We start from the raw sequence: 72,089 nt of genomic DNA, 5'->3' as shown, positions 1-72,089 counted from the left end.
GCGGGAGAGGGTACCAGTCAGGTGCCCCAAGTCAGAGCAGGACAAAGTGAGGCTCAAAGTGAGATGCCCTCTCATACCTCATCTACTCCATCTCCTCCAGAGGATATTAGAAGGCACCCAGCGCCTCCAGTTCCTCCGTCTGGCACTCCAGACCAGGATATGCGGAGTGCTTTGCAGTTATTGACTAGCTTGGTAGCTGCTCAGGATCAGATGCCAGAATTCCAATCAACTAACCACCTGCCTGGACTCAACACATCAAACAACAAGCTCGTTAGCAATTAGGCTTTAACAGATTGGTAACCGCACATTGGGCATGAATGCATCTAAATAGTTAACCGTTTCTATTATGTATTTGATCGGTTGCATGCGTCATCCCAGCCTTTTCTTTCTTCCGATTGCAAACTTCCCTCTTTTCTTTTCTTTTTCGTTTCCTTCCTTTCACTCTTGCCTCTGTTCTCTATTTGTTTTTACAATCTCTTGATTTCTTTTTCTCTCTTTTCTTTCTTGTTTTTACACTCTTTCTTTCTCTCTTTTATTTGGTTACGGTCGAATCCTATGGAGATTACCTACGTATCATGACCCCGCATGAATTAGACCAAGCATAGTTCTTGGAGATAAGTGCGAGATAAAACAGTTTGGGATTTTCTGTTTTCATTAAATAAAGTAAAAAACAACAAATGCTTCTATTACAAACTCAAAATTAATTCCAAAAGATTAACCGATCGCGATGCAAAGATGAAATACAGACTCCGAAAATAGACCTCATACTCCAACAGAAGAAAATACAGACTCGAAAAAAACTCGACGGACTGTAGCGGAAAGAAAAACTCCAAATAACTAACAGACGCTTAACAAAAGGGAAATGCAGACTCAAGCAAAAAAATCATAAATACATCAATTCTCCTGGTGCCCGCGGGACATCATTCGATCTTGCCGCGGGGCTATATGCAAGCTCCCTTTGAAGTCGATCCAAGTCGTTCATTATCTATTTGACAACGTCATTACTACTGCAAAGAAGGTAGTGCGGGTCATATCCTCACAAATTTGGCACTTCATAACAATGTAGTTGGCAATGCTTCTAATTCTCTCTCTTATGGTGCCCTTTTCTTGTAACAAACACCCAATCTGCTGGGCCCTGGCTTCCAAAGTTTTCTCATCCGCATGATTTTTCTCCTGAAGTTGTTGTAAATCTATTTCTAATTGTGCCAATGCGGTATAACAATGTTCCTTTTAAACTTTGAAGTCTTTGGCCTGTTTGATCATTTTGTTTTCCGTGGCGATGACCCTTTTCTTTAACCCTACGACCTCATCGTCGTACCTTTCTCTCAATTGCTTAACTAGGCATACTCGTTCATCTGCGTTTTTAGCCAACTGCTTTCGAGCCTTGGCTAATTCACTTTCTACTTTATTCAAATCAACACTGTAGTCATTTACTTTCTACCTCAGGTTAGCTATGAGTTTTTCATCTCTATCGCTTCGGGCTAGATTTTCTGCCGCTACTTTCATTTTCTGAATTTGAACTTGAAGGGCCTCATTTTCTTTGGCTAGCTTTTTATTTTCTCCTTCATCCGCCGCAACTTGAAGGCTACTCTCGAATTGAAGTTCTCTAACTTTCTTTTCCAATTTACTTATGGTAGCCCTTTACTCGTTTTCTTTGGTCAGCCAATCCCATTGCACCTGAGCTCCGTCGGTGAATTGCTGGACATGGGGTCTCTTTGCGCTCGGGATCTTTTACCATACCAAGCAGTATAACTAGGCTCCACCTCGCCTCTGGGTAGGTCTCGTACTTGAGTATTAGGCCCTAAGAATCTGCACTGATGCCAAATCCGGCGCACTTTCTCTTCTGGGAAGGCAGCTTTTGGATCTAACTCAATGACTTGCTGACTCAAATCTTCATCGTGTGGGATGGTATGGTATCGGCCCAACTGACGCAAGACTCTGTGCAGAGCATAAGGCTGGATACTCTGAAGACCCATCAACAGCAAGAAACACACCCCAGCTGACATATAGATTACTTCGTTGATCGAGAGCCACCCAAATGTCCATTCGATCTTATTTGCGGTCAAAGATCTCAAATGAGCATGCCACGCTTTCGTACCATCCGGAAACTCATAACCCTCTACTCGTTTTTCATGTTTTTCAATGCACTCAAGGCCGGTCATTCCGCAATTCAAGTATCCAGGATGGTGGCAAATGTGTTCCTCCATCCATATTTGTAACAACATATTGCACCCTTCGAAGAAATTTGCTCTTTCTCAACAAAGAGTGAGAGCTCGGTAGATTTCTGCCAAGATCAACAGCACTATAGTCCCATTTCCCTTTTTATCATAAAGTCGGCTATCCCTACTAGGCCCATCTCTATGTTCCCATCTTTTCTCGGGCAAACCAAGATACCCAAGAACGTCACTATGAAAGCTAATCCTCTCTGAGCTTCCCAATTGTCTTGATTTCCAGCGTGAGTAAGATCGGTATCCGACATTTCGAAGCCACGGGGATTCCCGTAACGTCGATACATAAAGTAGAAGGTGCAAAATCCTTTAGCCAGATTTCTGTCTCGGATGTCCCGACGGATGCTTAACGAGTCCAAAAATTTGTGGGGGGTCACTGTCCTTGGTGCTACCGGGTATTGACTTTTGAGATTCCCTTCGAAACCGACATAGCCTGCTATCTCTTCTAGTGTATGAGTTAACTCAAAATCCGCAAAGTGGAACACATTATGTGCTGGGTCCCAAAATGGTATCAAGGCCTCAATCACGTCTTTTCTGGGCTTGACCTTCAAAAGCCCAATAAGACCGCCGAATGCTTTTGTCAGAACTTTCCTGCTGTCACCCCCCAAATCATGCCACCACATATGTAGCTCCAAAGGGATCTCTTCATGGACTGAGAAAGGTTCATTTTGATTTGTGCTCATCCTGCACATTTATTAAGGTGATTTTAATTGAAAGAAAACCATGACTCATTTTGACTTAAGAGAAATGACCATTTTTCAAAATTTCCACAAAACATCCGGCCTTGCCAACACGGCCTTTTAGCACTTCAAAACGAAGATTTTATGGCTGTGTCAGCTAACCGGCCAAAACCTTTGAAAGTGACAAAACGTGGTTGTTCTTGCAAAAACAGCCTTCCGGCGCCCTTTTAGGGACATTCGGCTATTGATGGCATCACCCTAATTATTTTCAAATTAAAGTAAATTTTTTGTTCTTTTGGCTACTTTCGCAAAAAGAAAGTTGGACCCGATGGAGGTTGCCTACGTATCTCACACCCCGTGAGAATTAAACTGGCGTAGTTCGGGCAAATAAGACAAACTATTTTGAAAACAAGAGTCTTTTTTATTTTATTTTATAAATAAAGCCATTTCTGAAAAGAAAAACATTTTTTCTTTCATTATAATAAAAGAGGCTATTTTGAAAACAAAAGCCTTCTCATTTCTCTTTTTTTCTTTTCTTTCCCTTTTCATTTTCTCAAAAATTTGGCGTAGTTTCGACACTATTTGGACATTGATTTTTCAGAACAGGTGATTAACCCTTTTTACCCCTCATACTGCTATTTCTCTTTCCTCGACTTTTTCCGATATTCATAAGCCGGTCAGCATGCAAGTCCGAAGCAAATAAAGGCACAAGTAGCAAGTAGGATGCATCAGGATGGTCTTTTTGTTTCGGGTGCACCTGTCCTAGACAGACCCAACCCCTGTGTTGAGTCTCCAAAGTCAAAACTGCGCCTGATGCAAACAAACGTTCTTACTAGGGATCAGACATGAGGTATTGTTATACTAGGTTTAAATCCTGGGTTTATTGTTCTAGACCTGGCTTCTAGACATGGCTTACTCGAGCGGACAGCTCGAGCCGAGGGGGCAGCGTACCGGGAATACATAAGCTTCACCGGCTTTGCAACTTGTCCGAACCTCGTTCTAAATTTAGAATATGACTCTAACAGAAAAGAAGTCACACGAAGTGCACACTTCTTCATGATTTAGAAGACTCAGCGAGAAGAGGGATTTTGCAACAGTTAATATACAGTTCACGGAATATCAAAGCGGTAAAAGCAATCAATTAGCACATAAGGCCCAAATCATGTAACAAAATCAGATAATGGATAAAGGCAACTAAAACAATTATTTTAAGCTCGAATTTCTTGAACCCTTCTAGGTTCGATCCCCAGCAGAGTCGCCAGAGCTGCCACACCTCCTTTTTCTACCTACACCCCCGAGAAGAGAGTATAGAGGAGTTTTCCACTTTAAGTGACAATCGAAATGGGATTTATTTATTTAAGGATTCAGAGTCGCCACTTGGGAGATTTATGGTGTCCCAAGTCACCGGTTTAATCCCGAATCGAGGAAAAGTTAGACTCTATTTAACAGTCCGCGAATCAGAAATCCGGGTAAGGAATTCTGTTAATCCGGGTGAAGGTGTTAGGCATTTCCGAGTTCCGTGGTTCTAGCACGGTCACTCAACTGTTACAATTTGGCTTAATTATTTGATTTTAAACATTTCGAACCTATTTGCAAATTTCACTTTAAAATCGCTTTTAATTGATTTTTAAAGAAGATTGAACGTCGTTTAAAAACATGTCTTTGGATGTCGCCACATGACATGCACCCGCAATCCGGAACACATTTTATTCAACGCTTTAGGATTTGGAGTTGGGTCACATGAAATGCGCACCCAAGTTTAGGAAGATAATATTATTAAAATATACGCCTAAAGCAACTATACGTTGGTAACTTTGCGAGGGCCATAGAAATTTCACTAAATGGCACGCCTCAAATTCTAAGGATTAAATCAAAATTAATTAGGCGCACCTTGAATTATTCTAACTAGGAGGTTTCTAAATTAAATTATGAGGGCCAAGACTACTGGTACTATATCATGGCATGCCTTCAACAATTGGATGAGGAATGTTAAAGGGATTCTAATTATCTTGAATTGAGGACTTGGCCTCACGAGATAGACATTACAGATTCACGGGCCCCAAAACGTTTCTTCGAGATAAACGAGCGAGCATTCCAACTTGGGAAATTCGCGGGCTCCAGGCTTAAAAAGCCTATCACGTGACAAGAAAAAGAGAGGAACGTGACCTCATTCTCATCTAGGCCTGCGTTAGGCCCAAACTTGCGCCCCTATTTGTTGACCCAAAGAGTGCTAGCTAATGTACACAACATGGCATAAAGGATTGAATTGAAACGGACGCTGGTTTTGAATAAAATAAAAAAAATCGAAACCCTGGTCGTGGGAAAAAGTCTGAACCCATTTTTTCGAATGAGCTCGCTTACTAGTATTACATGAAGTTTGCCAGTATTAAGGAAACAGAGTTAATAAAAGAAACCTCACACCATTGCACCAGCTTTGGGACTCGTTGAACCATACTCATCATTTGAGGGAACTAAGCTAAAATAATGTTCAAATTCTGAAAGGCACAACTAAGCTAAACATGAACCCATTTAGGCTAAATCATATCTTAACCATTGACAAACGCAGATAGAATATTGAGTGTATTAATCCTTACAACCCAAATCCAGCAAAACTATGACATTGAGCCACTCATTCAAAAGCCACAGAAGTTACATATAGCAAAATGAATCCACTGAACACAACCAAGCCCTGATTCCAGCCTTAAGGCAAACAATAATACCAACAGCTACATTTTAAGGCCAAACGAAGGAAAACATTATCTAACAGATGATATTCATCACCCATATTCGAGGTATATATTATAGTTTGTAAATGAAATTCTCTGAATAAGATGAAACAGGCAAACAAGATAATAGACGATCCAAACTTGTTGAATAATATGATTCAAGAGTTCCAGGCCTTCACTTTTGGTTCCAAATCAATTTTACATTTAAAGGAATGCAGAATCGTACCTGATATTGGGAACAAAGAAACAAAGAGGAATCAACAGTGTCAACAACAGGGATCGACCAAAGCAACAACAGTAGAGCCCAGCAAACCAGAAAGTAGACCAACAAATAAATTTTTGAAAAAAACAAACAGAGCAGATACAATGACTCGGATTCCAATTAGTTGCTCAATAAACCAACAGACCAAAAATAAACTCGATTTTATTCCATGTTGGCACCAGCTAACCAGAAAATTCTTAGGCACTGAGAAAACCTCAAAGATCACCATAGAAATCAATGAAACAGTGCTTCTTGAGACCTTTCAGTAGTTTTGCTTCTCTTTTTTTTTGGATTTTAGCTCTTCACTCTATGAAAATAGTAACTTCCTGCAGCTTCTGTATTTTTGGATTTCCAGCTCTCTCAATCTGAATTGAGCTGCAAGTAATTATGCCTTTATAGGCAAGTCATTAGGGCAGCTTTAAAGAATTCAGTTTTGCATTTTAGACCTTTTGAATTTTCTTATTTTGCATAAAAGTCCCTAGATTAGTTTTCAGAAATTCACTTTAATCCTTACCCCCAGCTTCCTGGAAGCTTCCCATTCAGTTACACTCAAGATTCCTTAGGCCAATTCCCTAGACTACCCCTCGAACCCTGATTATTTACCCTCCCAGCCTAGCAGAACCCCTGTTGATATACTAGACAGACCGAATGGGCCATGGGTCAATTTGACCCAACTGTTCAGCCCCAAACGAGCCGTAATAGACCCCAAAACCCAACCCTCAAGATCAAAAGTCTATTCAGCCCGACTAGCAATTATAACACGGAAAATTACAGCTTTAGCATAAATGATTTACTTAACTAACCAAACTAACAATTTTTAAAAATTAATCTGATTGCAGCCCAACTATACTGACTAAAACAAGACTCCAATTACTCATGCATGAATAAATACTCCGGAATGAATGAAGAATGATTCAAGAAGAGGAGAAGAAACAGAAATCCGAAAAACAAACGGAAAATAGATTAAACCAGGAAAAGAAAAGAAGAATACTAAAAATTTCAGAAAATGAAAGAGGGGGCCTGGGTCTTCAGATTCTCGGATTTTCCAGACAAATATGATGTTTATCGTGCGTTCTTACGAAAAACACACGAATAAAATCGGATTCGACACGAAATTTTGCCAAAGCTTGACTTGGGATTTCTGGGGTTCATTCCTGATCCAATATTCGAGAGGATTGGATGACATTTGAGGGAAATAGAGTTGGGATTTGGAACGAGGGGGTCAGGGTGGTTCTATGGTGTGTTTTTGGTGAGGATTGGATCCGGCGCCGCCGGGCTAGGGCGGTGGGAGTTAGGGCGGCATCGCTAGGGTTTGTTAGGGGTAAGGGAGTTCTGAAGGGTGAGGAAGATGAGTGAGGGGTAGGGGGTGTTTGGACATTTATATATCAGACGAGGTTAGTTCTGGACCGTCATATCGACTAACCTTGACGGTCTAGATTAAACTTAAACTAAACGGGGTCGTTTGGTGAGGGAGGGGTCTGAATTGGGTTGGGGCGCGGGTATTGGGATACGTTGGGCGGGTATGAGGAAATGGTTTTGGGCCTGTATGTATTTCAACTGAGGGCATCCCAAATTTGGGTCTTCTTCCAACTCTTTTCATTTTTCTTTCTTTCGATTTTTTCTCTTTTTTTTCTTTTCTAATTTTTCTTTTTTTAAAAAAAAATCAAATTAAAAATTAGAAATAAGACCTAAATTAATTCCTAATCAAATTATTCTATCAAATTGAATTAATTAACTCTAAATAATGCTCACCTCCACTAATTAAATGCCAAATTAAAGGAAACCAACAAAAATTAGAAAAATTACAATTAAAGTGCAAAAATGAACTATTTTTTGTGATTTCTCATTTTTAAAAAACACTAAATTACTAATTAATCCAAAACTACAAAAATTAAATCCTAAATGCAAATACAGCATATTTTTATGTTTTTCATTAATTAAATAAAATAAAATGCACAGACAAATGCAAATAATTAATAGAAAATGCCACAAAATTCAAAAACATTGCAAATAATGAAAAGAAATTATTTTGTTTTGAATTTGTTGGAATAATTCATATAGAGCAAAAATCACGTGCTCACAAGCTTTATGTACTATTAAGCATTATGATCTCAAGATGTCATATATTTCTGCAAAACACTAAAAACACCATTGTGATGAATGAAGTAAAAAAAAAACTTACGAATGGTCAACTTCATGTTAGAATTAATTTATTAGGATTAGAAGAACATAAAATTTAATATTTGTGTCTAGTTCAATTGTGTAAGCCCTTAAGAAAAATTAAAATAAAGTTACCTTGCCGCCAAAATGGTATGTCCAAAGCCATAGAAATTAAATAACACCGACCACATAATCTTGAAATATAAGATTATGAAATGAGCAATTCGTGATGATAACGTGTTAAGAAACTTAGCTCAAAGTAATAATATAAAACAAGAAAATAAACAAGAATGTAGAGAGAAAGAGAGGAGAGATTCTTATTTCTTCCATGTATTCAAAGTGTATTCAATGTGGTGCCAAAACCCTTTATTTATAGGATTACATAGAGGTATACAAAAGAATGCCATAAACATGACATTAAACATTTGAGATCATGGAGGAAGATAATGGGGAGGTTATGGAGGTGTGGGAGTTACTACTATGATGGTGAGAAGTAGTGGGAATTATCTACATAATGGAGAAGCATAGTGGGAGTAACTTCTTTAGGAGTTATAGACATCCACTAATATAATTATAATATTTCATAACATTGATCCTAATTATATTGTTTAAAGTTTTAGAATAGTTATCTTAACAATTAGATATAAGACTCACACATCTTAATCTTAAAGAAAATTTAATATTCCTATTTCCTAAGTTGTGCTATATAAGGTAAAAGTTTCACATTTTCGCAAATGAAGTATACTAAGTTTAATTGCTAAGTGTTTTTCTTATATAACATATTAGAGAATGAATTTGTAAAATAAGTAATTTGGGTATATTAAGAGTATTAGTCATTGCACTTGTGATTATTTATATGATCTCAAAGCTATCTCAATGACTCAAAGAAGTACCGTGATCGGTTCCAAGATTGCACTACTATTAAGTAGCTAGGATGGTCGATGCAGTTTTAAACAACAAAGGTCGGGATTGAATCCATAGGGAGTTAATTAGTTTGGAGTTAGGTTTATATTCGATTAGAGATACGAGTTTTGCCCTTAATTACACTTCCACAAATGGTTGGTTTTATTTTCTACTTCTACTTCTATACTATAACATGCAATAGTTAAATTAAGTACAATATTTTTACTAGTTGTTTTCAAAGATTAAAAGGGACTAGGGTAGTGACTTCTGCCTAGGTGGATATCTAACGGGTATCGAGAATTCAGGGCAAGCTTGTTATGATTGGGGTCATGATATAACCATCATACATAAGTGTTGTCACGACCCGAATTTTTCACCCTCGGGAGTCGTGATGGCTCCTACTAGTGAAAGCTAGGCAAGCCAACCAATTGAACTATTTACTGTGTTTCCATCATTAATCCGATAACAGTTTAGAGCCAACAATTAGATAACAACAGAATTGAATAAGCGAAAGACTGCATTGTAAAGGTTTAATAATACTACTAATACCAATCCATAACAAATCTACCCAAGACTGGTGTCACAACTTCACAAACTGTCTAGGAGTACTACAAATAAAGGTCTGAAAGATATAAATACAACATTGTCTCTGGAAATACATGAAAGAAACAAGAATAGTAGATAGAAGGAGACGCCAAGGCTTAAGGACGCCTGCAGGACTACCTCGGGTCGCCAGATGGACAAGAAACAACAATGTCAATATGGTTCGAAATCTACAGCACTGGGATCTACACAAAAGAGTGCAAAGTGTAGTATCAGCACAACCGACCCCATGTGCTAGTAAGTGCCTAGCCTAACCTCGGCGAAATAGTGATGAATCTAGGACCAGACTACCAAATAAGCTTGTGCAGTTATATAATATGCAACGACAAATAAAATAGAAAAAAAAAGTGAAGATGGGAAGGGAACATGCTGCGGGGGAAATATCATTACCAACAATAAATTAAGAGAAGGACATAAGGACAATTTAGAATTTACAGTAAAACAATAAGGAACTCGTAATTAATATATAAACACTTTGTATTATCTATTTTTGCGGCGCACAACCCGATCCCAAAACATAATAACACTGTTGCGGCATGTAACCAGATCCAATTATATTATTGTTATGACGTGCAACCCAATCCAATTATATCATTGTTGCGGCATGCAGCCCGATCCAATTATATAATTATTGCGGCGTGCAATCGTTCCAATTATATTATTGTTGCGGCGTGCAACCCGATCCAATTATATCATTGTTGCGGCATGCAGCCCGATCCAATTATATCATTATTGCGGCGTACAACCCGATCCAATTATATTATTGTTGCGGCGTGCAACCCGATCCAATTATATGCAATTCAACACCAAATCACAAAGAGAGTCCCGGCAAGGGATCCATAAAGAAACAACACAATCCCGGCAAGAGAATCGATGGTAAAAGTAAAAATGTCCCGGCAAGGGAAAACCAGCTATAACCAAACTTGTTCCGACACCTAACTTCCTCAACTAGCACCAATATTCAATCATAATTTATTTCCACGAGAATAATCATAATCCTTGCTCAACACAGAGATTCAACAACATAGGCATTCGTAGCATTTATTAAGAACACAACAATTTCACTTTAAGACTCACGGTCATGTTTGACACCAACATATAGATACTCATCACCATGCCTATACGTCGTACTCAACAAGTAACACGTAGAAAATAGGACACAAGTCCTAATCCCTCAAGCTAAGGATAGACCAAACACTTACCTCGAACTTCCACGGCCAACTCAAGCCTCAAACACCGCTTTTCCTTTTGAATTTGGCTTCAAATCAATTGTATCTAGACAAAATCGACTTAATAACATCAATAAACGCTAAACAATCCAATTCCAATGCTTAATTATAGATTTCCTATCATTCTTCCCGAAAAGTCAAAAATCGACCTCGGGCCCGCATGGTCAAAACACGAGGTTCGGACAAAAACTCGATCACCCATTCACCCACGAGCCCGAATATGTAATAAGTTCCAAAATCTGACCCCAAAACGAGGTCTAAATCCCAATTATGCAAAAAGCCCTAACTCTACCCAAATCCCTAATTTTCTACCCTTAAGAACATGATTTAGGCCAAGAAATCTAATGAGTGTTAATGAAAATTGAAGAAAATGAGTCTAAGATTACATACCTATGGATTTGTGGTGAAGTTCCCTTTAAAAAATCGCCCAATTTGGAGTTTGGAAGAAGAAGTTTTGAGTTTTTGGGTTAAATCCCATTTTTGCTTCTGTTTTAAAATCAATGGACAGACCTTCATCGCGTTCGCCATGGGTCTGTCGCGTTCGCGATAGGTCAGGCCCAATTAACCATCGTGTTCGCGATCACAGGCTCGCGTTCGCAGAGCTTTTACTCTTCGAGTCTTCGCGTTAGCAGGCCAGTGGCCGCGTTCGCATAGAACAAAATTCCCTTTCCCCCTGCCCAGGCCCAAAGTCCTTCGCGTTCGCGATTGCAGGTCCGCGTTCGTGATAGCAGGTCCGCGTTCGCGATAGCAGGTCCGCGTTCGCGAAGGGAAACACTCCCAAAGCTTCGCGTTCGCGTCCTGTGTCTCGCGTTCGCGTAGAAGGAGATTTTCTTCAGCCTGACTAACCCTTCGCGTTCGTGAGAGTCCTTCCGCGAACGCGAAGAACAACACACCAGAACACCAGAAACTGAAAACCTGCAATTTGTTTCCAAGTTTAAAACCTTCTGAAACTCACCCGAGCCCTCGGGGCTCTAAACCAGACATGCATACTAACTCAAAAACATCATATGAACTTATCTGTGCAATCAAATCACCAAAATAACCTCTTAAACAACGAATTTAGCATAAAAATCTATGAAAAATCTCAAAACTTTCAAAGTATCAATTTTCACAACTACGGGTCTGAATCACCTCAAACGACTTCTGTTTCTTACCAAATTTCACAGACTCATCTTAAATCACATATAAGACCTGTACCGGGCTCCGAAACCAAAATACGGGCCTGATACCATCAATTTTTAAACACGTTTCATTTCCAAAAACTCATAAATATTCCAGAAAATAATTTTATTTAAAAAATTCATTTCTCAGCTTGGGATATCGGAATTCGATTCTGGGAATACGCCCAAGTCGCATATATTCCTATGGACCCTCTGGGACAGTCAAATCACGGGTCCGGGTCCGTGTACCCAAAATGTTGACCAAAGTCAACTTAATTCATTTTAAAGACAAAATTCATCATTTTTCACAGATTTTCACATATTTGCTTTCCAGTACGCGCCGGACTGCGCACACAAATCGCGATGAGATAGAAAGAGGTTTTAAAGGCCTTGGAATGCCGAATTTACTTTTAAAACAAGTAAGGTCATCACATTCTCCACCTCTAAAACAACCGTTCGTCCTCGAACGGACAAAAGAAGGAAGTACCTGAGTCGGGGAAAAGATGGGGATAACAGCTCCGCATATCGGATTCGGACTCCTAGGTTGATGCCTCAGCAGGCTGACCTCTCCACTGAACACGAACAGAAGGAAAACTCTTCGATCTTAACTGACAAACATGCCGGTCTAGAATAGCTACCAGCTGCTCCTCATAAGACAAGTCCTTGTCCAACTGGACAATGATGAAATCTAACATGTGGGATGGATCGTCGTGATACTTCCGAAGCATGGACACATGAAACACTGGATGCACGGCTGATAAACTCGGCAGCAACGCAAGTCTGTAAGCCACCTCTCCCACCCGATCAAGAATCTCAAACGGGCCAATAAACTTAGGGCTAAGCTTGCCCTTCTTCCCAAATCTCATCACGCCTTTCATAGGTGACACTTGAAGCAATACCCGCTCACCGACCATGAAAGCCAAATCTTGAACCTTACAGTTGGCATAACTCTTTTGCCTGGACTGAGCTGTACGAAGCCTATCCTAAATAATCCTGACCTTGTCCAAGGCATCCCGAACCAGATTCGTACCAAACAACCGAGCTTCCCCCGGCTCAAACCATCCAACCGGCGACCGACACTGCCTACCATACAAAGCCTCATAAGGAGCCATCTGGATACTCGACTAGTAGCTGTTGTTGTAGGAAAACTCTGCTAAAGGCAAAAACTGATCCCACGAGCCTCCAAAGTCAATGACACAAGCTAGGAGCACCCCATGAAGACTGCCGGACTGCCCGTCCGTTTGAGGATGAAACACTGTGCTCAACTCAACCCGTGTGCCCAACTCTCGCTGAACTGCTCTCCAGAAATGTAAGGTAAACTGCGTACCTCGATCCGAAATGATAGACACGGGCACCCCATGAAGACGAACAATCTCCCGATTATAGATCTCAGCTAACCTCTCGGAAGAATATGAGACTGCCACAGGAATGAAATGTGCTGACTTGGTCAGCCTATCAATAATAACCCATACGGCGTCGAACTTCCTCTAAATCCATGGGAGTCTAACAATGAATTCCATAGTAATACGCTCCCACTTCCACTCAGGAATCTCAATCTTCTTGAACAATCCACCGGTCCTCTAATGCTCGTACTTAACCTGCTGACATTTTAAACACCAATCCACATGAGCAACAATGTCCTTCTTCATTCTCCACCACCAATAATGTTGCCACAAATTCTGATACATCTTAGCGGCGCCCGGATGAATAGAGTACCGGGAACTATGGGCCTTCTCTAAAATCAACTCTCAGAGTCCATCCATATTAGGCATACAATCTCGACCCTAATATCTTAGAACTCCATTATATCCTAAGGTAACTTGCTTGGTACCTCCGTGATGCACCGTGTCTCTAAGGACACACAAATGGGGATCATCATACTGCCGATATCGAATACGCTCCAATAAAGAAGTACGAGCGACTGTGCAAGCTAACACGCGACTGGGCTTAGAAACATCCAACCTCACAAACTGATTGGCCAAAGCTTGAACATCCAAAGCAAGCGGCCTCTCACCAACCGGAATATAAGCAAGACTGCCCATACTGGCTGACTTCCTACTCAAAGCATCGGCCACCATACTGGCCTTTCCTAGATGATATAAGATGGTGATATCATAGTCTTTCAACATCTCCAACCACCTTCTCTGCCTCAAATTTAGCTCCTTCTGCTTGAACAAGTACTGTAGACTCTTGTGATCCCTGAACACCTCATATGCCACGCCATACAGATAATGCCTCCATATCTTCAATGCGTGAACAATGGGTACCAACTCCAAATCATGAATCGGATAGTTCTTCTCATGAATCATCAACTGCCACGAAGAGTAGGCAATGACCTTGCCATCCTGCATCAACATCGCACCAAGTCCAATACGAGATGCATCACAATAAACTATATATGCCCTTGAACCTGTGGGCAAAACCAACACCGGTGCCGTAGTCAAAGCTGTCTTGAGCTTCTAAAAGCTCGCCTCACACTCGTTCGACCACCTGAACTAGGCACCCTTCTGGTTCAACCTGGTCATCGGGGCTGTAGTAGACAAAACCCTCTCCACAAACTAATGATAATAGCCTGCCAACCCCAAGAAACTACGGATATTTGTAGCTGATGCTGGTCTAGGACAGTTCTTGACTGCCTCAATCTTTTTTGGATCAACATGAATACCCTCTGTTGATACCACATGACCCAGGAATGCAACTGAACTTAACCAGACCTCACACTTCGAAAACTTGGCATACAACTGACTATCCCTCATTGTTTGAAGAACCACTCTCAGATACTGCTCGTGCTCTTCCCGACTGCGGGAATATATCAAAGTATCATCAATGAAGACTATGACGAATGAATCTAAGTAAGGCCAGAACACTCGGTTCATCAAATCTATAAAGCTGCTGGGGCATTTGTCAACCCGAGTGACATCAGCAAGAACTCATAATGCCCATACCGAGTGCGGAAAGCTGTCTTAGGGGACATCAGATGCCATAATCCTCAACTGATGGTAGCTAGATCTCAAGTCGATCTTCGAAAATACCTTGGCACCCTGAAGCTGATCAAACAAATCATCAATACTCGGCAATGTATACTTATTCTTGATTGTAACCTTGTTCAATTGTCGGTAATCAATACACATTCTCATTGATCCGTCCTTCTTCTTAACAAACAACATCGGTGCACCCCAAGGTGAAACACTAGGTTTGATGAAACCTTTTTCAAGCAAGTCTTGCAATTGCTCCTTCAACTCTTTCAACTCAGGTAGGGCCATACAATACGACGAGATAGAAATGGGCTGAGTGCCCGGAGCCAAATCAATGCAAAAGTCAATATCCCTTTCGGGTGGCATATCCGGCAGGTTTGAAGGAAATACCTCAGGAAACTCATGAACAATAGGCACAGAATCAATAGAAGGAACCTCGGCACTAGAATCACGAACATATGCCAAATAGGCCAAACACCCCTTCTCAACCATACGTCGAGCCTTCACATAAGAGACAACACTACGGGTAGAATGACCAAGAGTCCCTCTCCACTCTAAACGAGGTAAACCCGGCAAGGCTAAGGTCACAGTCCTGGCATGACAATCCAAGATACTGTGGTAAGGTGATAATCAATCCATCCCCAATATGACACTGAAATCAACCATGCCCAGAAGTAACAAATCTACGCGAGTATCAAGACCCCCAATAATAACTATACACGAACGATGGACATGATCTATCACAACAGAATCACCCACCGATGTAGACACATATACAGGAGCACCCAAAGAACCACTAGGCATGACCAAATACGGTTCAGAATAAGATGACACATAGGAGTATGTAGACCCTGAATCAAATAGGACTAAAGCATCTCTACTGCAAACCAGAACGGTACCTGTGATAACTGCATTGGAAGCCTCAGCCTCAAGCCTAGTTGGAAGAGCACAACATCGGAGTTGGGCCCTACCACTCTGAACTACCTCTCTGGGATGGCCTGCTGCTGGCTGGCCTCCACCTCTAATACCTCTACCTCCACCTCCACCTCTAGCTGGCTGAGCGGGCTGAGCGAGTCCCTCACTGAACCTCCTCTCTCTCTCTCTCATAGTGGGAAGTATAAGAAGAGCATGGCAGGTCAAATCAATAAACCTAGTCTCGTACTGAGTAACAGTCATGGAACCCTACTGGAGATGCTCAAACCGCCTCCGATAGATCTCTCTCTGAGTGATAGGAAGAAACCCCTCCAGAAATAGCTGAGAAAACTGATCCCAAGTCAGAGCTGGTGACCCAAACTGGTCTGGACAAACAATAATCTCTCCACCAAGTCTTGGCGGATCCAGACAAGCGAAAAGAAGAAAAGTCGACCCCATTGGTCTCCACTATCCCCATGTTCCTGAGAACCTCGTGACAGCTGTCTTAATAATCCTGGGGATCCTCAGAAGATGCACCGCTGAAAGTGGTAGTGAAGAGCTTGGTGAAACCTATCCAACCTCCACGAAGCCTCCAAAGACGTATCTAATCTAACACCGGTCTATGCTGTTGTTCGGCTGAAGAAGCGGTACGTGACCTAGCCATTCGAGAAAGGACAAGAGTAGAGGTTTTGATTTAGCATTTAGAGAACAAAATAGCACGACAGGAAAGAATAGATGAAAAGCTTTTCCTAACTCTGTAGCCTCTGGGGATAAATACAAACGTCGTTGTACCAATCCCCAGACTATACTAAGCTTGTCTTTGAATTGTGAGACCTATGTAACCTAGAGCTCTGATATCAACTTGTCACGACCCAGATTTCCCACCCTCAGGAGTCGTGATGGTGCCTACTAGTGAAAACTAGGCAAGCCAACCAACTGAACTATTTACTGTGTTTCCATCATTAATCCGATAACAGTATAGAGCCAACAATTAGATAACAACAGAATTAAATAAGCGAAAGACTGCATTGTAAAGATTTAATAATACTACTAATACCAATCCATAACAAATCTACCCAAGACTGATGTCACAAATTCACAGACTGTCTAGGAGTACTACAAATAAAGTTCTAAAAGAAATAAATACAACACTGTCTTTGGAAATACATGAAAGAAATAGGAATAGTAGATAGAAGGAGACGCCAAGTCCTACGGACGCCTGCAGGACTACCCCGGGTCGCCAAATAGACAAGAAACATCAATATCATTGCGGATCGAAATCTACAGCACTGGGATCTGCACAAAAGAGTGCAGAGTGTAGTATTAGCACAACCGACCCTATGTGCTGGTAAGTGCCTAGCCTAACCTCGGCGAAGTAGTGACGAGGCTAGGACATGACTACCAAATAAACCTATGCAGTTATATAATATGCAGCGACAAATAAAACAAAAATAAACAAGTGAAGATGGGAGGAGGAACATGCTGCGGGGGATATATCATTACAAACAATTAATTAAGAGAAGGGCATAAGGACAATTTAGAATTTAGAGTAAAACAATAAGGAACTCGTAATTAATCTATAAACACTTTGTATTATCTATTTTTGCGGTGCACAACCCGTTCCTAAAACATAATAACACTGTTGCAGCGTGCAACCAGATCCAATTATATTATTGTTACGGCGTTCAACCAGATCCAATTATATCATTGTTGCGGCAAACCGATCCAATTATATCATTGTTGCGGAGTGCAACCGGTCCAATTATATTATTGTTGCGGCATGCAACCCGATCCAATTATATTATTATTACGGCGTGCAACCCGATCCAATTATATAATTGTTGCAGCGTGCAACCTGATCCACATATACAATTCAACACCAAATCACAAAGAGAGTCTCAACAAGGGATGAATAAAGAAACAACACAATCCCGGCAAGGGAATCGACAGTAAAAGTAAAAACGTCCCGGCAAGGGAAAACCAGCTATAACCAAACTTGTTCTGACACCTAACTTCCCCAACTAGAACCAATATTCGATCATAATTTATTTCCACGAGAATAATCATAATCCTTGCTCAATACAGAGAATCAACAACTTAGGCATTCATAGCATTTATTAAGAACACAACAATTTCACTTTAAGACTTGCGGTTATGCTTGACACCAACGTATAGATACTCGTCACCATGCCTATATGTCGTACTCAACAAGCAACACATAGCAAATAGGACATAACTCCTAATCCCTCAAGCTAAGGTTAGACCAAACACTTACCTCGAACTTCCACGGCCAACACAAGCCTCAAACACCGCTTTTCCTTTTGAATTTGGCTCCAAATCAATTGTATCTAGACATAATCGACTTAATAACATCAATAAACGCTAAACAATCCAATTCCAATGCTTAATTATAGATTTCCTATCATTCTTCCCAAAAAGTCAAAAATTGACCTCGGGCTCGCATGGTCAAAATACGAGGTTCGGACCAGAACCCGATTACCCATTCACCCACGATCCCGAATATGTAATTAGTTCCAAAATCTGACCCCAAAACGAGGTCTAAATCCCTATTATGCAAAAATCCCTAACTCTACCCAAATCCCTAATTTTCTACCCTCAAGAACATGATTTAGGCCTATAAATCTAACGAGCGTTAATAAAAATTTAAGAAAATGAGTCTAAGATTACATACCTATGGATTTGTGGTAAATTTCTCTTTCAAAAATTGCCCAATTTGGAGTTTGGAAGAAGAAGTTATGAGTTTTTGGGTTAATCCCGTTTTTGCTTCTGTTTTAAAATCAATGGACAGACCTTCATCGCGTTCGCGTACAAGGAGATTTTCTTCAGCCTGACTAACCCTTCGCATTCGCGAGAGTCCTTTCGCGAAGGCGGAGAACAACACACCAGAACACCAGAACACCAGAAACTAAAAACGTGCAATGTTTTTCCAAGTTTAAAACCTTCTGAAACCCATCCGAAACTCACCCGAGCCCTCGGGGCTCCAAACCAAACATGTATACTAACTCAAAAACATCATATAAACTTATCCGTGCTATCAAATCGCCAAAATAACCTCTTAAACAACGAATTTAGCATATAAATCTGTGAAAAATCTCAAAACTTTCAAAGTATCAATTTTCACAACTACGGGTCTGAATAACCTCAAACGACTTTTGTTTCTTACCAAATTTCACAGACTTATCTTAAATAACATATAAGACCTGTACCGAGCTCCATAATCAAAATACGAGCCCGATACCATCAAGTTTTAAACACGTTTCATTTCCAAGAACTCATAAATATTCCGAAAAATAATTTTCTTTAAAAAATTCATTTCTTGGGCTTGGGACCTCGGAATTTGATTACGGGCATACGCCCAAGTCCCATATTTTTGTATGGACCCTCCGGGACCGTCAAATCATGGGTCCGAGTCTGTTTACCCAAAATATTGACGGAAGTCAAAGTAATTCATTTGAAAGACAAAATTCATCATTTTCACAGATTTTCACATATTGGCTTTCTGGCTACGCGCCCAGTCTACGCACGCAAATCGAGGTAAGACTGCAAGAGGTTTTTAAGGCCTTGGAACGTTAAATTTAATTTTAAAACAAGTGATGACCTTTTTGGGTCATCACAAGTGCTCACTCTATACCTCTCGGTAGTTTGAGTGACTTTGCCCAATTTGGCTTTCTCAAGTCCAAATGGGTGTTCATGCATAAGATATGATATTGGCTCAAGTCGAGTATTACTATCTCTAGGTTTAACCCTTTAATTAAGGCTATCAATCTCTTGAATGCACCCCAATTCCTTGTTAGCCTAATTTTCCTAGACTTAGTCCCTTTTTCTCAAGAAGAGTCTAAGTCATAAAGGCACTAATCAATGTTTGCAACCACCAATTCTATAATTAAAGCATGAATTAGGTTAAATATCACTAACCCATAAACAATTAAGCCCTAAAATTTAAAATCCATTAAATATTCACACTAGGGTTGGGTCACAACACTAGCTAATGGGTTCAGCTACTCCTAATAAAAGTAGAAATCAAAGATGAAAATGACATATAAGCCATAAGATTCAAATACAAGATGAAAATCTTAAGATTGAAGGTAAATCTACTCTAAAATTACTCAAAAAGGTAAAAACCAGCCATTCACGTGTTCAGCAAAACACAACTTAACCAAAAAATGTAATAAATGATATATTTATACTAGGCTGAAATTCTCGGATAAAAATGCCTCTACGGAGAATTTGCGGAGGCGTAATTCTGACCGCGTCCGCGCTTGAGCTTCTGTGACCGGCAATAGAGAGCGCGGTTCACGTTTCTTCAATTCTGGGCTTGGGTTGGACTTGATTTAGCAGATAACTTAATTTTATTCACGTCTGCATGTGCTTCCATCGTAGCCATGTAATTTGGAAGCGGACCGCGTTCTTCTATTAAGCATGACTTGCAGGGTTTCTGAACTTCAATCACCGCTCTCAGCGAAAATACCACCACAGCCGTATTAGATATTCCGCGGTTGCGCTTTTCCATCGCGGTCAGCGGTAGGACTTGGCTCAAATTAGCCTCTCTGAACGTTACTTTCGCGGGCCGCGTATTTGTGAACGCCTCAGTGTTGGTCCTCACGTAGCCACGTATTTTGTCCGCTCTCCAGGCTCCAGTTCCCAGTCTTTAGTCTGTGCAAGTTTACTCCTTCATGAGTTTATTTTGGCTTCTTTGCCTCATTTTGACCAAACCCTACAAGTAAGCACAGTAAATTAGTTTTCGGGAATACTTTTACACATTTTTTATCCAAAACCTAAGCAAAAGAGAGCATAAGATAGGTTGAAACCCATAGTTATCAACTCCCCCAAACTTAAGGTTTTGCTTGTCCTCAAGCAATCAATGTAATTCCTACCTCCACAAGAAAAAAGAAAGAAAAATTTCAGTTGTTCTAAGGTGACTTCATCAAATATCAATTGGGACTAACAATTACCCTCAACACAAATGAATTATCAACAACACATAACCTTTTGAGTACCATAGTTCTAATGCAATACTAGAGCATCAAGGGTTGACTGAATTCACCAAGGAAGCCCGCTCTATTACGTATGTCGTTGTGGTACCCAAACTCTTTCTCCTCTACTCTCCATAAGCAAATCTCACTTAAGAATTGAAGCACTCAAAATAAGGATTGTGAAGAAGTACACTCATCTCTCACAATGGAATGTCACAAGTCTGGCTTCAAGTACCATAAGCTTACCCCTTGTGTGAATCACCACTAATGTAAGCCCACTCAACTCGAGATTACATAGGGCTTTTGCAGGAATGTAATGAAGGCTTTTGGATCAAGGTAGGATATATCGGTCTATGAAGGTTTCATCTTTCCTTAAGAACTTAATTTTCTCATTTCGGCTCACAGTTTCTTGACTCTTTGAGTCATTTTATTCTTCCTTACTTAACCGAGTAGCTACATAGTGTATTTTTCGTATCATATTATCATAGATAAATGAGCCATAGAGGTTGTCGTGAGATAAGTAGAATAAAACATGGGGAAATACTCAATATTGGACGACGCAACATGTAATCCAAACTTATACATATGATGTACGGGCCTATAAGGCCATAATAATCACTCCTACTCTGAACATAGGCCGACAAGGCTATACAATCTTTCATATACATGACATATGTCTACAAGCCTATAAGAGTACAAAAACATCATAAGGCCGAGACAGGGCCGCGACATACCAAACAACACATGTTAAAATCATACTAACCAAATAAGCAACTCCGGAGCAAAGGGAGCGCGCCAACATCTTCCGCTGAGCTGATAGCCTACTTGGAGGACTTTTAACCTGTCTATCGGGGCCTGTGAGCATGAAACACAACATCTCCATGCAAAAGGCACGTCAGTACTAATAATTTATCGAGTATGTAAGGAATTAAATTTAATAAACAATAGACATGAGAGAAACATGGAGTAAAAGACTCGACATGTAAGTTTGGAAAATTCTGTAAATCATGAAATACTTACAGTATCATGCATATGCATATGAATATCATGTCATGCATAGGTACATGTGTTCATAACATCATCAAGCCTCTAGGGCATCACATCATATCATCTCGGCATTGTGGGCAAATTCATCAACATATACCAGCTGATCAGGTGGTAGTCCGTATATAACACCGTAACCTTTTCCCATATCCCATATATATATATATACATATATATGCATATATAATGTCATCTAGTCATAGGTCAATGTACATGTATAAATGAATGCAATGCATGAGAAGTACGTCAATAAAAATCTCTCGGAATGTCATAAGACCATTATACCTCTGATTAATATCATGAAACAAACTTTATCAACTTACGTATTTTTTGAGACCCATGAATAGACGATAGAATAATAAGACATATGGGAATTCAAGAACATAGACATCTCTAATACTTCTATGAATAGAGTCATTTATGGAATTTGTGTATTTTCTCGTTTCATTCGTGTCGTATAGATCATGCCAAAAAGAAAGAAGGGATAGCCTTAACATACTTGGGACTGATTCTCTTGACAATTCCTCTAACACGCGTCTTTTGCGAAGAAACACATAACGGCGGATCGAAGTATAGGAATATCCGTATGATGTTATTGAGAAAGATTGCACCATACTCCCTTAGAATCGCAAATCCCACGTTGCTATAGTATTAGGTAGTCTTTGTATGAAAGATTGAAGCCATTCACGTTGCTAATGAAAATTCTTATCTTTGTTGAAGGCTAACATATCACATAGTAGTTGTAAGTATCCAATTTTGTAAATTAGAAAGACTTTTAAGTCTTGGTGGTGTGGGCCCCACTTTGTAGACTTGGTGTCACTAAACTTCACAAACTTTTGCCACCTTGAAAGGTAACTTAAGAGTCACAAATTTGGAATTTGTGGGGTGCCACGTTTGGACCCTTTGGTCTTATCCAAAATCTTAATTTCTTAGTTAATCTTCCCACCAAAATCATTAATTAACCCAATTATCCACATAATTAAGAATTGCCTCAAATTACTTAAAATATTACTCACTTTTTAGACACTTTATACACTTTACTATCATAGTCATGTGGTACCTTGTATGGCACTAGTCCATAAATATTGGGTATTATTGCTCGGATAGTATTTTATCCCAAATCGACAAACTTTGACGAAACTTATTTTCTTCGATTCACGTACCCTTTCACCTTCACGAATTTACTTATCACTTCTTTGAAACAGCAAAATACTTATAATCTCCAAATAATCTGGTCAATGAATTGATGTCAATTATCTTACGACAAATTCAACATGCAATACTACATGGTCTAACATCGTCATAATATAATACTATTGATTGTAACATTATCGTAATATAATACTGCAGAGCGTAACATCGACGTAATACTCGGGGCATAACATTATCGTAATATAATACTCCGGGATATAACATCATCGTAATATAATATTGCGGGGCTTAAAATCATTCCCCCCATTGGAACATTCGTCCTCGAATGTTGACTGATGCACTTATCATTCTCATAACCCATAACTTTTGTGAATACTTTAATATTCTCCTTGCCATTTAGGTAACTGCTCTTTGAATAAATTCAAAGGCTAGGGCATTCCCTTAAAGCCTCTTTCTCACACTACGACTTGTAGTTGGATTCTTTCTAATCTCGTAATTGTTGCTACCTTCTATCCTATAGCATGTACGACTCTATCTTTGTATATGCGCCTATGCAACTATTCTCTCCTCTTTCCTCCAGCTTTTGGCCAATCTCTAGGCCTCACTTTGTGAACATATACAAAATTATGCCAAGCTATCCATCTGGTCGTCATTAGCTTTACTACATCTAAGTAGGCCATACTATACAATAACTCTTACTTCGATTTATCGTTACTGAGGTCTGCTACCAAACTCCAGGTTACTCTCCTTGCTTATCTTATATGCATAAAGCTAAGTCTTTTAACACTTCTTCATTACTATTCATCTTAAGACTGATGGCCTAATCTCATCTCGAACTTTGTAACTTTTATCCATCCATTGTTGATTCACCTCAATGTTTATCTATAATTTTCCATTGATAACTTGAAACTTCTTACGTAATACATTGCCACTAGGGCTTACGTTGCATCGTGGAATATTTGAAGTGATTTTCCTGATCCATCTGGGGGCGATACTTTACTTCCATAACCCTATTTCATATCATAGTCATCCCGATGTGATTCGCCTTACGTGGGTATTTTAATCCTGTACAATTCATGAAATCATTACTCAATCGAAGGCCCAAATGTCATCCTTTATCTACCACAATTATACCCTTATTCTACTACCAAGGCAGCATTCCTTCTCTTCTAAATGCTATATGTCTTAGACTCCTTTGTGTTTATTCAGGCTATACTGAGCTTTCTATAACTTAGAGAACCCATCAGCTCTCTTGTTTTCACGGGTTTAATCCTGAGGACTTATCCATTTTCGTCACCTTCTCACTTATCTTTTCTTATCCTTACTCCTATCTTCCTAAAACCTTGTCGCTCTACCATACTTTAGCTTGCGACCTACCTATATCTTTTTATACTACTCGCAACCTTCCTTCAACTTGCTTGCACCATAGATTTCCTTATGTTATTCTGGAACATCAAGAGAGACATCACATCGTCTCTAACTCTTCTTTACTTTCTTAACTAGAACTCTCAGTACCTAGAAACCATGGGATGGAAGGTATGCCACTTACGCCGCCGCTATCATTCCTGGATATTGAATCACAATGCTTCTAGTCTTCTATTTGAAGTATGGAATATTCACAACCTTCTGCACTTGAGTATCTCATACGTTGTTCACCTTTACCTTACTTACCTTAAAATCTCGCATCCTATCTTCTATCTCTTTCATAACCCCCCTTCCACATAGGTATGATTCACATCTACAACTTGAAGTTCTATTATAATACTTGCACCTCTTGTGCATACACAATCTGGTGGGAGCTTCATACTTACTTCTTATGAGGCTGGTAATCTCCCAACTGGCTTTATTGTAGGGCCGTTATAGAATATGGTTGTTGTACTTTCTCTCTTGTACCTCTGATATTAAGAGTGATCTTGCAATGTTCTCAATAATGATTTCTATAATTTTTTGGGTCCAATAATTAGACTCCTGATTTACTTGGTTGATGTAACTCCTTAGTTTCCTCTTCCTTCTGATCAGCCTTTATGTAGGCATAAGCTATCTTTCAATCTACGGCTCCTGGTATTAGTTATTACTTTAGCCTTTCATGGGCGTTATGGAATATCCATGATACAATCTTCTACCAATTCAATCCTTTGTCTATGCCCTGGGCTCAATTCTTTCTTTTAACTTATATTGGAGTCTTCTATGTCTGTATGATTGTCAGAATATATGCTGCATGTATAAAACTCCGAACTCTTAAGTGCGTTCATAACGTACTCTGGGTTATTAATCGAATAGTTCTTTCCGTTCCTTCTTAGCTTTTTCTTAAATGTAAGCAATTACTTTTCTTGGTCTTTCTTCCCCCTTGTTGCGTGCATACTTAGTTTAACTTAGTGCCCACAAACATTGGAATTTCATACAACTCATATGATCTTGAATATCACTTCTGATTTTACTTCCCGTTAATTAGCCATCGTAGGTGCCATTTTCTTATGGAGTGCATACAATGTTGTTGTGAGACTGTTGTTGCAAGACCATTTTCTCTTTAGGTCATTGTGCTTAGGTTGAAGCCATCCTCCTTATTTCCTCAGCTAGTCTTTTATTGTAGTACTTAGGGAGGACCCTCTGACTCTTGTAAAGCTGCAAACTTATTGTATTTTATTCCCGATAGAATTTTGATGTTCGTACTCACCTATAATTGTCCTTAGTTACTTACGTCCATACTCATGTGCTCGTATGGTTTCTTCTGAACTAAATTTTTAACTATCTTTCCAGTGGCACTCTCTTTTATTTCCATAACACTCATACGGTACCTTTAACTACCCCAACTCCTATCTGAATATTTCCCAAGGGTCACGATGTCATATCTACGAGACTTAATTCCCCATGTTGGGGTTCACTATGTTTATCTTGCATGATCTATTGATTTGTTTGTATCCTCTTGTCTAGCCATAACTAGGCTCTTCCTGAATCAACTACTGACTACTCGTTGGCTATATCAATACTCCGTGTAATCTTTCTTGGATTATTTCCTTTGTCTTAACTTACCTCTCGCACTGGCTCCTTATTTATCAATAACATCCTGGGCAGGAACCCTTACTTCATCTACTTGACATCTTGTTTGCATAATGTTCTGGAATCGTAGTATATCTGTAGGATTTGCGTAAGTGCAATCTTATCTATTTCTCATTTTTTTATCGCATTCTTTCTTTACCATTCTGTCATTACTCGAACTACTTAATTCTGACTTAATTCCACATCACTCCATATTCCCCCCATAGGAGAGTACTAAGAATTGGAGCCACGAGAATCTACATATAGATGTTTTACCTTTTCATCTTTGGCGTCTTTTCACATCATCGATGACTCTTACTCGCTTTGCGGCAATCCTTATGTACTAAGGATAGCAAAATTCCTTAATCGTGAGGATGACACTTAGTATAACTGACACATACAGTCCCTTAAGGTTAACTTTGCACACATTGCTTGCTTTAGGGAAGCGTCTTCCTGACTGACCATTCTCTGAATTTCTCATGAATCTTCTTCTATTGTCGATTATATTATCGCCGAAACAAAATCTGAAATTCTCACAATACCGACTATTATCAAATCACTCAGTCCCTAATTCATGTTTAGTTTATCTTGTTCATCAGTCTATATTAATTTCTATTATTCTAGGGTCTAAATTTTTCTTCTGGTAATCATGTTAGAGTCATGAACTTATTTCTCGAAATGAGGATATGACTTTATGGCCTATACTCCTTTGTTGTCTCAAGGCCTATCACCTCTCGCCTTTTCACCTTTTCTTTCACTTAACTATAGACTCTGTAATACTGTCATTTTTTTATCTACCGTTGTCATCCATGTTGACATCTTACTCATAATGCTTCATTAACTCTCTCCTTATTTCCCTGCTAACATTTATGCCTATCACTTTATTCTAAAAAACTTCAACAAGACATTCTTTTTCTTTTAGCTCCCCTTGCTCCATCCACTGGCTCTTCAGGTTGGCTAACATTCTTTCTCTACTAGGGACGGGAGTCGTACTAAGGTAATATTTATCCCTTCCAGGATTCTAGGGCCTGTCTTTGTAAATGTTTTTTTAGCATTATAGTATCCATATCTAGCTGTACTACTCTAGAGTGCACCATCTGGGTGTCTCGTAGCGAGATTTATTAGCACATTTGCAATATCCTTCGGAAATGTCAGCTAACGCTAACAATACATCCAACATTTTGGGTTACTTTAACCCCAGCTGGATCCTGATATCCCGTCCTTCTCTTAAAATATATCTGTTGGCTCCCATAGAGCATAACTGAGATAGGCGTGACTAATTGCACATACCTCTGTTGCAATTGAAGGTAACTCAAAATGCTTATATTTATCTGTTTGAATTGTAAATATTGTTAATCTTCATTAACTGGGTACCTCGTACCCTTCTTCACCTTGCTCCTTTTACTTGCTAAAACTTGTGTCTACCTTCTGATTCTCTTATTCCTTATCAACAAGCTTACACATCTTAGTACGTACATGTTCTACTGAAACTTCACATTTATCCATTATAAGAATGATGCGAAATGGAGTTCCTCTAACTCAACTCTTCCACAGCCACATTCAATCTCTTACCAACTGTCTTTTTGGATGTAGGTATCATTGTATTATGAATCATAATAGTATTTCGGAATATGAATTCTTACAAGTGAGATCTACCACACGATCTCGAGTAAGAAAAAAGAGTGACTGTCCTAAATGCCCTGTAGCCTCCTCCTTATAAGTGTGGTGCACAACACACCTCTAAACAAGACTCTACTTGACATGGCTTGTAACCCTCTAGGATAGAACTGCTCTGATACCACTTTTATCACAACCCAAATCGATGGACCACGACGGGCACCCAGTACCTTACTCAACCGAGTACCTATAAAGTGTTTTTTTCGTATTATATTATCATAGATAAATGAGCCAGAGAGGTTGTTGTGAGATAAGTAGAATAAAACATGGGGAAATACTCAACATTGGATAACACAACATGTAATTCAAACTTATACATATGACGTACGAGCCTATAAGGCCATAATAATTACTCATACACTAAACATAGGTCGATAAGGCTATACAATCTTTCATATACATGACATATGTCTACAAGCCTCTAAGAGTACATAAATGTCATAAGGCTGAGACAGGGCCCCGAAATACCAAGCAACACATGTCTAAATCATACTAACCAAATAAGCAACTCTGGAGCAAGTGGAGCGCACCAACATCTTCCGTTGAGTTGATAGCTTACTTGGAGGACTTTCAACCTGTCTATTGGAAACTGCGAGCATAAAATGCAGCATCCCCATGCAAAAAGAACGTCTGTACAAACAATGTACCGAGTATGTAAGGAATGAAACTTAATAAACAATATACATGAGAGAAACATGAAATAAAAGACCCGACATGTAAGTCTGGAAAACTCTGTAAATCATGAAATACTTATAGTATCATGCATATGTGTATTAATGTCATTTCTTGCATAGGTACATGTGTTCATAACATCATCAAGCCTCTGAGAGCATCACATCATATCATCTCAGCCACTATGGGTAAAATCATCAACGTATACCAGTTGATCAGGTGGTGGTGCGTATATAATACCGTAACCTTTTCCCATATCCCATATACATATATATACATATATACATGTATATAACGCCGTCTGGCCATGGGTCAATGTACATGTATAAATGAATGCAATGCATTAGAAGTAAGTCAATAAAAATCTCTCGAAACGTCATAAGGTCATTATACCTCTGATTAATATCATGAAACAAACTTTATCAACTTACATATTTTTTGAGACCCATGAACAGACGATAGAATAATAAGACATATGAAAATTCAAGAACATAGACATCTCTAATGCTTCTATGAATAGAGTCATTTATGGAATTTGTGCATTTGCTCGTGTCGTTCGTGTCGTATAGATCATGCCAAAAATAAAGAAGGAATAGACTTAACATACCTAGAGCGATTCCCTTGACAATTCCTCTAACTCGCGTCTTTTGCGACGAAACATGTAACGACGGATCAAAGTATGGGAAAATCCGTATGATATTATTGAGAAAGATTGCACCATACTCCCTTAGAATCGCAAATCCCACGTTGCTATAGTATTAAGTAGTCTTTGTATGAAAGATTGAAGCCATTCACGTTGCTAATGAAAATTCTTATCTTTGTTGAAGCCTAACACATCACATAGTAGTTGTAAGTATCCAATTTTGTGAATTAGAAAGACTTTTAAGTCTTGGTGGTGTGGGCCCCACTTTGTAGACTTGGTGTCACTAAACTTCACAAACTTTTGCCACCTTGAAAGGTGAATTAAGGGTCACAAATTTGGAATTTGTGGGCTGCCACGTTGGGACCCTTTGGTCTTATCCAAAATCTTAATTTCTTAGTTAATCTTCCCACCAAAATCACTAATTAATCCAATTATCCACATAAGTAAGAATTACCTCAAATTAATTAAAATATTACTCACTTTTAACACACTTTATACACTTTACTATCATGGTCATGATGTACCTCGTATGGCACTAGTCCATAAATATTGGGTATTATAGCTCGGACCGTATTTTATCCCAAATCGACAAACTTTGAAGAATTTTTTTTTCGATGCACGTACTCTTTCACCTTCAAGAATGTACTCATCACTTGTCTGAAATTGCATAATACTTATAATATCCAAATAATTTTGTCCTTAAACTGATGTCAATTATCTTACGACAAATTCAACGTGCAATACTATAGGGTGTAACATCATCGTAATATAATACTGCGGAGCATAACATCATCGTAATATAATACTGCAGAGCGTAACATCAACGTAATTCTGTAGGGCGTAACATCATTGTAATATAATACTGCGGGGCATAACATCATCGTAATGTAATACTGCGGGGCGTAACACAATTAATTTTCTCCTTTTCTAATCATTCCAAGCCTGTCATCATTATTTTCATTGATTCCCTTCATCTTTCCATATTATTCACTTTCTTTTTGACTTTTTGGCTTTTCTTTCTTTTCTTTTGCCTTCCCTTTTCTTCATTTTGTACCTTTTATCACTTTCACATTCCTCGTCTCCCCCCCAAACTTATGATTTTGCCAATTGTGCTAAGGAAAGATCGGGTGCCAAGAGAGGGTCATTATAGAACGGATAAAGGTTTGTATCATGGTTATTAAAAGAACAAGGGCTTCAACTCAACAGGGTGGACTAGGGATATCATATTTGGTGGGCAATGGATGATTTCAAGTTTCAAGTTGGATCAAGGAGAACCTATATTCATTTCTCAAGTTAAGTTACACTTAGAATTTCGCCTAGACAAATATTCAGGGCAAGTTCTAGAATTATTGGCACGGGACTTGGACTTGCAAATAAATACCTCACCTCACAAGCTGTTAGATTGCTAAAGAGAATAGAGTCGAGTGTCCACAACAACCCTAGCTAAGATTGAGCAGCACAAATGGCTCCAAGAAGTCACTCGATAATTGTTTAGTCAATACAAGAGTCTAAAGGTCACAACTAGAACTATTATTTGCCAATTAACTTGTTTCCAACCATAAGGTCAAAGGTAAATGTGTTAGGCCCAAGTGAAGCTTTCCTGAGAAACTTTTATTTATTACTACTATTTACATAAAAACATAAAGAAAACGGACTCAAACCCTTGAGAAGGTTGTCATGCCATCCATCATCGGGAAGAGCCACCCGGTTCATACAACATCACCTTTGGAAAGAACCGTGGCATTAAAAAAATCAAAGGCTTATTGTCCACATAAAATGCAAAAAGAAACTATCAACTTAACAAGAAACTACTAAAGGAAATAAAAAGCTAAGCTATTAAGGAAAAAAAACACAAGAAGTTATAAAGTAAACTACGAAATGTAAAATGAATATGTACAATAATGGAAAGAAACGAATATATACATAATGGGAATGAATATATACATGGAATGGTAAAGTTATATACATACCAAAAGTGAAAAATAACGATAAGTAAAAATAAAGAAAGATAAATAGTATCATAATTATTACATACCAGACATCAAATCAAAATAGGACCCCCGCCCCCCAAATAAATGCTAGCATTGTCCTCAATGCTAAAAGCAAAAATAAGATCAAAGAAGGGATAGAGAGTAAATAAAACTCCCTATGTGGTCTGTATTGGATCCTGCACATCAGTGGGGTCCTTGGACTGCATAAGATCAATAGCTTCCACGAGGTCCTCTAACTGGATCTCCAAATTTTCCTGGAGGACCATAGGGTTGTTGAGCATCTGGAACATCTCTGTAGCAACCTGTGTAGTGACAGCCGGCTCCTCACACTAGCCAGCTGCTGGTGCCTCAGCTTGCTCCTCCAAGAGTAAGTCAAGTGGGATGTCACCAACAGAAGTGAATCACTCCACATCCTTCTTCAGCTAAGCCACTGACTCCTTTGAGGCCCGAGTCTTCTTTATCTTTTTCACTTGTTTGCCCAGATCTTGTATAGCTTTTCCTTGAGTCGCCAAAGTGTCCATGATTTTCTTTTGGTTGTCCAAGAGCTTCTTCGTGTTGTTCAGAAACTCCTTCAATGACTCCTCCACTGATGAAGGAACCTAGGGCTGTTCCGGAGCTGACTGAGTTGTTGCTGCACTGGATAAAATAGACAGCTTTGATGTAACTGCCTGCATCCAAGTGTTGATATTGGATAGAGTCTGTGAAAGCCACAGTGCAGTTTGGGGGTAGGCGGAAGAAGATGGCACATACAAGGGTATGGTAATGGATAGCCCGGATGAAGGTGGAGGTACAGCAGCTGAGGATCCCCAAGCTGTTCAAGGCTCTGACCAGGTGGCCACTACCCTTGGCTCTTGAGACTAGCTAATGGAGATAGAAGCTTTATCCTTTGCTTTATGGTTGTTCGGTCCTTTGGTGTTGTACTAGGAGAAGAGTTGCTTTGACTTTGTCTTGGTGTTATACTTCTTCTTCTCAACTCCTTGGTCCTCAAAGTACATGGTGAGGAAATTGGGGTAAGGGTAGGATCTCTCGTCTTTCCAATTGCCTTTGTGATATTATAGTGCATGTGGTTCCCCACATTGATGGGATACCCCGCCATGATTGAGGCTATCACAACACACCAGGTGATAGGGAGAACACTTTCATGCTGACACGGATCCAGCCGGCTACAAACAAAGGTGGACCACCCTTTGGGTTTAAAGCTGAGGGTGTTTCTAGCTATTGGGACCCTAGCTATGAGCCATGCCAGTGTCGTCCCGGGAGCTAATATCTATGCCAACCATGGCCGGGTTGCTTCACCAAGTGCTAGATTTTCCAAATATTGCAGCTTCCACATTCTCGAAACCGGCATACTCATTCAATGTATTGCCATTAAATCGGATCCTCAAATTCCGGACCTTTGTCACAGTGGTGCCCTTTTTGATGTGGGCAACATTAGCATAGAATTCTTTGACAAGAAATTCATTGGCATCCGGAACCTTGCTTGTGAACCGTTTCCACCCTACTCTCTCCGCAAATTGCCTATTGACATTTGGATTGTGGGGAAGAATGTCTCGCTCAATGAATTGACTCTCAAGGGTGAGTGACCTTTGGGCTACCATTCTTGGAATTTCTGGTAGGCTAACACACTAACAATTCTCCGTTGCCACACCTATGGATTTCTTGATCTTTCCAAACCCCCAATAATAGTGTCACCACCTCTCCCATCATCCAGGATGTTACAACCCATATCCGCACGCATTAGTTCATGTCATATATTAGTTAACATAAATCCAAGAAGGAATTACCTTTGAGATGATAAGAAGTTAATCCTATTGGTCTTAAGTGATACAAGGGTGTATAAGGGTGATTAACAAGTATTAGAACTTAAACGAATCAAGGATGTTGTAACTCGTGTTTTCAGGTAAACCTAAAGGTTCTTAATACACTTAAGACATCATGTATTAAGGTATTTGAATAATATAATATCCTTATCATAAATCTTGAAGAAAAACGAGTTATGAAACAAAAGTCGACAAACGTTGTCGCAACTTAGGTTCATAATTTTACTTAAACATTAGGTCAAATATTTCTAAGTTTTTCTCCCAATTTAAAAGGAATTACGGGGTGATATACCCACCAAATTAACGATCTATGAGTCTAGTTTTCAACGCATTAAACCATTTGTCAATACGATCTAGAAGTATAGAGATATTCATATTTTCGCAAGTCTGCGCAGATTGGTAGTTGACAAGTAGGTGCATCACCTACTTGCCAAAATGAGAGGACAAAAGTAAAAGTCCCAAAGTCGGCTAAGAGAGGAATTTTAAGGGATTATAAACACAGTTATTTCACCCTTATTTCAGACCTTCAAAACCAAATTAAACCCCTGCAACTCCTTCCCAAAAATCCCACACAAACCCTAATCGATTTTCCCTCTCTTTCAAGTTCTAATTGAAGATAAAACCTAGAGTTTATAGAACCAAGGGAAGGGCTGAGTTATCCAACATGTATGGTAAGTTACTGCACTCTTTAATATATTTTTTTCTGCTGTGAATTCATGGTAATTCGTTCTATACATGTAAAAACTCACGGGACGGTGATCAGAAGCCATGAGTTCGAGTTATTCACTTGTAGCGGACTGTTTTGTGGACTGTTTTGTGTTGCTGCTGGGCTTCGTGGTTTGCTACCATTTTGTGAAGTTTTGGAGGTGGAAGGGGGTGGAGAAACACCATATATATGTAGGGTTGTGGGCTGATAGTTCTTCATAACATTTTCGGGTCGTTTGACACGACTACGGTGGCCGTCGTATGTATGAAGTGATTAGGTTGTGCGTGGACTATTTTGGGAGGCTCAATATGATTATTATTGATGTTTTTGGGGCTGTGTGGTGATTGTTATGAGTAGTGTGAAGTCATATATATAGGGGAGGTGCTGTCCATTTCATCGTAAAATAGGTTTTGGTTGATACATAATAGTTATGACGCTTAAATGAGAAGGATAGTATTGTTTCTCTTATTGTAGACTAAGGAGTTGTGACAATTGCATAGCTTGAGATTGGGGCAGTATATACAAGGTATGTGAGGCTATCCCTTTCCTTCTTTTTCACGACTCCGATTGTACATAATGTAATGAACGAGCTTCCAAAGATACTCTACTCTTAGAAGCTAGCAGTACTTACATTGTTTTCCCTCTTATGGAACGATTGATGTAAATGTTGCTTCTCTTATTATTATGTTATCAATGTTGTTGGTACTTCCTGATTCTTATAATGTTCATAGTAAAGAGTTAGTCCTAATAACGTGTACAGAGGATACCGACCTTACGTCACTCTGAAAGGTTTAGAATGTAATTCCATGAGTCGAGTATGCATTATATATATGTATCTATTTTACTCTACCGAGCCGCGCTATAGTCGGCCAGGTACGGCACCTATTGTGAAACCACTGATCAGTTGGGTTTTACCGAGCTTCACGTGGCCGGGTACGATACTACCAAGCCTTATGATGGCCGTGTACATTTTTTTTACCGAGCCTATTACGGCCGGGTACGATATGATGATGATGATACCCACAGAGGCATATGATTTAAAAGTTTGTGTATTTATATATATGTATCATGCATTTCATGTCAGTAGCCCTCTGAGGTACTCAGATGTTACAAGTTGTATATTCTCTATCCCTGCTTACATTACTGTTCATATTTATGGTTCCCTGCCATACATACTCAGTACTTTATTCGTACTGACGTCCTTTTGTTTGTGGGCGCTGCATGTCGTGCTGCATGCCCTGATAGACAGACAGGTGTAGCTCCCCCACCACAGTAGGTTGTCCAGTTCAGCAGTGATTGACGAGATCCCTTCTTCGTACTTGACGTGGTCTTGGTATGCATTTTTGTTATAGACATTATGGGTATGTCGGGGCCCTGTTCCAGCTATGTTGTAGAACTTATGTTCATTTAGAGGCTCATAGACAGGTGTCTACTCATGTATAGTTTGGTATGCCTTGTCGGCTGGTTTTTGTTGTATAGTCTTTCATGGTAGTATGGTAGCTCATACCTTATACGTAGTTTCTTGATTATCTGGTCATTCTATGTTTTGTATGTTCATGCCATCATATTTTATTGTTGGTTGTCCATGATCCATGTCTACCATTTATATTGATCTCGTCAACCCTAAAAGATAATAAAGAAGGTTAGATAAAATGTACGTTGGTGCTCGGCAAGTATGGTTGGGTGCTAGTCAAGGCCCTCCAGTTTGGGTCGTGACAATCTTGGTATCAGAGCTAGGTTGTGTCCTAGGGGTTGTCTATGAGCTGTGTCTAGAAGAGTCTTGATTATGGATGTGTAGCGCACCACATTTATATTCAGGAGGCTACATGGCATCTAGGGTCGTTACCTTCTTCATGAATCTAGATCGTGCATAGAGTTGAGTCGTAAGTGTTCGTCTCTAATATTCACCTTGTTTTCTTTCAGTGATGCCTTCAACTAGGAAGCAAACAATTAGTAGACGGCTTGATACAACAGCGGGAGAGGGTACCAGTCAGGTGACCCAAGCCAGAGCAGGACAAAGTGAGGCTTAGAGTGAGATGCCCTCTCATACCTCATCTACTCCGTCTCTTCCAGAGGATATTAGGAGGCACCCAACACCTCCAATTCCTCCGTCTGGCACTACAGACCAGGGTATGCGGAGTGCTTTGCAGTTGTTGACTAGCTTGGTAGCTGCTCAAGCTCAGAGGCAGAATACAGGTGCTGCTGATAAACCAGTTAGTACGAGAGTTCGTGATTTTATTAATTTAGACCCTCCAGTGTTTATCGGATCAGACCCCAAGGAGGACCCGCAGACTTTTATTGACCAGGTTCATCGTACACTGCGGGTTATGCATGCTAGCGATATAGAGGCAGTAGAGTTGGCTTCTTATCAGTTATGGGATTTAGCGATTTTCTGGTATGATAGTTGGGAGAGATCCAGGGGTCTGAATGCTCCTCCAGCTGTGTGGAAGGAATTTTCTGAGGCCTTTCTTCATCACTACTTGCCAGTTGAGATACGACGAGCTAGAGCTGATAAGTTCTTGAACATTCGACAAGGTAATATGAGTGTGCGAGAGTATAGTATGCAGTTTGATTCATTGGCAAGGTATGCTCCCCATATGGTGGCCGAGATGAGTGATAGGGTGCATCTGTTCGTTTTTTTTGTAGAGCACGAAGGCTTATCGAGCCTCTTTTTATAGAGTGTATAGCAATTCTGCCAATGCAGTACAAATTGCATGGCTAGCACAATATGAGTACTATAACCATGCTGCCTGTATGAAAAAACAAACTTTGCAGAACCCTTTCACCTAATCGATCGTGGTGAAGTCAGCAATGGATTCGGCGGATCATACACCTTACGCTAGGATTTGGTGTTAACGGGTTGGGACCACATCTGATAAATGAGTGTACGACAGCCTCCTTGGCGGAGGGCGTGGATATTTCCCGTATTCAGGATTATGCCCAGACCCTAGAGGATCGTAAGCGCCAGCAAAGGGTTAATAGGGAGCAGGATAGGGGCCAGCATAAGGGGCGAGATTTGCAGGGTATTCTGATGACTTTAAAGGCAGTGTCAGTCCCCGGTCTTCGAGGAGTTCAGCGCCACCTGTAGCTAGTGCTCCTCCACAATTTCAGAGGCCTCGATATGATCGATTTACCTATTCTGGTCCAGGTCAGAGTTCGCGGGCATCAGGCTCGCAACATCATAGGGATACTAGTTAGACGAGACCCACAACACCACGTTGTGATCAGTGCGCCAAGGCCAACTTTGTACTGTGTCATCGAGGTTCTGATGCATGTTATTCTTGCGGATAGCCTGGTCATATGATACGGGATTGTCCTAATAGAGGAGGTGATGGTATGGCCCAGCCGACTGGATCAGTGTCAGGTTCTTCCTCATCAGTTTGACCTCCAACACGGGGTTTTTAGCAGTCGACAGGTCGTGTTAGAGGTAGAGGTGCAGTGCCGAGTTCGAGTGGTGCTCAAAATCAAACCTATGCTCTAGTAGATTGACAGGATTTTGAGTTATCTCCAGATGTTGTTACAGGTATATTGTCTGTGTTTTCTTATAATGTATACGTGTTGATTGATCCGGGATCTACATTATCATATGTTACACCCTTTGTGGCTAATATGTTTTGCATTGAACCTGAATTGATAAGTAAACCCCTTGCGGTATCTACTCCGATAGGAGATTCGGTGATTGCTAGAAGAGTATATAGAGGTTGCACTGTGATGATTTATAGTTGTCAAACCTCGGCAAATTTATTTGAGTTGGAAATGGTTGATTTTGATGTGATAATGGGAATGGACTGGTTGGCCTCATGCTATGCAAATGTTGACTGTCGTACGAAGATGGTTAGGTTTCAATTTCCTGGTGAACCCGTCATTGAATGGAAAGGGAACATTGCTACACCGAAAGGTAGGTTTATTTCCTATCTTAAGGCAAGGAGAATGATCTCAAAAGGTTACATTTATCATCTCGTTCGCAGTAGGGATGCGGAGGCGAAGCCACCTATTCTACAATCAATCCCCGTGGTCAACGAATTTCCATATGTTTTCCCAGATGCACTCCCAAGCCTTCCTCCTGAAAGGGAGATTGAGTGTAGCATTGATGTGTTGCCTGACACTCAACCGATCTCTATCCCTCCATACAGAATGGCCTCGGCAGAGTTGCGAGAGTTGAAGGTACAGTTGAAGGACTTGCTGGATAAGGGCTTCATTAGGCCTAGCACTTCACCTTGGGGTGCACCAGTCCTATTTGTGCGGAATAAAGACGGGTCGTTACGGATGTGTATCGACTATCGACAGTTAAATAAGTTTACTATAAAGAACAAGTATCCACTTCCAAGAATTGATGACCTGTTTGACCAACTCCAGGGTGCCAAGTATTTCTCCAAGATTGATTTACGTTCAGGGTATCATCAGGTGAGGTTTAAGGAGAAGGATATTCCAAAGACGACCTTCCGGACAAGATACGGGCACTTTGAGTTCTTGGTGATGTCGTTCGGGCTAACAAATGCCCCAGCAGCTTTTATGGATCTCATGAATACTGTATTTAGGCCCTATCTTGATGTTTTCTTGATTGTATTCATTGATGACATTCTAGTGTATCCTCGTTCGGAGGCGGAACATGCAGGCCACTTGCGGATAGTATTATAGACACTTCAGGATCGTAAGTTATATGCTACGATCTCCAAATGTGAATTTTGGCTGAACTCAGTAGCGTTCCTTGGCCATGCGATATCTAACGAGGGTATTAGTGTCGACACTCAGAAGATCGATGTAGTAAAGAATTGGCCGAGACCTACAACACCATCAGAAGTCCGCAGCTTCCTGGGGCTAGCAGGATATTATAGGCGGTTTGTAGAAGGGTTATCCTCTATATCATCACCATTGACTAAGTTAACACATAAAGCTACCAAGTTCCAGTGGTTTAACACTTGTGAACGTAATTTTCAGGAGCTGAAGAATCGATTGACATCCACACCAGCGCTCACTCTCCCTGAAGGAACAGAAGGTTATATGGTATATTGTGATGCCTTAGGTATAGGTTTGGGGTGCGTATTGTGCAGCATGGGAAGGTTATTGCTTAGGCATCAAGACAATTGAAGAAGCATCAAAAGAATTATCCAACCCATGATTTGGAATTGGCTGCAGTAATATATGCTTTGACGATATGGCGACACTACTTATACGGCGTCCATGTTGACATCTACACAGATTACAAGAGTTTACAATACATCTTCAAGTAGAAAGAGTTGAATTTGAGGCAGCGCAGGTGGCTTGAATTACTGAAAGACTACGACATCGAGATATTGTATCATCCCGGTAAAGCCAATGTTGTGGCAGACGCTCTCAGCCGTAAATCAATGGGAAACTTAGTACATATTGAGGCAGGTTGATGGGGGTTGAATAAAGAGCTTCATCAGCTAGCCAATATGAGAATCATATTGTTAGACTCTGATGACGGAGGTGTTACTATACAGAATACATCAGAATCATCTTTGGTAGCCGAGGTAAAAGCACGACAATATGAAGATCCTATCTTAGTACGATTAAGAGAGAGCATTCAGCAGTGTAAAAGTATGGCTTTTGAGATCGGAAGAGATGGGGCACTGAAATACCAGGGCCGATTATGTGTGCCTAATGTGGCAGGGTTACGAGAGAAGTTTATGAATGAGATTCATCAATCCTAATATTCCATCTATCCCGGCTCGACAAAGATGTATCATGATGTCAAGGAGCAGTATTGGTGGGATAACATGAAGAAGTCTATTGCAGAATTTGTAGCCTAGTGTTCCAATTGTCAACAAGTAAAGATAGAACATCAGAAACCCGGTGGATTGCTTCAGAATATAGAGATTCCGACCTGGAAATGGGAGGTGATTAATATGGACTTCATTATTGGATTACCTCGCTCTTATCATAAGTTTGACTCCATCTGGGTGATAATTGATCGACTTACAAAATGTGCCCATTTTCTGCCAGTTAAGACAACTTACACGGCTGAAGATTATGCGAAGTTGTATATCAAGGAGATTGTTAGGCTTCATGGTGTGCCGGTATCTATTATATCAGACCGAGGAGCTCAATTTACAGCTAACTTTTGGAGGTCTTTTCAGAAGGGTTTAGGCACACAAGTGAATCTCAGCACTGCATTTCATCCGCAGACTGACGGACAGGCTGAACGTACCATTCAGACACTGGAAGATATGCTACGAGCATGTGTTCTAGATTTTAAGGGGAATTGGGATGATCATCTTCCACTCATAGAATTTGCCTATAACAATAGCTACCATTCCAGTATTAAAATGGCCCCATACGAGGCACTATACGGGAGGAGATGTAGATCACCAGTTGGATGGTTCGAAGTCGGTGAAACAGAATTATATGGGCCAGATTTGATTCACCAAGCTATTGAGAAGGTGAAAGTGATACAGGAGCGATTGAGGACGGCACAAAGCAGGCAAAAATCTTATTCCGATGTTCGACGTCGTGATCTGGAGTTTTAGGTTGGTGATTGGGTTTTCTTGAGGATCTCACCAATTAAGGGTATTATGCATTTTGGGAAGAAAGGTAAGTTGAGTCCAAGGTATATTGGGCCATATAAAATTCTTCGACGGATTGGACAGGTTGCTTATGAGTTAGAATTGCCATCCGAATTGGAATTTGTCCACCCGGTATTCCATGTATCTATGTTGAGGAAATGTATTGAAGACCTTTCTCGATTCGTCCCTATCAAAGATGTACAAGTTACAGAGGACCTATCATATGAAGAAATACCAGTGGCTATATTAGATCGACAAGTCCACAAGCTGGGAACAAAAGATGTAGCTTCCGTCAAAGTATTGTAGAAGAACAAGAATATGGAAGAAATGACATGGGAAGCAGAAGAGGAGATGAAGTCTAAATACCCATACCTATTCTAGAATGAAGATAACAAGGATGTTGGTGGAACACATGATATATTGGAAGGTGAAATGGCTCTATGAGGTAAGCAATAACTTGAGAATACTCTTCCTTAATACAAAATGGCGATATGCAGATAATGTACATGTCCATAATGATTTGCATACTCTTGTAAGGCCATACGTTGAGTTAACTGCTTGCAAGTTCGTCCTCTATTTATGGGAGAAACTTGGCCGGAATCCACGATGATTTAAACTCCCCATGAACCCTTACATTCGAGGACGAATATTCCTAAGGGGGGGGAGAGTGTTACAACCTATATCCACACGCGTTAGTTCATGTCATATATTAGTTAACATAAATCCAAGAAGGAATTACCTTTGAGATGATAATAAGTTAATCCTATTGGTCTTAAGTGATACAAGGGTGTATAAGGGTGATTAACAAGTATTAGAAGTTAAACGAATCAAGGATGTTGTAACTCGTGTTTTCAGGTAAACCTAGAGGTTCTTAATACACTCAAGAGGTCATGTATTAAGGTATTTGAATCATATATTATCCGTATCATAAGTCTTGAAGACAAACGAGTTATGAAACAAAAGTCGACAAACGTTGTCGCAACTTAGGTTCATAATTTTACTTAAACATTAGGTCAAATGTTTCTAAGCTTTTCTCCCAATTTACAAGGAATTACGGGGTGATCTACCCACCAAATTAAAGATCTATGAGTCTACTTTTCAATGCATTAAACCGTTTTTCAATATGATCTTGAAGTATATAGATAATCGTATTTTTACAACTCTGCGTAGATTGGTAGGTGACAAGTAGGTGCATCACCTACTTACCAAAATGAGAGGACAAAAGTAAAAGTCCCAAAGTCGGCCAAGAGAGTAATTTTAAGGGATTATAAAATCAGTTATTTCACCCTTATTTCATACCTTCAAAACCAAATTAAACCCCTGCAACTCCTCCCTAAAAATCCCACACAAACCCTAATCGATTTTCCCTCTCTTTCAAATTCTAATTAAAGATAAAACCTACAGTTTGAAGAACCAAGGGAAGGGCTGAGTTATCCAACAGGTAAGGTAAGTTACTGCACTCTTTAATACATTTTTTTCTGCTGTGAATTCATGGTAATTCATTCTATACATGTAAGAACTCACGGGACGGTGATCGGAAAACGTGAGTTCGAGTTATTCACTTGTAGTGGACTGTTTTGTGTTGCTGTTGGGCTGCGTGGTTTACTACTATTTTGTGGAGTTTTGGAGGTGGAAGGGGGTGTAGAAACACCATATATATGTAGGGTTGTGGGCTGATAGTTCTTCATAACATTTCCGGGTCGTTTGACACGACTACGATGGTTGTCGTATGTATAAAGTGATTAGGTTGTGCGTGGACTATTTTGGGAGGCTCAATATGATTATTATTGATGTTGTTTGGGTTGTTTGGTGATTGTTTTGAATTGTGTTAAGTCATATATATAGGGGAGGTGCTGTCCATTTCATCGTAAAATAGGTTGTGGTCGATACATTATAGTTATGACGCTTAAATGATAAGGATAGTATCATTTCTCTTATTGTAGACTAAGGAGTTGTGACAATTGCATAGCTTGAGATTGAGGCAGTATATACAAGGTATGTAAGGCTATCCTTTTCCTTCTTTTGCACGACTCCGATTGTACATAATGTAATGAACGAGCTTCCAAAGATACTCTACTCTTAGAAGCTAGCAGTACTTACATTGTTTTCCCTCTTATGGAACGATTGATGTTAATATTGCTTCTCTTATTCTTATGTTATCAATGTTGTTGGTACTTCCTGATTCTTATAAGGTTCATAGTGAAGAGTTAGTCCTAATAACGTGTAGAGAGGATACCGACCTTACGTCACTCCGAAAGGTTTAGAATGTGAGCTGATCAGTTGGGTTTTACCGAGCTCCACGTGGCCGGGTATGATACTATCGAGCCTTATGATGGCCGGGTATATTTTTTTACCGAGCCTATAACGGCCGGGTACGATATGATGATGATGATGCCCACAGAGGCGTATGATTTAAAAGTTTATGTATTTATATATATGTATCATGCATTTCATGGCAGTAGCCCTCAAAGGTACTCAGATGTTATAGGTTGTATATTCTCTATCCCTGCTTATATTACTATTCGTATTTATGGTTCCCTGCCTTACATACTCAGTACTTTATTCGTACTGACGTCCTTTTGTTTGTGGACGCTGCATGTCATGTTGCAGGCCCTGATAGACAGGCAGGTGCAGCTCCCCCACCACAGTAGGCTGTCCAATTCAGCAGTGATTAGCGAGATCCCTTCTCCAAACTTGCCATGGTCTTGGTATGCATTTTTGTTATAAACATTATGGATATGTCGGGGCCCTATTCCAGCTATGTTGCAGCACTTATGTTCATTTAGAGGCTCATAGATAGGTGTAGACTCATGTATAGTTTGGTATGCCTTGTCGGCTGGTTTTTGTTGTATAGTCTTTCATGGTAGAGTGGTAGCTTGTACCTTATATGTAGTTTCTTGATTGTCTAGTCATCCCATGTTATGTATGTTCATGGCATCATATTTTATTGTTGGTTGTCCATGATCCATGTTTACCATTTATATTGATCTCGTCAACCCTAAAAGATAATAATAAAGGTTAGATAAAATGTATGTTGGTGCTCGGAAAGTATGGTCGGGTGCTAGTCATAGCCCTCCAATTTGGGTCGTGACACAGGACCTCGTCATCAACATCAAATTCAACATCAATAGGGGTAGGGACAGTTGGTGAGGCTGGAGTTGCAGCAGGTGGCGAAGATGATCCCGAAGCCTTACTCCCTTCCCCTGAGCCATCAGACGACCCAGAAGGAGAGGTAGTTTCATCTCTCAACTGGTATTTCCCCGAGAAATTTGTGGGGACATGGGTGGGAACAGAGTCACCTTCCGATGATTCTCGGGAATGGAGGTACTCACTCGTAACTGAGTGGTCTGCTGCTCTATCTGCAGCTTTGATAGCAGCTCGCACCTTTCCAATGAACTTTTGGACTGCTAGTGGTAACCTGGTCTTGCCTTTTCCCCTACCTCGGGAGGGTCCTGCCCTCCCTTTAGCTTTATCGCTTCCACATCGGGATCGGACCATTGTCTATAGAAAACAAGCAAAGAACACCATTTAGAATAAAATTAAAACATTGCAGTTGAAATGCATAACTTCTTCTCAGAACTAGGTAATGTGGACCGTGAAAAAGAGACCGCGGCCGCGATGTGCCAACTGCGGACCACGAAAAAGTAACCGCTGCCACGAAGAGAGTAGGATTAGACTACTAACTCTCTAAACTTTGATCACTGCAGACCGTGAAAATTTGGCTGAGGCAGCGAAGAAACAACTGCGGACCGCAAAAAATTAACCACGGACCGCGAACATACATACACAGTTCCCACCAATATGGTACCGCAGACTGCAAAAAAGGGGACCGCGGTATGCGAAATTGAAAAGGCACGGGCACTGAGGAGAATTTGTAACCTAGGGTTTCACTTAGTGCAAGAATTTTAGGCAATGAACAGGCATATTGAACAACCCTCTCCCCCATTAGGCATGCAAAACAAGTAACCACGCGAATTTTTAGCATCAATTAAGCGTGAGTGTAATTCTGGCATGTATAAACCCTAATTAAAAAGAAAAAGTAAAACTAAAATATAAGAAAAGAAAAGAAAAAAATAAAATTAACACAAAACTATGAACATACTAGTTGTGTGATTGAAAGGAAATTTGACTCTTGATTAGTGAAAGTGAAATTGAAAGCCACAGAAATGATGATGAACAATGCTATATCTCGGTGGGAAATCAGGGTGCGAAAAGGGTAAAAGGTCTAAAGACCTCATATTTATACTTAACAGTTGTATACCCCACCAACTAACCTGAACACGAACACAAAATTGTACTGCGGACCGCGTTCTTATACCTTATTTGAAGAGCTGTTGCAGACTAGACCGCTGAGAGCAAAAAAACAAGCGTGGCCGCGAAAGAGTAACGCAAACCGCACAAATTCAACCACGGACGTGAATACAACTCCAGAGAGTTGCTATTCTGGACTTTTCAAGTCCGCTGACCATTTACGCCCCGCAACCCCCCCCCGCAAAAAGCACCCGCTGACCGCGAAATGTTGAGTGCAGTCAGCGTAATTCCCCATACTTAGGTGAATTTTTCCAGTAACAGTCATGTACCGCACAAACAATTCCTACACAAACTTCACAACTAGTTAGTCCAAAACAAAGCCTAAACTAAGAAGAAAATCAAAAAGAAAGAAAAACACATGGGTTGCCTCCCAAGAAGTGCTTGATTTAACGTTGTGACACGACACATGTTACCATCAATCACTTGAAATGGATCATTGCCACCACGTGTCTACCATCAAACTTGTCAAGATAGTGCTTCACTCGGTGCCCATTACCTCAGAAGATTTCACCATTTTTTGTTTTTCAAATCAAGAGCACCAAACGGAGTTACATGCACCACTTCAAAAGGGCCGCTCCATTTTGACTTGAGCTTTCCCGGAATCAGTCGTAACCGAGAGTTGAATAGAAGAACCAAGTCACCCTCCTTGAATTCCTTGCTTTGGGCATATTTATCATGTAAGTACTTCATCTTGTCCTTATACAAGGACGAGCTGGAATAGGCATGAAAATGGAACTCATCAAGTTCATTTAGTTTCTCTACCCGAAGATTTGCAGCTACATCCCATTCAAGGTTTAACTTCTTCAGTGCCCACATGGCCTTGTTCTCTAACTCAATCGGAAGATGGCATGCTTTCCCAAAGACCAACCGGTACGGAGACATACCAATTAGAGTCTTGTATGCAGTCTTGTAAGCCCACAAAGCATCATCTAGTTTCCTTGACCAATCAGTCCGGTTTGCATTGACAGTTTTTGATAATATGCTCTTTATCTCCCTGTTGGAGACCTCAACTTGTCCACTAGCCTGGGGATGATAAGGAGTTAATACCTTATTATTGGCACCATACTTGGAAAGTAAAGTATCGAAGGCCTTGTTACAAAAATGAGAACCCTCATCACTGATGATCGCCCTTGGAGTGCCAAACCTTGGGAAGATATTTCTCTTTAAGAATGCCATCACACTCTGTGCCTCATTGTTGGGCAAATCCACAACTTCAACCCACTTGGAAACATTGTCATCAAAAACTAGAATGTAAGTGTTACTACATGAACTCACAAAAGGCCCCATGAAGTCGATGCCCCACATGTCAAAAATGTTAATGTCAAGAATAGTGGTGAGAGGTATTTCATCCTTCTTGGAAATTCCACTAGCTCTTTGACACTCATCACATCTCTTAACAAGCTCACTAGCATCTTTATACAGAATAGGCCAATAAAATCCACAACTGAGAAACTTTGAAGCAGTTCTCGCCCCACCATGATGACCATCGTAAGCCAAGGAATGGCAAGCATCAAGAATACTCATTTGCTCCTCTTCCGGAACACATCTCCGGATCACACAATCATTACAAATCTTGAAAAGATATGGCTCGTCCCAGTAATAATCCAAACTGTCCCGTTTACGCTTCTTCCTTTGGTTAGAAGAGAGCTCACTCGGGACAATTCCGGTCATAATAAATTTAGCCACATCGGCGAACCAAGGCATACTATTCAAATACACGGAGAGGAGTTGTTCATCCAGAAACAAATCATTAATTTCGAGTCCATCATGGGGCCTCCCCTCCTCTTCCAAGTGGGACAAGTGGTTCGTCACTTGGTTTTCACGCCCTTTTCGATCAATAATTTCAAGGTCAAACTCTTGAAGCAAAATAACCCATCTCATCAACCTAGCCTTAGAGTCCTTCTTTGTCATCAAATAATGGAGTGTCGCATGATCGGTGTGCATAATCACTTTGGTACCCATGAGATATGGCCTGAACTTTTCCATGGCGAAGATAATGGATAGAAACTCTTTCTCGATCACCGTATAATTGACCTGGGCATCATTCATTGTTTTGCTTGCATAGTACACCGGATGAAATATCTTGTTGATCCTTTGCCCCAAAATTGCTCCTATTGCAACGTCACTAGCATCGCATATGAGTTCAAATGGTAAGCTCCAATTAGGTGCGGTAATGATGGGAGTGGTAGTCAATCTATACATGAGAATCTCAAAAGCTTTCAAGCAATCATCATTGAACACAAACTTTACATCCTTTTCCAACAACTTGCACAAGGAGTTCACCACCTCTGAGAAATCCTTGATGAACCGACGGTAGAACCCCGCATGCCCAAGAAAGCTCCTAACACCCTTGATAGAAGTTGGAGGAGGGAGTTTTGAAATCACTTCAATCTTCACCTTGTCCACTTCGATACCGTTCTTTGAGATCTTATGGCCAAGGACAATACCCTCCTCGACCATAAAGTGGAACCTTTCCCAATTAAGCACTAGATTGGTATCTTCACATCAGGCCAACACTTTATCAAGATTGCCCAAGCATTCTTCAAAAGAGTCACCCACAACACTAAGATCATCCATGATCACTTCGAGGAAGTCATCCACCATATCCGTAAATATTGTTATCATACACCGCTGAAAGGTAACCGGTGCATTACACAAACCAAATGGCATCCGTGAGAATGAAAAGGTGTCATACGGACATGTGAAGGTGGTTTTATCTTGTTCTTCCGGTGCAATCAAAATCTGGTTGTAACCTGAGTACCCATCCAAAAAGCAATAGTAGGCATACCCGGCAAGTCTATCCAACATTTGGTTAAGAAATGGCAATGGAAAATGATCTTTGTAGGTCACTTTGTTCATCTTTCGATAATCCATGCATACCCTCCATCTGGTGACAGTCCTAGTGGGGATCAACTCACTTTTCTCATTTTTGACCACAGTCATACCCCCCTTCTTCGGCACATATTGTACCGGCGAAGTCCATGAACTATTCGAAATGGGGTACACAACCCCTGCATCTAGCCACTTGATAATTTCTTTCTTGATGACCTCTTGCATAGCCTAATTCAACCTCCTTTGATGTTCCACGGAGGGTTTGGAATCATCCTCAAGTATAATTTTGTGCATGCAAAAGTCGGGACTTATCCCCCGAATATAAGGCAGAGCCTATCCAATTGCCTTCTTCCTTCTTTGGAGCACCGCAAGGGTGACATCTACTTGCATGTTAGTTAAGCACGAAGAAAGAATAACAACTAAAGTTGAACAAGGGCCCAAGAATTCATACCTAAGGTGTGAAGGCAAAGGCTTCAACTCCAATGTATGAGGCTCCTCGATTGAGGGCTTTGTTGGTGGAGTCTTCCGGTTCTCAAGATCCAAGAAAAGTTTTCGGGGCTCATATGTATATGGACCCATTCCTCGTAAAGCATTGACACATTCAACTAAGCCTTCATCCTCGGTCACATCATGGTTCAACAACATATCTTCCAAAGGGTCCTCCACATTAATCACAGCACTGGTGTCTTCAACAATCACCTCAATCACAAGATACACAAATGAACATGCTTTGTTGCTATTTGGCTGCCTCAATGACTTGTAGACATGGAGCATAACTTTTTCATCACCCACCTAGAAGGTGAGTTCCCCTGTTTCCACATCAACTAAAGCCTTCCCTGTAGCTAGGAAAGGTCTCCCCAATATAATCAGCACCTCATAGTCAACCTCGCAGTCAAGAATCACAAAATTTGCGGGAAGTATGAACTTGTCGACCCGCACTAGCACATAATCTATAATCCCCAATGGCCTCTTCATTGTCCTATCCTCCATCTGCAACCTCATAGATGTTGGCCTTGGTTGCCCAATTCCCAATGTCTTAAACACAGAATATGGCATGAAGTTAATGTTTGCCCCTAAGTCGCAGAAAGCTTTGGCGAAATTGGCACTACCAATAGTGCACGGGTTTGTAAAAGCACCGGGGTAATCTAGCTTTGGAGCCATGTAATGTCCAATGGAACTCACTTGATGCGTCATCTTGATAGTTTCACAATTCATGGATCTCTTCTTTGTAATCAAGTCTTTCATAAACTTGGCATATCCTGGCATTTGTTCTACAGCTTCCACCAAAGTTACATTTATCGACAAACTCTTCATCATATCAATAAATTTCTTGAACTGGTTCTCATTATTTTGTTTCGCAAGCATCTGAGGGTATGGTGGAGGACGCCTTGGCTTTGGGAACTACCGTTTCCGGTATGTCTATCACGTATTCCCTAGACGGGTTCACATCATTTTGTGTCTCCTCCACGTTGTCATCAATGTCTATTCTTACTTCTTCATTCACATTTTCATCACTCACTTGCACATCATTGCTTTGCTCATCATCCTCTTGCACCAACACACCATCACTCACAACCTTTCTTGCATTAGATGTACTAGCAACTCCACCTCTACCACTCCTTATAGTCACCGCCATAGCGTTGCATGTATTGTTCCCTCCCTTCGGGTTTACTACCGTGTTACTAGGTAGTGCCCCCTTAGGGCGAGTATTCAACGCTTGAGAAGTTTTGCCAAGTTGGCCCTCCAAGTTTCAGGTAGAAGTATTGTGGGATGCCAATTGGGCATCGAAGTCGGCATTTTTCTTCATTATTTGCTCAAACATGGATTCAATCCGTCCCATCTCGTTGTTGGACGAGGTAGGACCTTGAGATGGAAATGGAGGTGGGTTGTTAGGTTGTTGAAACATCGGAGGCCTTTGAAAGCCCGGACCTCGATTCCCTTGATTGCCGTTATTCTAATCCCCTTGGTTGTTTTTGCCTCCCCAATTACTATTGTTATTTCCACCCCAGTAGCCTTGATTGCCTTGGTTTTCGCAATTTTAATTGTTGTTCCCCCAGTTGCTTTGGTTGTTGTTGTTTGCATTGTTCCAATTTCCTAGTTGATCTTGATTTCCCCAGTTTCCTTGGGATCTCCACTGTCGTTGTTGTTGATCGGAGCATTGTCCTGTTGTCCTTGGTAGTTGTTCACATACTGAACCTCTTCACATTGATATCATACCCATCATATTGATTGTAACCACTACTACCTTGTTCAAATTGATCCGGATTTGCTTGACTTTGTTGACCTCTTTGCCTCCTCTTGTTGACCATTATATTTACCTCTTCCTTGGCATTCACTTTTTTTGGCCCTTGAACTTGTTGTAACTGATCTTTGGACAACTGGTTCATGGTTGTAGTCAACTCGACTATAGCTTGGTCGTGGTCATGGAGCTCTCTGTGTAGGTGAATGACATTGGGATCACCTTGTGGCACATTAGCTCCTCCAGCATGTATCAACAAAACCCTTGAGATGCTTCTAGGCATTTTGGTGTGGAGATCCGGTGAAGAAACCCCTATGTTCCAAGAGTGTAAGCATAACATTGGTTATTTGGAAGTTACTCGCCTTAATCTGGGGCAGGACTATTGCACTTGCATATCCTTTGTTAGGCAACACCCGGTGTGCTGCCCTTGCTGGAGGTGGGGGAGGGTTTGGAATATTATCATGAGGTGGTCGGCCTCTCCTTTGTGCTTGAGGTTCGGGTTGAATCTCATCTACATTGTCATCATCTACCTCCTCCCCCAATGGAAAATTTTCGGGAGCATCATTGTTAAGAGCCATTTTGTACCTAGACGCAATTCACAAACAAAGTAGAAAATCAGAAGGAAAGAAAAACAAAATACATAAATACTCGGAGATATAGCTAAAACCGTTTAACTACCCAACAACGACACCAAAAATTGATCGGTTCCAAGCTTGCACTACTATTGAGTAGCGAGGATGGTCGATGCATTACCTAACAAAGGTCGGGAGCGACTCCACAGGGAGTTAATTAGTTTGGAGTTAGGTTTATATCCGAGTAGAGATGCGGGTTTTGCCCGTAATTGCACTTTCACAAATGGTTGGTTCTGTTTTCTACCTCTACTTCTATACTATAACATGCAATAGTTAAACTAAGTACAATATTTTTGTTGGTTGTTTTCAAATATTAGAAGGGACTAGGGTGGTGACTTCCGCCTAGGTAGATATCTAACGTGTATCGAGAATTCAGGGCAAGTTTGTTATGATTAGGGTCGTGATATAACCATCACACATAAGTGCTCACTCTATACCTCTCGGTAGTATGAGTGACTTTGCACAATTTGGCTTTCTCAAGTCCAAATAGGTTTTCATGCATAACAAATGATATTGGCTCAAGTTGGGTATTACTATCTCTAGGTTTACTCTTTAATTGGGGCCATCAATCTCTTAAATGCACCACAATTCTTTGTTAGCCTAATTTTTCTAGACTTAGTCCCTCTTTCTCAAGAAGAGTCTATGTCATAAAGGCACGAATCAGTGTTTGCAACCACCAATTCTACAATTAATGCATAAATTAGGTTAAATATCACTAACCCATAAACAATTAAGCCCTAAAATTCAAAACCCATTAAATATCAACACGGGTAAGGTCAAAACCCTAGCTAATGGGTTTAGCTACTCATAATAAAAGCAGAAATCAAAGATGAAAATGAAATATATGCCATACAAGATGAAAATCTAAAGATTGAAGCTAAATCTGCTCTAAAATTACTCAAAAGGTAAAACCCAGCCGTTCGTGTGTCCAGCAAAACACAACTTAACCTAAAATATGAAAAAGATATATTTATACTAGGTTGAAATTCCCGGAAAAAAATGCCCCTGCGGAGAATTCGAAGGCGTAATTCTGACAACGGCTGCGCAATGGAGAGCGCGGTCTGCGTTTCTTCAATTTTGGGCTTGGGTTGGACTTAGTTTTGCGGACAACATAATTTCATTCGCGTCAGCGTGTGCTTCCATTGTGGCCGTGTAATTTGGACACGGACTGCGTTCTTCTGTTAAGCATGACTTGCAGGGTTTCTGAACTTTAATCACCGCTCACAGCAAAAATACCACCGCCGCCGCATCAGATATTCCGCGACCGCGCTTTTCCATTGCGGTCAGCGGTAGGAATTGTGCTCAAATTAGCCTCTCTGAACTTTACTTTCGTGTGCCGCCTATTTGTGGATGCCTCAGCGGTGGTCCTCACGCGGCCACATATTTTGTCCGCTCTCCGCGCTCTAGTTCAAAGTCTTTAGTCAGTGCAAGTTTACTCCTTCATAAGTTTATTTTGGCTTCTTTGCCTCATTTTGACCAAACCCTGTAACTAAGCACAGAAAATTAGTTTTCGGGAATACTTTTACACATTCTTGATCCAAAACCTAATCTAAAGAGAGCATAAGATAGGTTAAAATCCATAGTTATCATACCACAACATGTAAAGCAGTTCCCTCCATGGTTAGAGCATAACAGACTTCGTTTCACTAGAATTTATCTTCTCTCATTTAATTTCCTTTTCTTCTCTAACTAGTTTCTGCACACAATTACAGTCTCTTCATTTTAAAAAATATATAGTCGGACTTGTTTTCTATGTTAATATAAAGTGGGCATAGCAACCAAAAAGTTAAGCAAAAAATTGTTGGTGTTAGAAATGAAAATGAAGCTTCTCTCGAATTCTCCGATGAAAGTATGAAGAAAGACAATGGAGACAAATTGGATAGGTTACTTATATTTTGATTTGTGTCTGAGAAGGGTGTATATCGTAAGGAAAGGATGGGTCAGACCTTTTTGGACTTGGACTCAACTCTAAACGGGCCTCTTTTGTTTTGGACTTAGTTCTACATCAAATGGGCCTTAAAGCTTCAGTTATTCTATTCCCCCATTCTAAGACAAACCCAAAAGATAGAAAGAGATATTTTATATAGTAGATAGAATCATTCTTTTGTAACTATTCTTTTAGTATGTTACAAAGGTTTGTTACAATAGTTGTTAGGAATAGGCTAGTAAAATACTGCCACTTGACAAAGTTTGTTAGACTAGATTCTATTATTTTTGTATAAATAGATTACACTATGCAGAGAAATACACACAGAAAATTTCCAAAATTCATTCTCTTCATGGTATCAGAGCAGGCTTGAACTGCTTCATTATTTTCACGATCCTTCAACGATTTTGCTGTTTCTTTTTTGCTTTTTCTCTTTAGCTATGAGTACCACTGAACAGACTCCAGATCTTCACGCATCATCCACTTCCACAATCGACCCTGTTGTACCAGCAACTTTATTTATGAGCGGAGTGGTTGATTCATTACATCCCTACTATCTTCATCCCTAGGATTACCCAGGGATGAATCTTGTGTCCACAGATTTTGATAGAAGAAGCTATGGTGGATGGAGAAGAGTTGTAGTAATTGCTTTATCTGCAAACAATAAGTTGGGTTTTATTGATGGAACTCTTACTATTCCACAAGTTGATTCTGGACTTCAAAAGACTTGGGCAAGGTGTAATGACATGGTATTGTCATGGATACTCAATTCTCTATCTAAGGAGATAGGAGAGAGTGTTCTTTACTCTCAAAGTGCCAAGGACTTGTGGAGTGATTTGGAAAACAGATTTGGACAAACTAATGGAGCGAAGTTATTTCAGTTACAAAAGCAACTTAGTGTTGTGGTATAAGGTAATTTTAGTGTATCAACCTATTTTACTAAGGTGAAAAGCTTATGGGATGAGCTTTATGCCTTGAACACTTTCTCAGCATGTGTTTGTAAATGTGAATGTGGAGCTCAGGTGAAGAATTCTAAGGCACATCAAGATGAAAGGTTGCTGCAGTTTTTGATGGGTTTGAATGACATATTAATAGTGTTAGGAATATATTGTTGTCTTCACCCTTACCTTCCATTGTACAGGCTTATTCACTGGTGATACAGGATGAGAAGGAGAGGTAGATTTATGTTGCTCCTGCATATCCAGGAGAATCAGGATCTTTCCTTGCTACAAACCAGCAGGGAAATGAAAGAAGGTTCAATGAAAATAAGGGACAGAAGGGAGGTTTTGATCCTAGAAAGAATGCTGGAATATGTACTTGCTGCAAAAAAACTAGGCATACTATTGATAAATGCTATAGGATTCATGGATTTCCTGCAGATTTTAAGTTCACTAAGCAGAGGAAGTTTCAACGGAATGTACAGGCAAATGTTGTGTTTAACACGAATGAAAAGGAAATCCAATGAAACACTAATGTACCAGGAACACAGTCACTTACCCAGGAAAATGTGACACAATTATTGCATCTTCTACAACAGGTCAACATAGGACATTAAGGTGCAGGAACCTCTGAAGCCTCTGCAAATCTGAGTTGTGCCGGTATAGCCAAATTTTACGATTCCTTTGCATGTTTCATTCAATTTGATAGTGAATCATAGATATTAGATAGTGGTTCAACTAAGCATATGACTTTTAACATAAATTTCTTTATTAACTATAAAGCCTTGCCTAAACCTGTCATGGTCAATCTGCCTAATTCACATAGAGTAAAAGTTATACATTCAGGTTCTGTTGCATTATTACCAAACCTAGTTTTGCACAATGTATTGTATGTGCCTTCCTTTAGATTCAATTTTGTTGTCTGTGCACAAGTTGTGCAAACAACTCCTATAGTATGTTCATTTCACTCCTGATTCTTGTTTTCTGTTGCATGGCCCTTCACTGAAGAGACCTATGGAGATTGGTAAGGAGACAGGAGGACTCTTCATTCTCAAGTCAAGACTTGCAGCCCCAGTTTTTAAAAGTTTCCCTAAGTCTAGTACTTTTGTACCTAGTCAGAGTTTACATTTTGTTCCAGTTTTTAATTCTTGTTTTGCTTTTTTTTTTTATTCTAATGTAAAAGGAAAGCTATGGCATTATAGGTTAGGCCATATGCCTTTGAGTAATATGAAGAAAATTTCTAATGTTTCTGTTCCTTCATGCTTTACTCATTCTACTCCTTGTCTTATTTGTCCGATGGCTAGACAATCCAAGCTTCCTTTTCCTTCAAGTTCTATATCAACCAAAAAGATCTTTGAACTAATCCATGTAGATACTTGGGGACCCTACAAGGATCCTACCTATGATGGTTATAAATATTTCCTCACTATAGTTGATGACTACAGAAGAGGGACTTGGACCTACTTACTAAGTAGCAAGTCAAATGCTTTCACTGTGTTAAAATCTTATTTAGCAATGGTAGAGAGGCAATTTCATACAAAAGTTAAGATAATCAGATTAAATAATACTTCTAAATTGGGTTTTGGAATTGTTCAAACATTTTTTTTTCTTTTCCAAGGTATTATACATCAAACCAGTTATGTGTCCACTCCACAACAGAATGGAGTTGCGGAGAGAAAACATAGGCACTTACTAGAGACAACTAGAGCTCTATTGTTTCAATCTCATTTACCTATATCATTTTGGGGGAACTGCCTGCAGCCACTTATTTGATCAACAAATACCCTTCCAGAGTATTAAAGTTCAAGACTCCTTATGAATTCCTTTTTCAAACCAAACCTAGCTATTCTACTTTAAGATGTTTTGATTGTCTATGCTTTGCCTCCACCCTTTCAAGACAGAGATCCAAATTTGACTCAAGGGTTGTTCCTTGTGTGTTTCTAGGCTATCCACATGGCAAAAAGGTTTATAAGGTGGTTGATCTGAAGACATTAAAGGTCTTTGTTTCTAGAGATGTAATATTTCATGAGGAATTTTTTTCCATTTGCTTCTATCAAATCTGATTCTTTAGGGGCTTCTTATCTGCGAACAGCCACATTGAACAATTCATTTCCCTTAAACTCATACTCCTCCTCACATTTGGTTTCATCTGACAACCAACACTCTACTTCTACTCCTTCTCCTGCCTCTATTGTTCCTTCTTCTCCTACCCCTACTGTTTCTTCTCCTACTTCTTACCTTGGTACAACTCTATTACCTAATAGCCTATTACCAGTTTAATCATCACCAGGCTGGTCCTCTTTAGTATCCTTTTTTCCTTTACTATCTTCACCTGTTCTCAGTCTATGGTAGATACTCTAATTAGAAAATCTACCAGACCTCACAATCCTTCTACATACCTCAAGGATTACAGTTGTAATGCTTTTCACCTCTAAGATGTGACTACTACATGTTTTCTTGCCCCAATCTCTCCTCCATTCTTATCCTTTAGTAATTTTTCCAACACTAATCAACATATGCTCAATTCTCTATCTAATATGCATGAACCTATTTAGTTATTCACAGTCTGCACATTATCCAGGGTGGCAAGAAACCATAAAACAGGAAATTGCCGCTCTTGAGCTCAATAAAACTTGGGAAGTCATAGAATTACCCCCCAGGTAGAAAGGCTTTACCTTGCTAATGGGTCTACAAGGTGAAGCAACGATCAGATGGTAGTGTGGAAAGGCTAAAGGCTAGGTTGGTGGTAAGAGGTGATATACAAAGAGGGGATTGACTTCATGAGACCTTTTCCCCGGTGGTCAAGATGACCACCATCAAATGCATTTTAGTTGTTGCAGTTAAGAAAAGATGGGGTCTTTATCAATTGGATGTGAACAATGCGTTCTTACATGGTGATTTAAACAAAGAACCCTATATGAAATTCCCAATTGTCTTTACACCACCTTCTCCTAACCATGTTTGTAAGTTGAAGAAGTCCATTTGTTGACTTCGTCAAGCTTCTAGGTAATGGTGTGTACGGTGAAATCGAAGGGTTCAATTTTCCTTCACTATGATGCCTCATAAGCATATTTCACAAGGTTCGAGACTAGGGTCGAGGTCCAACCTCGAGGGCTATCGACGCCCGACCTCGAGGCGATACAGACCAATAGCTATGATGGAAAAAAGGGGAGGTCTCGAGGTGAAGCTAGAACCGACAAAGTCTGTTAGGCTACTCTGAGCCCGTATCGTGGCATTAACTAGCTATCTCATCTCCATATCCTTGTAATAAATGCACTTGTACTATGTTGGGATTCCCCCTCTTATAAAAAGGTGATCCTTACCATCTTAAACATCTGTTGCTCCATAGTAAATATACTAGAACATTCTCTCTGCTCTCTAACATATTCTCTTGGTCTTGTTATCTCATTTACTGCTCATATTTATTGTGTTCTATTCATTGTTCATCATTTATTGCTTATTATTGGCCATAAAGAGCCGTATTTGATTTATTTATAATTGTTAGTCTCGACCACCCTTAATAGCTCCCAGCCGAGCTTCAGAGTCGACCCCGAGACCGTTGAATAGGAAAGCTTGAGGCCCCGATTGGCAGCGATTTGGTTTGATTAACATCTTATTTTTATGCTCTTATCTCGTTTATATGTCTTTCACATAGCATCAACTGCCTAACAACTAGCATAAAAATAGATCACGTATTTTTAGAACCACTAAATCAAATTTAATTGTTATTACCATTTTCACGGTAAATAGTTTGGCGCCCACCGTGGGGCTAAAAATAATAGTGATTATTTTCTTGCTGGTTTAACGACATAAAGTAAGATATCTTTCACACTTTTTCTTGCCCGGGATCTTTGATTTCAGGTCAAAATTTCCGACTCAGTGAACAATCTTGAGAACCACAGAGAAAATGGTGTTGGTGTACCACCATAAACCCCTAAGATCGCACCAGAACCGATTCCCGTGGACGCGGTCTCACGCGATGCTCAACACATCGATGTAAGGTCCCACACTAATAGGAGCGTGCACCAAGAAGACCGACAAGAAGCTCAGGAAACCCCGGATAGGGAAGAACGGGAGGTTAGATTTAACGTTATTTTTGAAATATTGCAGGAACAACAGCTAGCGATTGCTCAGCTGCAATGTCACCAGAAAACTCCCAGCATGATAGCGACGGGGACGGCTCCCCTGGACGAGCAGGTACCGGAGAGGTCAAGCAACAACGAGTCAGTAGCCAACCACACCATTGTAAAGATGCTCGAGGACCTCACAAAGAGGATCGAATCGGGCTAGAAGAAGATAGAAGCCAACGACAAAAAGGTCGAGACCTACAACTTCAGGGTCGACCAAATTCTGGGCGCACCCCCGATCCTGAAAGGTGTGGATTCGAAGAAGTTCATACAAAGGCCGTTCCAGAGGAAGCAACTCCAAAATCTATTTAAAAGAAGTTCAGAATACCCGAGCTTCCGAAGTACAATAGAACCTCGGACCCCAGTGAGCACGTCACTACCTACACTTGTGCAGTAAAGGGCAAAAACTTAAAGGACGATGAGATCGAGTCCGTCCTACTAAAGAAATTCGAAGAAACACTTTCTAAAGGAGAGATGATGTGGTATCACAACCTAGCTCCTAACTCCAGAGACTCATTTGCCATGCTGGCAGATTCCTTCATAAAGGCGCATGCTGGTGCCATCAAAGTAGCAACAAGGAAATCCGACGTCTTCAAGATCAAACAGAGGGAGAACGAGATGCTGCGAGAGTTCGTATCTCGCTTTCAAATGGAACGAATGGAACTACCACCAGTCTCTGACAACTGGACAGTACAGGCCTTCACTCAAGGTCTGAATGAGTGAAGCTCAATGGCTTCGAAACAGCTGAAATAGAACCTGGCCGAATATCCCGCTATGACCTGGTCGGACGTCCACAACCGATACCAGTCAAAGATCAGGGTCGAAGACAACAAACTAGGAGCCCCATCGGGCTCGGTCTACCCAAGTAGGCTTCTGGCGAAGGAGCCAAAGCCAAACAAAGAAAGGTACCAGCCATACACCGAAGATAGGAGAAACGCCCCGAGGCGTAACATACCCCGCACCGATCGAAGAACGGATCGGGGATAGAATCCTCAGGGACTTGTCAATAGAGCTAGGTTCGATTGGTACACAGGGCCGACGGAGGCACCTCTCTTGTCGGAATACAACTTCAATGTCGATGTATCAGACATTGTATTTGCCATCAGTAAAATCAGAGACACCAGGTGGCCAAGGCCTGTACAATCGGATCCTTCACAAAGGAACCATAACTTAGTTTGTGAATTTCACAATACACACGGTCACAGGATCGAAGATTGCCGACATCTCCAGGAAGAGGTAGCTCGACTACTCAGCAAGGGACACCTCCGAGAATTCCTCAGCGATCGAGCCAAAAATCAGTTCCGAGAAAGATAGGCGACCAAAAAGAATGAAGCAAATGAGCCGCAACATGTCACCCATATGATCTTTTAAGGTGTCGATGCCCTGCAGGAACCCACAGTCAGAAGGGCGAAAGTATCCCTCACCAGGGAAAAGCAAACTCGAGACTCTATCTCAGCCCCATTGCGACGCACTGGTAACTTCTTTTTTGTGGATACATTTCAAATTAAACTTGTGTTTGTGGGTCCAGGTAGCTCAGCCAATATTATCAGGTTGGGGGCAACAGAGCAGTTTGAACTGCTTAACCAAATTATTCCCACCCCTGGAACCTTCAACGGATTCAACATGGCGACCACAAGACACACTCTCGGCTATCCCCGACTAAACAAAGCAGGGGACCGTACCGCGTACTCAAACAAGCGACTGAAACAAATCAGGGCTCGAAACATCACTGGCACATTTTACACTAAGGTATGACCATCTCCTTTCTCTTTCAATTAGATTCTACACTGACCTGAGTGCGGGTATCCGATCAAAATGACCAAAGCACTCTCCAACTTGAAGGCCTTAGGTATCAAAAGCATGTGTTGCACTCTTTTCCTTCAACCGAATTTTTATCCCAAAAAGTGTTTTACCGGCGAGGTTTTTAATGAGGCAACATCTATATGCTGCCTAAGGAAGATCCAATAAGTATTCATGGCTTCTTTTGCAATCAACCGCGAATACTGGGGAGCATCCCCCCGGAAGGTCACCAACTCAGAAAAGCCAAGATACATCAAGAAGAGTCGCATTAGGAAAATAATATACCAGGCCAAACGGTCGAAAGAACCGTGTCCGCATAGAACAACCGAGCCTGCAACAACAAAAACATGTGTACTTGTACCAAGTTATCAAAGAATACTTCCCAAAAGCATTTTACATCTCATGAAAGATCGATATTTTTGCAAAAAAATAGCCCAAAGCTAAAAAATGTCTCGAATACTCGGGGACTGCCGACAATAACTTAAAACAATGCGATTCCCGGGTCGGAGCTGCTAACTTGTAAGCCCCGAATGAGGCAAGAACGAGATCACAAAACAATTCCATAGCCAAAAACGCCCCGAACACTCGTGAAGTGGCGTCGAAAACTCAAGGCTACACGACCTCCGGGTCGGAAACTCTGAAATCGTAAGCCCTCGATGAGGCAATGCCACGTTCACAAGTAATGGCTCCCGAGCCAAGAAACCCTCGATGACTCAGGGACTACCACCAATCACCATCTCCATCAACTTATCAAAACCCGAGTCTGTAAGGTTACATGCGGGTAGCCTCGGTCTCGTAAGACCTACATAAGGCAATAGTAATATCTGTAAGACCTCAAGCAAGGCATGGACCATACTTGTACCAAGTATCCCAAAACTGTAAGACCTCAAAGGCATGTAAAACATGTAAGACCTTACTAAAGGCATAAACCCGATCTCAAAGTTTCGGCTATATATCAAACTTGTAAGACCCCTAAAAAGGCATACCCTCGATATAGATGTCGAAACTACTTCACTCGGGACTTAAAGGCTCCGGCCAAACACAAATGACTCCGGTTATAAGGTTGTACCAGCCAAACTAACATGATTCGGGGACGCCCAACTGTCACTATAAATCACAGGCCTTTAATTACTTCGAATATACTTTGGAAAGAACCGGTTAAATAGTCTACCTTCGACATAGGTAAAAGAGCTTCGACCATGTCAGCTCCTAAACAACTGGCTTCGAGATAATCAACCTCCGAGCCAAACCTCCTCAGGTGCTCGATCATCGCCATATAATGACTCACAATCAAGGTTTTTTATTATGCCGTCGAAGAGTCAGGCAAACATTATTTCAAAAAGTCCTTAACGAGGGAAAATTAAAGCCTACTTAAAAGGTCACATCGACCCAAGGCATAAGATCCATTGTTTCCAGCCCACATAAAAGGTCGCATCGACCCAAGGCGTGAGAGCCTCTACCGCCAGCCCACACAAAAGGTCACACCGATCCAACGCGTAAGAGCCTAAGGGCCAGCTTGAAATTCAAAAACTTGAGGGTCGAATGAGCTCGAGTTGTAACTTGATTCGGAGATTGAACCTAAAACAGTTAACTGAATATGCCCAAGAGAAAACACGTAAGAGCCACTATCGTCAGCGCTAAAATTAAAGGTCGCACCGACCAAATGCTTAAGAGCCACTACCTCTAGCGCTAAAATTGTAGGTTACAGTGACCCAACGCATAAAAGACAGGTCTAACCCAAGAATACTCGGGGACCGACTTTCGACCATCACAGGCCGCTTAATAATAGCAAAAACCCGAGGGTATAACCCAAGGTCTAAGATCTCGAATCGATTGTCAAAAGTATCACTTATTATTCTCAAAAGGCAAAGGGGAAAAGAAATGATAAAAAGTGAAAATACTATTATATATATGGCTTGCAGAGGTACGTTTACAAGGCTTTTGAAAAATCCTTACAAAAAAGGGGCCAAACAAACCCTGATCTAGCATCGAGCCTGCATCTTCAATAGATCCACCAGAGGTCGTGCCCCAACGGTTTCGGCTACATCCTCAGGACTTTCGACGGCCTCTTCCCCTCGGGGAATCCCGCTTCCATCCTCGTCATCTTCTAAGCCACAACCCGGCACATCTCCAGAAGCAAACAGGGCAGCAACTCTCTCCTCTAGGGTCTTCACCCTCTCGTACCCGATAGACGACTCAATATCTCTTGCATGTGTGTCCTCTAGAGTTCGCCCCCGAGACTCTAACCGAGCGCACTCCACGGCTCGAGTCAATTTCAGCTCAGCCCTCTCAGACACTCTCCCAATGTGGGTATTTATTACAATGGCATCCTCTTTGTGTGCAGATATAAGCGCCTCAGCTTCGGTTTTAATCTCAGATAGTGCAGCTACTAAATCAGAGTGGAGACCTCTATATTTGTCATTATCCGCCCTCGCATCTTGAAGTTGACGCCCGACTGAGGCCATTTTTTCCTGAAGGGTATCACTCTCATAGGTTATCTCTCTCAAATGTCGTTTGAGTTCGAGGACTTCAGAGTCTGTGGCTCAGAGCCCATCCCTCAACAGGGCACCTTCCTTCTCAAACTGCATGAATCAAATCCAGGATTGTAAAACATTGGGATCCGGAAAATATTCAGACGATAGTAAAATGGAAACTACGTAACTTGTTCAACAAGATGAGCCTTCTCACGCTCATGACGGGTCACCTCAGCCTAAAACCGCGCAAAAGTCTGATTACAAAAACCTTGGCCTGAAGCCATGAAAAAGGCAAGTTAGAAAGACAAAAATCATAGTGACAAAGATCAAAATGACAGACAGGATTTAAAAAAGCTACCTGCTCGCAAATCTTGCTCATTTCGTCAAAGATGAGTGAAGCATCAAGCTCGGGAATTCCCCCGGGAGCGGCTAAAGGCCTATCGAGGGCCTCTCTGTCTCTAATAGGCACCACCGTATTGGAAGATTCTTCATTCGAGACACCTTGTATTCCCTTAGGGGGTAAGGTCATTCCCTAAAGGGAATCACTCACGACAATGGCACCAGTGGGGTCAATCAGGGCCATCTCTTGTCCATGAAGGGCTCCAGAACTGGGCTCCTCCAAGCCGCCTACCAAATGCGTTCCATATCAAGGGGTATTTTGGCCATCGGCTGGCTCGGGGACATCGCCCGATACTCCCTCAGTGGCCTTCTCATTCCGAAGTTGGACCACGATGACATCAAGCTTCGGCTCAAGAGCCTCCATCTCTATGGCATGAGAATCTATCAGGTTTTCCCCTACCTCGGGCGCTATCAAGAAATTATTTTCCCCTTCGCCTTCGACTCGGGGACTTCTAGTTGCTCCCGGAGTTAAGTATACCAGGTCGGCTTTAGTTTATTCCGCCTTGATTTTCTTGGATTTCAAAGGTTCATATGATTCCCTTTGTCTTTTCTTCCCTTCATCGGGTCCCAACGTACTCTTGCCACCAAGTGATGTTTCCTTCATCAAGGGAATCTCCCCCAGACCTGCACAAACGAAAGAGGTTAGCATAGGGATAGAGAGTGCTATCAATAACGATTCAGATTAAAAGCTACGACTGCAACAGGGGCGAAAGCACACTGTGGTCCTTAGCTTCCCATTGAGTTTGAGATAGGTTACGCCACACTCGCTCGGGATATGGGCAAATCGAGTCCAGTTGACCGACCCAACCCGAGAGGTTCGTGACCACTCCAGGATAAATTGCCACGGCTACACCAGTAGAAAAAAATAAGCGCATAGAAAGATGTACCTAAAAAGAAGTAAGGAAATGCTAGATAGCGTGTCTACTTACGTTCCATATTCCACCTTTCAGGGAATGGCATCCTTTTCACCAGGATCAGATCCGAAGTCCTTACTAGAACAAAGTGGCTCATCCACCCTCCGTTCCCAACTTCTTCGATACAAGCAAAGAGGGCCCTCGGAGCTCGGCAGTGAAGCTTAATCAGACCCCCAAAAGAGATGGGGGCCATCATCATGATCAGGTGATCGAGGGTGAAGGGCATCTCCTCAATCATGCTCACATAGTACCTGATCATGTAGATAGTGCGCCAGAATGAAGGGTGAATTTGGTCGAGGGTCACTTGGTGCTGCTGGCAAAAGTCGAGAATCACGGGGTCTATCGGAGGCAAAGATGGCCCCACCGGCCCAAGAATAAATGGGTAAGTATACACACTGAGGAAACCGGCTTTGTATGTCATTATATCCTCCTCCCGAGTAAGGATACCCACAAGCACTGTGTCCCCCCAGCAGCAATCAGCCCTCACCCTTTCGCCGTCTGATACCGAGCTAATATACTGAGACACGGGCTCGCGGCACCCAGTCTTCGAATAAGGTCTCTCGACTTTGAAATCGGAAGCCGTTGCAAAAATATTCTGGAACACATTCCACAGCCCGAGGAGGCATTGCCGTTTTACCTTTAGATGGAAGCGAAGAGGAGGATATCATGTTACAACCGATATCCACATATGTTAGTTCATGCCATATATTAGTTAACATAAATCCAAGAAGGAATTATCTTTGAGACGATAAGAAGTCAATCATATTGGTCTTAAGTGATACAAGAGTGTATAAGGGTGATTAACAAGTATTAGAAGTTAAATGAATCAAGGATGTTGTAACTCGTATTTTCAGGTAAATATAGTGGTGCTTAATACACTAAAGAGGTCATGTATTAAGGTATTTTAATCATATAATATCCGTATCATAAGTCTTGAAGTCAAATGAGTTATGAAACAAAAGTCGAAAAAAGTTGTCTCAACTTAGGTTCATAATTTTACTTAAACATTAGGTCAAATGTTTCTAATCTTTTATCCTACTTTACAAGGAATTACGGGGTTATCTACCAACCAAATTAAATATCTATGAGTCTAGTTTACAACGCATTAAACCGTTCATCGATACGATCTTGGAGTAGAGAGATATTCGCATTTTCGCGAGACTGCACCAAGCACTTCTCTATGGGGCCCACTAAGGCGGTTTAAGATATTTAGACCTATATAGGATGCCTCCAACCCGTTTTAAGTCATTTCTTCTCACTATTTTCAGACCTTAGAACCCTAGGAACATCCTCTCAAGGTTCTCTCAAGATTCAAGACCCAAAAAAGGGCAAACAACACAAATCAAGTGTCGGGAATTCCGTGGCGCTAGTAAGTCTCTTGTTCTTCTTGTTGTTGCTCATTTTTGTGTCGTTCCAGCTCGTGTGGGAGGTTTTTTTAAAGGGTTTATGTTCTGTAAATACTCCCTCATGTTCTTAATATCAATCCTAGGTGATTTCAAGCCTTCTAAAGTGATTCTAGTGCCGAAAAACACTAATTGATCGCTAGTTTCGTTTTTTTGTTGTTGTGGCAGCATTGGAGGGATATTTCATGGAAATTTAAGGTCAAATTGGAGTTGTTCTTTCTGTATAAAGGTAAGGAACCTCTTACTCTATATGTATTTAAGATTATCCAAGTTGCGGCTAAGCCATTGAAGCTAGAACTTGTGAAATATATATCGAAAGGCTTGGTAGTAATGTTATTGTTTTGTGGACTGTTTTGCGTTGCTGTTGGGCTGCGTATTTTACTACTGTTTTGTGGAGTTTTGGAGGAGGAAGGGTGTGGAGAAACACCATATATATGTAGGGTTGTGGGATTATAGTTATTCGTAGCATTTCTGGGTCGTTTGACACGACTACGGTGGTCGTCGTATGTATGGAGTGATTAGGCTGTGCGTGGACTATTTTGGGAGGCTCAATATGTTTATTATTGATGTTGTTTGGGATGTTTGGTGATTGTTTTGAATGGTGTGAAGTCATATATATAGGGGAGGTGCTGTCCGTTTCATCGTAAAATAGGTTGTGGTCGATACATAATAGTTATGACGCTTAAATGATAACGATAGTATCGTTTCTCTTATTGTAGACTAAGGAGTTTTGACAATTGCATAGCTTGAGATTGGGGCAGTATATACAAGGTATGTGAGGCTATCCCTTTCCTTCTTTTGCACGACTCCGATTGTACATAATGTAATGAACGAGCTTCCAAGATACTCTACTCTTAGAAGCTAGCAGTACTTACATTGTTTTCCCTCTTATGGAACGATTGATGTTAATGTTGCTTCTCTTATTCTTATGTTATCAATGTTGTTGGTACTTCCTGATTCTTATAAGGTTCATAGTGAAGAGTTAGTCCTAATAACGTGTACAGAGGATACCGACCTTACGTCACTCCGAAAGGTTTAGAATATGATTCCATGAGTCGAGCATGCATTATATATATGTATCTATTTTACTCTACCGAGCCACGCTATAGTTGGCCGGGTACGGCACCTATTGTGCAACCACTGATCAGTTGGGTTTTACCGAGCTCCACGTGGCCGGGTACGATTCTACCGAGCCTTATGATGGCCGGGTACGTTTTTTTTACCGAGCCTATTATGGCCGGGTACGATATGATGATGATGATGCCCACAGAGGCAAATGTTTTAAAGGTTTATGTATTTATACATATGTATCATGCATTTCATGTCAGTAGACCTCAGAGGTACTAAGATGTTACAGGTTGTATATTCTCTATCCTTGCTTACATTACTGATCGTATTTATGGTTCTCTGCCTTACATACTCAGTACTTTATTCGTACTGACGTCCTTTTATTTGTGGACGCTGCATGTCGTGCTGCAGGTCCTGATAGACAGGCAGGTGCAGCTCCCCCACCACAGTAGGCTGTCCAGTTCAGCGGTGATTGGCGAGATCCCTTCTCCGAACTTGCCTTGGTCTTGGTATGCATTTTTGTTATAGACATTATGGGTATGTCGGGGCCCTGTTCCGGCTATGTTGCAGCACTTATGTTCATTTAGAGGCTCATAGACAAGTGTCGACTCATGTATAGTTTGGTATGCCTTGTCGGCTGGTTTTTGTTATATAGTCTTTCATGGTAGCGTGGTAGCTCATACCTTATATGTAGTTTCTTGATTGTCTGGTCATCCCCTGCTATGTATGTTCATGCTGTCATATTTTATTGTTGGTTGTCCATGATCCAGGTCTACCATTTATATTGATCTCGCCAGCCCTAAAAAATAATAATGAAGGTTAGATGAAATGTACGTTGGTGCTCGGCAAGTATGGTCGGGTGCTAGTCATGGCCCTCCAGTTTGGGTCGTGACATATCACGCTCTCCTAAGAAGTAGAGGCGGAAGTTTTCGTCATTCTTAAAAGATTCTGTTTCGAAGAAAGAACAAAAGTAAAGGTATAAGGAACCTTTTTGGGGGCTTGGTAATGCAGTGAGTTGTAAAGGATAGGAAGAGGAGTATTTATAAAGGCCTCGCACGCGCGCTGAAGCATGCCAAGGGACAGTCAACCGCCGTAATCAATGTGAAGGCTTTCAAAGGCTGTGTGTACATCGTCTTTTGGAACCTTATGACTGCCGCCATTACGGAATTACCAGAGGGGAAGGAATTCAAGGTCGTTTCTTATCACTTTTACTCTAAGAAATGCGGGGATTATCTATGTACGGTAAAATCAGAGGGTTCAATTTTCCGTCACTATGATACCACGTAAGCATATTTCACAAGGTTCAAAAATAGGGTCGAGGTCCAACCTCGAGGGCTATTGACGCTCGACCTCGAGGCAATGCAGACCAACGGCTATGATGGAAAAGTGGGGAGTTCCCGAGGCGTGAAGCTAGAACCGACAAAGTATGTCAGGCTAGTCTGAGCCCGTATCGTGGCATTAACTAGCTATCCCATCTCGATATCTTTGTAATAAATGCACTTGTACTATTTTGGGATTCCCTCTCTTATAAAAAGGGGATCCTTACCATCTTGTAAACATATGTTGCTCCATACTAAATATACTAGAACATTCTGTATGCTCTCTAACATATTCTCTTGATCTCGTTATCTCATTTATTGCTCATATTTATTGTGTTATATTCATTATTCATCATTTATTGCTTATTATTGGCCATAAAGAGTCGTCATTGATTTATTTATAACTGTTAGTATCCATCGACCACCCTCAATAGCTCCTAGCCAAGCTTCAAACTCGACCCCGAGGCCCTCGAATAGGCAAGCTCGAGGCCCTGATTGGCAGTAATTCGGTTTGATTAACATCTCGTTTTTATGCTCTTATCTTGTTTCTAAGTCTTTCACATAGCAGCAACTACCTAACAACTAGCATAAAAATAGATCACGTATTTTTAGAACCACTAAATCAAATTTAATGGTTATTACTATTTTCACGATAAACAAATGGTATTTTAAGCTTGCTACTGCTCTTAATTTCAAGGAATACACACATTCATTGAGCATTTTGTCACGCCCCGAGCCCGAGGGCGAGACCGGCACCTAGTGCCTCATCTATCCTTGCGTACTACTTGCGACTAAGAGACTCTGAACACGTAATGTCATAATTTGGCTATGGTCCATATTACAAGATAATGTGCGATACAAAATCTAAAACTAAATGGAGGCTAACACTGACTAATGTCAACATAAAGCTGGGCCGGAAAGGCCGTCATAATTACTACAACTGACAAGCCAACAAAATATACATAAAAGGCCTATAAGCCCAACATACTGCACTAACTGACAGGATATATCTACAAGCCTCTACGGATAGATATACTGTGATCGGAACAGGGTCCCGACCTACCCTTAACCTATCTACATATATGCACAAGATGTACTCCAAACTGCTAGACCCGGCAACTCCAAGAGACAAGGAGCTTACCGATATGGCTGAACTCGGGCATACACCTACTGAGAAGGTCTACTCATTTGTATGTCCGAACCTGCACGCATAAAATGCAGCATCCCCAGAAAGGGACGTTAGTATGAAATAATGTACCGAGTATGTAAGGCAATATACTGAAGCTGAAACTGAACTGATAATATAATAACTAAAAACAACTGAGAGTCAAAGAAAATCTGAAGACATGCTCATCTACTGATACTAACTCAATTCTCTCAATATAGTGAGTAAAATAACTGCCCGGCCCTATAAGGCTCGGTATACATATATATCTGCTCTGTCGTAGTAGGCCCGCTCATAAGCGTTTGGCCATACTAGGCTCTGTATCTCGACCAACTGGGCTCGCTCATAAGTGCTCGGCCACAGTAGGCTCGGTATATAACTTACCAACTGATCAGAGATTGCCCAATAGAGGCCTGCCCATCGATTATAGCTTGATGGTAATGAAAATACTTCTAATACTGTATCTATGTAAATTATCTACTCTTTTGACCAAAATAAGGAAATAGTCAACTGAATATGCAGTCCCGATAAGAAGAATATGGTAACTTACAAAACTAGGAAAATATATGTAATTTGCGAGGCTAGCAAAATATACGTAAATTTCGGGATACGAATTTTTCTTTACTCCTCATTATAGAACTTGTGTAATTACGATATCATGCTAAAATGAACGAAAAGCTTAGCCTTAACATACCTGAAGTGGGAAAAACTCCGTATACTATTTCGTTGGAAAATCTTCGTTGATTGAACGAAATTTGCCTCTGCTCCTTAAGTATTCACGGATGAAATTTGTTTCTGGTTCCTTAAATTTTGGAATGAATTTGATCTGATTTGGAGTGAGGCTTGGACGTTTGGATGGATCTTGAAATTGCTTCTTCTTTTTACATTGGTTAATGACAGAATGTAACAATTGTTCTTGTTCTTGAAATGAAATGAATTTGAAGTCACCAAAATGAAGCTTTTTTAAAAAAATGGAATTTGCTTCTGCTTTCAACGTCCCTGGGCAGATTATGGTCTTGAAGCTTGTTTTCAAGGCATTTCTAATAATGTCATGGGATAAGATTGATAAAGCTCACAAAAAAAGTCTTGATAAGACTTTGAAATTTAAACTTTGACACATGTAAAGCTCAATCAATGACTCACCTTATACTAAAGGGGGGGCTGCCACGTTACTCTTTGGGGGGTGATTTTGTTAATTTATCTACTTATTAGTTAACCGGATAATATGTCATTACTCAGTAATTAAAATAATACCCGCATAATTTAAAATTTATCACAAATTACTTAAAATTCTATTTATTTTCAAAATACATCATACATACTTTATATATTATACTATCGTGGTTATATGGTACCTAGCATGGTACTAGTTTATAATTATCGGGTATTATTACTTGATCCGTATTTTATCCCAAATTGGCCATTTTTAACGAAACTCATTTTCTCTAATTCGTGCATCCTTTATCCTTCATGACACTTATTTATCGCTTGTTATAAATAGTGTAAAAACATTAATGTCAAGATGATCTCACCCCCGAGTCTACGTTAATTAATTGGAGATGAAATTTTAACGTACGAAAAACGCAAGATGTAACATCCTTCCCCCCTTAGAAACATTCGTCCTCGAATGTTCAACTCCCCATGATCCATATAAATTTGGCAGGGTCGTCTTTATAATAACACTACTACCAACTCTCCCTATAGAAGCTTAATAATCCAACGCCACACTGGACAACAAGTATCAATAACGACAATGGCCTCACATGACCAATGACAATAATCAACACAAGAATTTATACACGTACCTTATAATTTTGATGTCTCAGTCGAACCCTTCTCTGGAGGGGGAAATAAGTAGGTATATCTAGACTTCATGTTTCCTCGGCCTCCCAAGTCATCTCTTCCACATTTTTGTTTCTCCAAAGTACTTTCATGGAGGCTACCTCCTTATTCCGCAGCTTGCGGATTTGTCGGTCTAGGATGGAAATCGGAACTTCCTCGTATGATAAGTTCTCTGTAATTTGTACGTCATTCGTGGGCACCATTCGGGTAGGATCGCCAATGCACTTTTGTAACATAGATATGTGAAATAGCGGATGGACAGACTCCAGTTCCGAGGGCAATTCTAACTCATAATCTACATGGCCCACTCTCCGAATGATCCTATAAGGTCCAATATACCATGGGCTAAGTTTGCCTTTCTTGCCAAACCTCATCACACCTTTCATAGGTGACACCTTTAAGAATACCCAGTCATTAACCCCGAACTCTAAATCTCGTCGCCGCACGTCAGAATATGACATCTGACGACTTTGAGCTGTCAATAGTCTCTCCCAGATAAGCTTTACTTTTTCTATGGCTTGCTGAACCAGGTCTAGCCCATATAACCCAGATTCTCCAACATCGAACCACCCTATAGGATATCTGCACCTACTCCCATACAAAGCCTCGTACGGAGCCATCTAGATACTGAAATGGTAACTGTTATTATATGAAAACTCGATAAGAGGTAGGTGTTCATCCCAACTTCTTTTAAAATCCAGCACACATGCTCGCAACATATCCTCGAGCGTTTGAATCGTGCGCTCGGCTTGTCCATCAGTTTGTGGATGAAAAGTTGTGCTAAGATTCACCGAAGTTCCTAGACCCTTCTGAAATGACCTCCAAAAATGTGTAAACTGAGCCCCACGGTCAGATATAATAGATATTGGCACTCTGTGTAGTCGCACTTTCTCTTTAATATATAACTTTGCATAACCTTCTGATGTATAAGTAGATTTGACCGGTAGGAAATGAGTTGATTTCGTGAGCCTATCAACTATCACCCTTATGGAATCAAACTTATGATGGGAACGAGGTAAAGCCGTGATAAAGTCCATGTTTATCGCCTCCCATTTCCATGTCGGGATCTCTATAGTTTGTATTAGCCCCCTGGGCTTCTGGTGCTCTATTTTCACTTGCTAGCAACTAGGGCAATGAGCGACATATTCAGCAATTTTCTTCTTCATATCGTTCCACCAATATACATCCTTAATGTCATGATACATTTTTGTCGACACAGGGTGAATGGAATACCATGAATAATATGCATTTTACATAATCATGTCTCATAGCGCTGCTATATCTGGAACAGACAAATGACCCATGTATCTAAGAACCCCATCTCCTTTGAGTTCTAACAACGACTTCTTTTGTTGTGGAACCCGCTCTCTCAACTTGACTAACTCTGGATCCTCGCACTACCTATCCTTTACTTCAGCTATGAGGGATGATTTCACAGTATTTTGGAGTACAATTCCTCCATTGCCAGAGTCCACTAACTGAACCCCCAAACAAGCCAATTGATGAATCTCTCTTGTTAATTGTCTTTTCTCGGCCTCTACATGTTCTAAACTACCCATAGATCGATGACTTAAGGCATCTGCTACAACATTAGCTTTCCCTGGATGGTAGAGAATGTTAACATCGTACTCTTTTAATAACTCAAGCCACCGCCTCTGTCGCAAATTCAACTCTTTTTGCTCGAAGATATATTGCAGGCTCTTATGATCTGTGAATATATCAACATGCACACCATATAAATAATGTCGCCATATCTTAAGTGCATGGACAACTGCAGCTAACTCGAGGTCGTGGGTCGGACACATCCTAACCCGACACCTGAGGCATCACAATACATGGCATAACCATATGGACCTTCTGGAAGTGCCAGAACTGGCGATGAAGTCAACATGTTCTTAAGCTCTTGGAAACTCTGCTCACAGGCCTCTGTCCACCGAAACTTAGTAGCTTTCTATGTCAGCTTTGTTAATGGTGCTGAAAGAGAAGAAAAACCCTCTACGAACCTTCGGTAATATTCTGCTAAGCCTAGAAAGCTACGAATCTCTATCGGAGTGGTAGGTCTAGGCCAGGATTTCACAGCCTCAATCTTCTGAGTGTCTACCTTTATACCTTTATCGGATACAATGTGCCCCAAGAATTCTACAGACTTCAACTAGAACTCACATTTAGAAAACTTAGCATACAATTTATTATCACAAAGGGCTTAGAGTACCGCTCGCAGGTGATCCATATGCTCATCCTCTGAACGTGAATAAACCAGAATATCATCAATAAAGACTATCACGAATAGATCCAAATATGTCCGGAATAAGCTATTCATCAAGTCCATAAATATGGCAGGTGCATTCGTCAACCCGAAGGACATAACAAGGAACGCAAAGTGTCCATATCGGGTCCTGAAGGCTGTCTTGGGAATATCTTTCTTCCGAACTCTAACCTGGTGGTACCCTGACCTCAAATCTATTTTTGAAAAGCATCTAGCTCCCTGCAACTGATCAAAAAAGTTGTTTATCCTTGGAAGGGGATACTTATTCTTAATAGTTACCTTGTTCAGTTGCCTATAATCGATACACATCCTTAGCGAATCGTCTTTCTTCCG

At 40.6% G+C, this 72,089-nt stretch overlaps 2 protein-coding genes across 2 annotated transcripts; one reads left to right on the top strand and one right to left on the bottom strand.

Moving 5' to 3' along the window:
- Window positions 1-48,035: 48,035 nt before the first annotated feature.
- LOC138875745 (uncharacterized) lies at window positions 48,036-48,879 on the bottom strand. Its single transcript, XM_070154607.1, has 2 exons — window positions 48,649-48,879; window positions 48,036-48,551 (listed from the first exon to the last, which is right to left on the bottom strand). Exons 1-2 carry the CDS (start codon window positions 48,877-48,879, stop codon window positions 48,036-48,038), a joined length of 747 nt encoding a protein of 248 aa, XP_070010708.1.
- A 3,743-nt stretch (window positions 48,880-52,622) lies between these two features.
- LOC138875744 (uncharacterized) lies at window positions 52,623-53,506 on the top strand. Its single transcript, XM_070154606.1, has 3 exons — window positions 52,623-52,946; window positions 53,064-53,115; window positions 53,247-53,506. Exons 1-3 carry the CDS (start codon window positions 52,623-52,625, stop codon window positions 53,504-53,506), a joined length of 636 nt encoding a protein of 211 aa, XP_070010707.1.
- Window positions 53,507-72,089: the final 18,583 nt, after the last annotated feature.

The sequence above is a fragment of the Nicotiana sylvestris genome, chromosome 8 (assembly GCF_000393655.2).
Source record: "Nicotiana sylvestris chromosome 8, ASM39365v2, whole genome shotgun sequence".
Classification (NCBI taxonomy): Eukaryota; Viridiplantae; Streptophyta; class Magnoliopsida; order Solanales; family Solanaceae; genus Nicotiana; species Nicotiana sylvestris.
The sequence above is the reverse complement of the archived record's forward strand: the minus strand, read 5'-3'. Positions and strand labels throughout refer to the sequence as shown.

What these genes read in the sequence shown, in the direction of transcription:
- LOC138875745 (XM_070154607.1), bottom strand. Translation starts at nt 48,879, where the DNA reads ATGGCGGTGACTATAAGGAGTGGTAGAGGTGGAGTTGCTAGTACATCT. An exon ending in TGATAGACATACCGGAAACG is followed by an intron (nt 48,552 to 48,648) that starts GTAGTTCCCAAA and finishes GATATGATGAAG; the next exon opens with AGTTTGTCGATAAATGTAAC.
- LOC138875744 (XM_070154606.1), top strand. Translation starts at nt 52,623, where the DNA reads ATGAATCTTGTGTCCACAGATTTTGATAGAAGAAGCTATGGTGGATGG. An exon ending in AAAAGCAACTTAGTGTTGTG is followed by an intron (nt 52,947 to 53,063) that starts GTATAAGGTAAT and finishes TGTGGAGCTCAG; the next exon opens with GTGAAGAATTCTAAGGCACA. An exon ending in GTTGCTGCAGTTTTTGATGG is followed by an intron (nt 53,116 to 53,246) that starts GTTTGAATGACA and finishes CTGCATATCCAG; the next exon opens with GAGAATCAGGATCTTTCCTT.